At 41.6% G+C, this 72089-nt stretch overlaps 1 long non-coding RNA gene across 1 annotated transcript; it reads left to right on the plus strand.

Moving 5' to 3' along the window:
• Positions 1-19493: 19493 nt before the first annotated feature.
• On the plus strand, positions 19494-49183 carry LOC309356598. Its single transcript, XR_014162871.1, has 3 exons — positions 19494-19525; positions 38753-38822; positions 49126-49183. It is a non-coding gene; the product is annotated as an uncharacterized lncRNA (long non-coding RNA).
• The last annotated feature ends 22906 nt before the right edge of the window (positions 49184-72089 follow it).

The raw sequence follows: 72089 nt of genomic DNA on the forward strand, positions 1-72089 counted from the left end.
AACTTTGACTATGCAATGAATTCCAGGTAATCTTTGCTTACATGATAAGTTCCAGAAAAAGAAATAATTTAGAGATGTTTTAGGTTCACCAACAGACAAAATAGGAAATGTAAGCATATAAATTAAGTTCCTAGTAATCCCACAGAATTTGGTTTTTGTAAATGAACCTATTGATCCAAGCTAAGGAAAATGTGTACCCAACAATCAATCGCTGGTCAGAAATTGCTCCTCTAAAAGAAATGTTGATATAGACAGTGTAACTGTACTCTACAGTGAGACCTATTCAAGCAAAGTATGGTCACATACAAGGGCTGCTGCGTTGCCACAATCCAGCTAGTTCCCATTTTGTGCTTGCCAAAGTAGAGCTCCAGTACAAGAACATTATAGGAATTCACTGGTCAGTGGAAGCAACTATTCCCCCTCTTTTTTTTAAAAAAAAAGTTAAGAGTTCAGGAAACAATGAAAGACTTGAACAATATTAGGCAACCATTTCCAGAGGGGTAACTGTGTTAGCCTGTTGCAAGAAAAAGAACAAAAAGCCTTTTGGTGCCTTAAAGGCTAACACATGCATTATGTTCAGGTACATGAACCCACCCAAAAAGCAAAAAATGCAAAACTGAAGCAAGTCCTATCCTAAACTTTATATTGTTCCATTGATCAACATGGAAACTTTAGCTCTAGGATGCAACATGTGACAGTGCTGCAACCCCCACCCCTCAAAAAAAATATGCAGAAATGATAGGATACTTTTGAAACAACCAAGAAAGCATGGGCAGATCAAAATTAGATAAGCATATTAATTCAGCTAAAATCCATGAAGTTAATATTTTGCTATGGATAATGTTTAGGCTACCATGATTAACATTTAGAATATAAGTTGCCCAGTTTTTCATTTAAGTTATTAATGTTTGTCATAACCTAATGCCTCAGTCCTGAGCTTAAGCAAGATGTTTTGTCTTCATTGCCATTATTGCAGTTCTATATCATAAGAAAGATAAGTTAAATAACAGTTGTATCCAATCTCCACCCATACCTCAGAGCAATTTTTGTAATTGTCTTTTAAAATAGAAATGGAATGCAATTAAAATAATGTAGCCCCCTAAGGTGAAATGGCTCTCACTCCTCTTGATAGCAATGCTGGCATTAGGAATTAAGAGATTTCAGAAGAAACATGTCAGTAGCTATTCTGTTATGTGAGACGCCAGAAGATCCGGCAAATATTTTAGCAAGACCCACACTTTGTATTGTTTAAATTATACAGTCACCTGTTGCTGCTGCAATGCAACCATTCAAATTCTTACAGTACTGCAGATTGTTAAACTGATTGAGTCAGTATCTTTGTCATTAACCTTCAATAATGATTCTATGGGGCATCATGTCAGCTGGTGATCTGCCGAAAAATACTTTCATGGTTTTAAAAAAATCATTCTCCACCAATCAATGAGAAAAGAAATTTAATTCAAATACAAAGGGAAGAGGAAAGTTGTGGTGATATACTCAAGGATGGGTTTTCTGATGTTCTGTTGGGTAGCCAGTGAGTATTTGTGAGGATCCTTTCTTTCATTCTACAAATCTGTTGGACACCACAGCCTTTCTAGGTGTGCCTCCTTCCTGGAAAACCTCATTATGTCCTCTGCAAGATTTTCCTGTAAGCCAGGAAGGCTGGAAGGCTGCCAACCAAGTGTCTAGCATCTGTCTGGATGTTGTTATATATATATATATATATATGGAAGCCCTTTTTTACTTAAAAAAAAATTCATGTGGAAATACATATTTTTAAAGGGGGGAAAGGAAGATCTTCCCTTAAAAATAAAGTCAACAAGGATACTAGTCTTAGGTTCTCAGTAGCTGGACTCCCTGGTTTCCTGCAGTTCAATTAAAGGGAAAGACCTCATGAGGTAACTGGTGTGTTATTGTTTTCTTTCAAAGTACAGACAAACAAGGAGGCTACATGGCAGGGGAGGAATGTTCAATGGGAAGAAAAATGCACACATCACTCTCGCAAAATTAAGACAAGCTCAACCCCACCCCCACCAAATTATAAAGAAATTCTAAAGTGTCCTGACAATGAGATGGAAAAACAGAAGCCTCCTTCTTGGATGCAAAAATGGTCCAAGAAACTGAAGAACAGATTTCAGCACCACAGCATTCATTTCCACTTTTGGAGACATTGTGATGACTGGAAAGTTGGATCTGCCAGAGGTACACAGCCAGGCTTCTTGTGACGGCATGACAGCATGATTGATTGTACTGCCTTTGTTTGCCACTTTATACAAAAAATAATAATTCTCAAAGTGACTTAACAACAGGATGAAATACAAACCAAATCAACTAAAAAAAACAAATAAAAAAAAGAATTGCGTACAAAATGAAAATTTCCTAAAAGCGCCCATCCAAAATGTTCAGAAGGGCAAAACCTACCCCACTCCTCCATAAACCTTGCAACCTTATGGTTAAGGGTGGACAAGGAATCAAATTACAGTGGTACCTTGGGTTACAGACGCTTCAGGTTACAGACGTCATTGTCCAGGAGAGGTTGTAGATCTCTGATGATGCGTTGTACTGTTTTAACTTGGGAGCTGTATGTGATGACTAGAGGTGTTCTGTTATTTTCTTTTTTGGGTCTGTCTTGTAGCAAGTTCTCTCTGGGTATCAGTCTGGCTCTGTTGATCTGTTGTCTAACTTCATCTGCTGGGTATTTTAGTTCTAACAGTACAACGCATCATCAGAGATCTACAACCTCTCCTGGACAATGACAGTTCTCTTTCTCAAGCTCTGGGAGGAAGACCTTTCATTGCCTACAGACAGCCACCCAATCTTAAACAACTCCTAACCCACAATAATACTACAACCAGACCTAACACGGACACTGGCACCAGAGCCTGCAATAAACCCAGATGCCAACTTTGCTGCCACATACACCCAGACAACACCATTACTGGCCCCAACAACATCACACATACCATCTCGGGACTATTTAATTGCTCATCGTCTAACATTGTGTATGCCATCAAATGCCAACAGTGTCCTTCAGCTCTCTATATTGGACAAACAGGCCAGACCTTACGCCAAAGAATAAACGGACATAAATCGGACATCAGGAATCACAAGACAGAGAAACCAGTAGGAGAACACTTCAATCTCCCAGGACATTCTATACAAGATCTCAAAGTAGCTGTTTTACTACAAAGGAATTTCAGAAATAGACTGGAAAGAGAAGCTGCTGAATTGCAACTTATCACCAAACTTAAAACCATGGAGAAACCTGGTCTGAACAAAGACATTGGATTCTTATCTCATTATACATGACAAAGCCACTTTTCACCTTCTCACCCCTTGCTTTTTCCTGTAATACCTATTGCAGTCGTTAAGAGTCGTCAACAGGCTCATCACAGCTATCTGCCCATCACCCATTCCCACCACCCTTCTGAGTAATACCCCTCCCCACCTTCTCACTATATAGAAGGGTCTGGAAACTTCTGTTTCAGTGTATCTGAAGAAGTGTGCATGCACACGAAAGCTCATACCAAGAACTAACTTAGTTGGTCTTTAAGGTGCTACTGGAAGGAATAATTCTGGTGTATGTGCTGCCTCTGACTATCACATATGCGTAAGAATGGGTACAGAGAGCTCCTGTGCATATTCAACTTTTAGCAAGTGTGCAACATAGGAGAAGACAGAAAGAAATAATGGGAGGACATGGAGACTGGGTGAAGAGGGAAGTAAAGGTTTGTTGAGGAAATGGAAAAAGCAGGAGGAAAAGAAAAACGAGAATGGAGCTAAAGGAGAAGAGGCTGGAGTGAAGAGAAAGAAAGAGAAGCAGCCGTGCCCAGTTTTCAGCCAGATGGAAATTGTTGCACGCAGCTCTTTGGGGTTTAAGAAGATTGATCATCCTTGAGCAGAACACATAAAAATAAAATAGAAGTAGAAAAAAAACCCTACCCCTTTACTAATAATGTAACAAAGCACACAAATCCTCCAATCCCCCAAAAACAGCAACAGCAATAACAGTGCTATGAAAATAAAACATGCCAGCAGGCCCAATTCAACAGGCCAAACTACTGTTGCTTTCCTCGTGGCAATTGTTGTAGAAATAGTTCTGACCCAGCTGTTTCTTTCTTTATTTTCTCCACTTACAGACTGCTCTGTGGGTGGGGGGGGGGGGAGAATTTGTCACAGTGGCCAACAGCAAGTCATCTGCGAAGTCTGTTTCAGTGACAGAAGGCAGATTGTTGCTCCCTCTCCCATTGTGTGGGCCTCTGCTTCTTTTCATTAAGGTAGACATCTCTGGAATGTCAGGATTAAAATATGCAGGAGGTCATTTCGTTTCCAGCCACCGCTGCCCAGTGAATCTGTGCACTTCATCTTAATATGGCTTCTTTCCTTTTATTCAGCTGAAAGGCATCTAAGATAGGTAGCATACTTTGTCCGATCTGCTGAAGTACTTAGCCAAATCCTTTTGCACGTTATGAAGCAGTTGCATTTCAAACATCATCATCATCAACAACAAACTTTGGGCCTCCTCGCAACATTCATTTTAATCTCAGAGGACTTTCCTGGATCTTGATACAAACAGATTTTAATCTGTACAGTGGTACCTTGCGTTACAGACGCTTCAGGTTACAGACTCTGCTAACCCAGAAATATTACCTCGGGTTAAGAACTTTGCTTCAGGATGAGAACAGAAATCATGCAGCGGCAGCGTGGCAGCAGTGGGAGGCCCCATTAGCTCAAGCGGTGCTTCAGGTTAAGAACAATTTCAGGTCAAGAATGGACCTCCAGAATTAATTAAGTTCTTAACCCAAGGTACCACTGTATATCTAAGGGCCCAATTTTATGACTTTTTGTACAAGACAATAAATGCTTTGGCCTTGCATTGCTGTGCTCTGCATAAGGTAGAGCAGGGTTGGGGAGCCTCAGGCCTGTGTGCCACATCTGATCCCTCCTCCAGCCTCTCTATCTATCCCTCAGGACTCTCCCCAGGCCGCACCCTTCACCAGCCCAGCTTTGCCCCCTCCTTGGATGTTTTTGCCTGGCTGGAATGTGTCCTTGAACTCTGATAATGCCTCTTGCTTGCCTTGAAGTGGGGAAGTGTGAATGAGCAAGCCTTCTGTTCAGAGATCAAATTTGCATTTGCCGCTCCAGCCATTTTTGCCTCTGGCTCTGCCCATCAAAAAGCCGCCCAACCCCAAAAGTTGCCAACAAGGGAATGTGGCCCTCGCTTGGACTGAAAAAGTGTCCCCAACTCTACTGTAGAAGCTGAGTAAGTCTTTACTACTGGGTTGACTGGGAGCAACATGCAAGCTGTTCCGAGATCCTCAAAGGAAAAGAAGGCAAAAATGAGCACGTAGACATCAAGAAAATGGATGTTATATCAGAGATGGCATTGCGGGTTAAGTGGTAGGCCATCATGTTTGGCAGCGGCTATAAAGCATTTGGGCTGCTGGGCTGCCACTTGGTTGAACAAGCCTATCACTTTAACAGGGCCATGGAGGGAACTGGTAGGAGAAACCACAACTGCCTTGTCTCCTGCTGCATTAGGAGATTTAAAGTTGTATGCGTGCCGTCTTGTTTTCAATCTGGCTGCCAACCCTATAAAGCAGGCATTCAGAGGGCTCTGCAATTATATAAACACTAGGACATATTTTAAAAATCAGCAGTTTTAAACGCAACCTCACATAGACTAACAGTTTTCCCCCAACCCAAAATAGTAATATTCCTTTGAATATATGATGAAAAATGGTTTTGAGAAAGTAGGGTTGCCATATTTCAAAGAGTTGAGATCTGGAAAGTTATTGAGCTTTCTTTAGTTTAGCCCAAAGTTGTCGAGCTATTTTTAAGAAAAATTGGCAAAACAATGATGTTTCTGAGCTATTGGGGGAGGGGGCAGCAAAGACAACACTGCTGACATGGGTTGACATTTTCCAGGACACGTGTGTGTGTGTGTGTGTGTGTGCTTATTTCTGCCCTGACACTGTAGTTGTAGTCCAACATCAGGAGGCAATTCCCTGTTCCATATTTCTTAAGGCTGTTTTCGTTTGCTTGTTTTATGTCTTAGGTCCCCCCTCCCACCCATGATTTTAATCATACATTATTAGAAAACTGGAAACCCTTCTTCCTTATGTACAATCACATCAAGATTTTGATTCATTTATCTCCATTCATGTTTGATACTAAGGTAGGCTATCTTTTACAAGTAGACCTTAGTTTGATCAGGCCACAAAGAATAAACAAACACTGAACTTTGACTGGATGATTTAGTAGCTACATATGTCAATAGACTTGATATAAAGTCATTCTAAAGCCAATACAAATAACAGTAAAGTATATATCCTCCAGCTGTGTGCATCATGGGTTTTGGCAAGTAAGCCATGCATACAGAACAGCAAAATAAATAAAAATGGGTTTTTGTTTGTGTGTATGTGTGTGTGTATTTAAAAAAACCAATTTAAAAACACCACAGAAAATAACAGCACATAAATTTAAAAACAATACAATGATACCCATGGCAGTTGGGAAAGCTTTTTGGAACAAAAACCTCCTCATTTGTTTTCTGAAAGTGCAGACAATGGGCACCTGATGTATATTGACAGTAACGCTGTTCCATGTGGCTGGGGCAGCTATACTAAAAGTCCTAGTCTGAGTTATTGGGAAACAAACTTCTCATTTCCTTGAAACTTGCAACAGATGCTCTGCTGTTGACCACAGTGACCTATGTGGTATGTAAAGGAATAAGGTGGTCTCTCACTTCCATGATTTTCCAATAAAGGTAGGACCTCCAACCAAATGTTACAATGTGGAGGGCTGCTGTTCACTAGTCAGTAAGGCATGGCTTCTTCCACAATATTCCCCATCCCACACATTTTCCAGTCTCTTGCCCTAGTTGGTGAGGGGAGAGTTTGTTTGTTTCCTTCTGTTAGGTTTACCCCACCAAGCCTGATGATCATTCCCACCTGTGTGCAGGTTATATGAATTTGGTTGCATAAGCAATAGCACTCATCTGTGAACTCGAGAAACTGAGAGAGAGAGAGAGAGAGAGAGAGAGAGAGAGAGAGAGAGAGAGAGAGAATCACTACTGTTATGTAGAACAAGAAAACGAACCACAAATACAGCTATTTCCAGTGTTTTTCAATATATTGTAAACCCATTTATCAAGCTGTATGAGGAAGTAAATCACAATAAGGTAATCTCTTGATTGGTTGGAAAGAACATGAGCCAACACCTGTGTGTGCCTTCAGATAAAAGAACATATTTCATTCAGTTGTCTTCAAAAGAGGTATGCATCAGAGTTCTTAAGGAAATCCAGCTGTAGCATTTTGTGAATATACTAGACATTTTAGGATGATTTCACAGGGCTGCAGAGTTTTGCACTTTGAAACAATTACCAAAAGCCCAGACAAGTACATTAATAACTCCAAATCAGAGTTTAGCAAATCAGCAATCAGTGCTGCAGCACTGCCAGCAATTGTGCTGCAGCATTCTGCACTAACTGCAGCTTCAGGATCAAGTACAAGGGAAGCCCCACATAGAGCACACTGCAATAATCCAATCTTGATGCATGAACGACTGTGGCAAGACTTTCCCGGTCCAGGAATGGCCATAGCTGTCGAACCCGTTACAGTTGGTAAAGGCACTTCTAGCCACTGAGGCTACCTGAGCTGGAAGCATCCCCAAACTGTGAACCTGCTCCTTCAGGGGGAGTGCAACCCTATCCAGGGTAGGCAAATGTCCAGTTTCTTGGACACAGGAACTGCTCACCTAGACTGAGTAGAACCCGAGCACATCTTGATAGGATTCAAGCTCAGCTTGTTTATCCTAATCCATTTCGGCACTGGGTCCAGGCAATGGTCCAAGGACTGCACAGCCTTTCCTGATTCAAATGTTATCATGAAATAAAGCTGAGGGTCATCAGGATGGCACCTCACCCCAAAACACCAAATGACCACCACTCCCAATGGCTCCATGCAGGTATTGAATAGCACTCGAGATACGGCACCCCATGATATAGCTGCCAGGAGGCCGAAAGGTGTTGGAATTCTGCCTGGGTCAGAGGAATGTGCCACAACATAGGCACCGGCAGATATTCCTTGTCGAACTCCCCGCTGCGCCACTCTGCTGATAAGCAGGCGAGGTCTCGGCGATTCTTCTCAGATGTGTGAGAGGAACACACCGTTCTTCCTCTCTCCCCTTTGGTGTCCCCCAGGGAGGGGAAAGAAGCAGACATAAATCTATTTACATCTTTTATTTCTGTCTCTTACATCAGTACAGAGAAACATGTCTGCACTCCACAGCAGTAAGAATAAACTCCACCCATGTACTTCCAGTACGGGTCATATGACACACACACTGAGCTAACATCCGGTGCTCAGTACAGAATGGACTGCCCCTTTGTTCCCATGGCAACAGTCACAAACATACTGTTTGGCTTTCCAGCCACAAGCAGCTGACTGAGCTGCTAGAGCCTTTGCTTGCTGCAGCATTGGTGCTTTATGATAACAAAAGGCACTTTCCCAGTGCTACTCTCTAGACCCAGCCCTGAAGGTAGGGTTGGACCCACTGTAATACAGTGTTTCCAATTCCATTCCCTGGAGCTGGTCCAAGAGGATAGCATGGTCAGTGGTGTCAAACGCTGATGAGAGATGAAGCAGGAGCAAGGTTGCACTCCCCTGTCCCACTCTCTGCAAAATCCATCAGGGCAACTAAGGCCAACTCAGTGTCATGCCCAGGCCTGAAACTAGATGGATCTGAATAATTGTCAGGGACTGGCTGGATGAGGGGGAGTGGCAGGAGCCTTCCATCCAGGAGCCCCCCAGGGAGAACAGGGAATATTATGACTTAAACTCCAGCTCTTGATTGTGGGACTGTTGAGATTTCCATTCCACCTTAAGGAGCAGACGTGTGGAACTGTTGCGTGTCAGATGTCTGTTTACATTCCAGCACAGCTTGCTGGGAACTTCTGTTGTGTGTATAGCTTTTGCTTTTCCCTGTGTCTCTGAGGAGACAAAGAGAGAGAGAGATGACATGTTTCTTTGTCCTGATTTATGATTAATAAATCTGTAGTTGTAGTATACTTTCACAAGCCTCACGCCTATCCTGTGTGCGCAGTTCAATCTGCTGATAGTGTGCCCTGGCGTTGAAGCCCGGGTCACTGATTTACGCTGAAGCAGAGGCCGATGGGTCTTCGCAGCGGGACAGCTGGAAGGAGGCAGCCCAGCTGGGGCTAGCCAGCTGGCCTTTGCAGCCCTCTGCATGTCGACAGGGACAATAGAGAGGAGGTTGGGGAAGGGATGAGCTGGGAGATGCTGGAAGCAGGAGATTGGAGCAATCAAGGGGGGCTCAGAAGAAGAAGGCCCTTCCAGGACAGGACTGGAGGCTGAGTGTCTCATTGTGAGCGCAGACACAGACAAGGAGGAATCAGAGGATACACCTGACATCCTGCAGCAGGATGGTCTCAGTCCTGCTGGCTCTCCTCCTTTCATACCTCACTCTAGGAGAGTCTTGCATGTTGCCGAACTAAGTTGTAACAGGGGTAAATCCATTCGAATCAGTGGACTTGACTAACCTAAATCTATCAATTTCAATTAATCTACTCTCAGAGTGACTTAGCTGAATGTAACCCATTGGCTGAAGAACACTGTGAGCATGTAGAAAGCTGATATTGGCTAAATGTAGGTTTGCAGTTATTGACTCACTGCAAAGGGTTTTCCAGAGAAAGAAAGAAACAAAGAAAAACTACACGGGGCTGCTGAAGGCTAACCATGCCAGCTTCAACTTACCAGATTAACTTGCATTTTTACAGGTTTTCTGCTTGACTTGAACGCATTTGTTGAATCCTGGCAGAATCCATGCATTTTCTCTTAACAAGCATGTCAATATTAGCAGAGCAATGACCACTGAGTCTCATTATTTTCCATGGAAAGTGATTCTCCTGGTATGTGGTATTTATATTATTTTTCACAACAACAAAGAATTGAAAAGTTACGGAATAAAACAAGATCTTGTACTCAGTCCAATGGCATTTTAAAATCTGTGTTTAACCATCTGTAGTAGAATAGCAACTCTTCAGAAATCCATTCTTTAATTCTCAAAAGGCTGTTTTATGTGTAAATGGCATGGAAATAACATATTTCTATAGTACAATGCTATTTAAAAACAACAACCTGGAAATGAGAATTCTTGATAATCCCAATTTCTGTACCGCTAAATTAGCCAACTCGTTTATATCTCAAAAACTAGAAGTAAAATAAAATTTCAATTCAGAATGAAATTTCAATTGCTCGGTCAATTGCAAACAAATTAAAAAGAAAACAGCTAGTATTAGTAGCCAACAAAGACTGCAAAAAATAAATAAATTTTTAGGAAGCACAGAGTTGAGAAGAAAGAAGTTATGACAAAGAAAACTATAGTACTATCACTAAGAGAAATACTATTGAGCAGTCTAGATTGGTACCCAAATAATACTTTATTTGGGAGAGATTGTAACAAAAATTAATTTAAACTTCTTTTAAAAAATTTGTCATCAACTGAATTTTTTTAATCAATAAACTACTTAGAAGCTTATTTTGGCCTTCAATTGTCTATAAATTAATAAATAAGACTAAATTGTTATTTTTTTAAGTTTTAAAATTGGGGTTATGAGGTTGGGGTACCACCAACAAAACACCTTTTGGCATCACAACAGGGGACCTACAAAATCAGCGAATGATTTTTTTAAAAAAAATAAATAACAAATTTTGTAGGATCTTGGCAGGGGCACAAAACCCTTTTGTGGGCCTGGATATGCTGGTGAACATGCATGTGTGAAAGAGCCTTGCACTCCTCAATTCTAAGGGCTGCGTCACATGGTTTGGTTTTCAGATACTGCAATGTCAGAATCTCCTCTCTAGAATCTCTTCTCCTGGTTTCCTAAGGAGACCACTAATACCTTCTGCATTCTGATGAGAGCAGAAGTAAGGTTGAAATACTCTTTCTTTCACCAGCTTGAGTGTAATAAAACATGTTTACTGGTTGCTGTGCTTATGGGAAGAATTCAAGGTCACACTAATGTGATTGTTCGGTCAGGCCAAGCATTTCCTGCTGCGTGCTGCTCAGAAGGTGCTCCTGACCTCAAGCCAATTTCAGGGGGTGTGAGGGAGTGGGGGAAAGCCCCATTGCACAAGCAGAAGTCCTTGCACAGGGCTTCTTCTGACAGACCCACTAGTTGAATCCTGCCCTCAGTATCTCAGAAGATGATTGTTTGCTCTTTCGGGCACAAGAGTAGGAATGCTTTCTCACCATATATCCTATATATGTGTTGGTTGATCTCCATAAAGAATGTGTGGTCCAGAGGTTGCTGGACTATAAGTCCCATCATCCTTGACCAGTGGTCAGACTGCTTGTGCTTGATGGGAGTTAAAAGTTCAGCAACATTTGGAGGACCATGGGTTCCCCAATCCAGCCACAGTCCATCTCCTCAACCACAGACCCTCAACTCCCATGCACACCACTCTCCCACATGTGCCCACATGCTCCCACACTTACTGGTTATTAATTTCAGCACATTCAATTTTGAGTACAGCTTCATTTCTAAATCAGAGTCAATGTGGAAAAGATAATCACTTGGTTCCAAGCAAACAGGTTAGGAACAAATTCTGAGATGGGTACGGTACTTGAAATTTTACTACATGCAAGCTCCTGCTTGTAATTCTGTACTTCACCCAATAAAATATTGGAGTGGATTATGCTCTTGGGGACTCTGAAAACAGAAGGCGCCATCATAAATTCCCAGACTTTCTTTCAATAGAACTTGGTGTGATGTTTGGCTTTCAGGGAGATCAAAATAAAGGCCACATCTGATCTGGGCAGTGGAATTCACAGCACTTACACTGTTTCAGCACCTTGATATAAGAACTAGGCATGCCATCACTAGGTGGGACTGCCATACTCACTGAACAGTAGGGGATGGGGATATGCAATGGTGGAAGCTTGTTATCTTCATGCTCTTCTTGCGAACTTCTCAGAGATATCTGACCGGCTGCTGTTGATTCAGCAAGGCAGTTCTTATGGTCTTGGGTGTCTGCCAAAAATAAATACAAAGAGGAAACAAAAAAGAGGCATTAAGAGGAAAGAGGAAAACAATTCTTACCTGATAACTGGAAAGAAGCCATACTAGTTCCTTCATTTATTACAGATCTTTGATTCGTTCTTTCAGAGGTGTGAAATACTGATCATAATGTTAGCTTTTTTTATAAAACAAACAGCTGGTGAAGTCAAGGTTCTTATTACGCAAAACCAAAGGGATAAATAGCAGGCCGTCTTTTATGCATATTCAATGGATAGCTACTTCTTTTCCTTTGAAACAGAAAATCTCGTGTTGGTCTCAGGCTCTGTGATCATTGTGGACAACATGGGAGTTTCATGCAAAACTTGTCAGTTGTCATACATAAATTTTGCTTCACTTTTCTGAGGAGAAATTAGTACTCCACAGTTTTTAAACCAGTTCATAAAAGGCCTTACTAAACCTGTTAACTCTGAGAAGACACAATCAATGTGTTTTCAACAGTTTATTATACAACTAGGAAATGCATGCATATATCTCCAGCTCTTCTACATTGCTATAGAAATGGCTGAATGCATTAATGTGAATCTATAAATGTGACTGAAGGTAAAAGATAATGACTTGTTGTTGGATGCAAACTTAGTTATGCTTATAGAAGACACACTATAAACAGTGGGATAGCTTTAAAGTGGTACGTCGGTTTAAGAACAGCCCTGTTTACGAACTATTTGGTTTACGAACTCCGCAAAACAGGAAGTAGTGTTCTGGTTAGCGAACTTTACCTCAGTCTACAAACAGAAGCCGAACGGTGGAAGGACACCAGCGGCGGGAGGCCTCATTAGGGAAAGCACACCTCAGTTTAAGAACGGCTTTGGTTTAAGAACGGACTTCCGGAACGGATAAAGTTCATAAACCGAGGTACAACTGTACAGGCCAGTGTTGGCACCAGAAAATTGGGGGGCGGGGGATGAGCACAGAAGATGAGCACAGAAAGGGGCAAAGTATGTTAATGACAGGAGTTCAGACTTGGGTACAAACCAGTTGGAAATAAGCTAAACAAACCATGGTTTAGTGTTACATCCAAACACAGTAAATGAGGGGAAAATGGTATAACAATACAGTGGGGCTAGGGATAGCTTCAAAAGAGTTTGTGTAGGACATGGACAGGCATGTGAAGTCAGTGAAGTCAGTGAAGGGCTCTGAGGAGGTGCAATGTTCTGAGCAATGGGAGAAGTGAATAATTTGACAACAAAGTTTTGGAGAAAGGTAAGAGGAAAGCCAGAGAGAAGAAAGTTGCCATAATTGAGAGTGGGATCTGCTGCTATTTCTAGATAGATTATTCTCTACTGAACAGCTCGGGGTGCACAAGCAATTGAGTGTATTCATGCAACGATGAGGAAAAAATTTCCTCTAAAATGTTTGGTTAATTTATTTTGTATGGAAAACCCTTTTAGTAAGCTAGTGGTGTGGTTTTGTGCCCACTGAATTCAAAGGGAAAAGAAAGATTTCCTTCTTAGAATCAGGAATGAGCAGGGCCAAGATGACCAACTCATTTCAATATGGGGACCACAAAAATTTGTATGGAAGGATAGACACACTCTTCCAAGGAAGTAATACACACACACCCTTTCTTGTTATTTTAGATAATCCAGTTTGTTATATTACAGGATAATAAAATAAAGCACCTTCTCAAAACAATTAAAAGCTGTGTGAAAATTAAGCCTACATTAAATAATAATGCAAGGTAAGCAGGGAAATTCCAAGATAAGCGTCGGTAAAAATAATAATCTGAAATCTTCATTGATACACGGAATATTTATCCATTGTGGAACTGTCTATTGCTAATGCGCAAAGGTAGTCTGATATTATATATATGTGACAAGATCAAACAGAAATTGAATGACATAGGCCATGATTTTTGCAGTTCTTTTGAAACAAATCCTGCAGCAGCAACAAAAGAGGTTTTGTTTTACTTCGGTATATATGCTATTTATTTAAGTTAAATTACAAAATAAATAGAATCATTTTCCTCCAATGGATAGGCTCTTGCATGTCTTTGTGTCATTATATCTCCATATCCTGGTAGTTGTCAGCAAGTCAAGATGAGTTGTCTCCTGCTTTGGAATCCCATAATTACATATCCCATATCAACATATCATCATATTAATTTATTGCATCAACACTGTGAAGGAAATCTCTGTGCTTCACTTTGGATCAAGGGACTGAAAATTGTTTTATATTTGGGAGGATGTTTCCCATCATGTTCCGTCCCTGAAATATACAAATGGAAATAAATGTTGTCAACAGCCCATCATCTCCTGTATTGTCATTATCACGGATACTTTCTGAAGATCAAACCACTGATGAAATCCCCAAGCCAATGCTAAAACTATCTGTTTGATCTAGATCTCTGAAATAAATGGGTGCTATATAATACAGGCTTTAGTACTCTTCTTGCACAATCTCCATTCATTTTAGTGAGAATTTCATGGAAGAGCTTCCTTTTTAAATTGCAGCTATATAGCTTTTTTCTCGAGGGCCACTCCATGATTCTCGCTGAAGAATGAACCATTTATTTTTTTAGATTTTTATATACTGCCATTTCTCTCAGGCTGGCAAACAAAACAAAAACTGTAAAAACTGTAAAAACTGTAAAAACTGTAAAAACTGTAAAAACTGTAAAAACAATACAAATATTAAAAAAACTATCACGTATCCTCACCACTAAATAATTTGAAGGTTTCTAGCCATGATATCTTTTCAGCCATCAAATGCTGAATGGGGATGTTTCTGAATTCTGCCTAAGTGCTAATCATGAGATGAACGGATGCACCTAACCAAGAAGGGCAGAACTGTCAGATCTCCCTCCTTTCATGGTTTCTGACCAAAACTGCTGCAGCCAACCAGCAAAAGGAAAAGAAAGGAAAAAACTGATTTGAACTCCCTGATTTGATCTTGTACTCCCTGATTTGATGTCTCTCCTTCCCTCTATCCAAAATGGCTGCTTCCAACAAGCAAAATGCAAACAAGTAAGAAAGTAGACAAACTCTGGCTGTTCAGATTTCTGAATCAGCCATTCATGTAATAAGGTTTAGGTACAATTCTTTGTATGTGTATAACTGAAATTTTGGATAACAAACATTCAAATAGCATATCCTCCAACATTTCCCTGATGAAAATAGGGATGACATAGTCCATAAGGATAATTTTACTAGTTTCACCCCACACATCTTACTGGCTTGCCCCAGCCACTCTGGGCAGCTTCCAATGTGTGTGTGTGTGTGTGTGTGTGTGTGTGTGTGTGTATATACACATATATATATATATATTAAACATTGAAAAAAATTTCCCTATACAGGATTGCCTTCAGACAGCTCGGGAGTCAGATAACTCCATACCCTCCAACATTTCTCCAGTGAAAATAGGGACATCCTACGGAAAAGTGGGACATTCTGGGATCAAATCAGAAATCGGGATGGCTTCTCTAAATCAGTGACATCCCTGGAAAATAGGGACACTTGGAGGGTCTTCACGAGTGGGCCCTGCATGTACAAAACAAAAGCTGCATAAAACCGTGTACCTTCTGACAAACTCATAGGCTCGAGAAGACCAGATTAAAAATGTAGGTAGTTTTCAAGGCCTGAATGAATAAAAATGTTTTCATCTGGTGCCAAAAACCCCTCTGTGGAGATTGTCCCCAAACCTCATACCCTGCAAGTGTCCCAGAAAATATGGCATGTTCCATTTTCTCACATGAAAGCATGGCAGCCATTTTGGGCTCCGTGATCTTGCATAGGTGGTAAGACACACATCCTGGTTTCAGACTCAATATGTTGGAGTTTATGCAACTGGAGTGCCATCACTGAAAAGGCCTTCACCCTAGCAGGCAACTGTCTCACTTCATTTAGTGAAAGTAATCAGAACAGGGCTTCAGACAAGGATTTCGAGAATCAGGTAAGAAAATACTCACAGGAAGTCCGAATCCAACCCACAGAGTTCAGTAGGGCTTACTCCGTGGAAACTGGCCATAGGATTGTAGCCTTAAAACCTTTTTACCACATCTCTGCAATGAATTTAGAGGTCCCATTTATCTAAAGCCAAAATATATGTCAAGTCCAGCTTCAAAAATACATGCCACCCTTAATACATGCCACCCTTTTCTAGCATTTAATGAAACCAAACAATGAGATAACTTATCAGGAATAACAGTTTTTATTTCCATGGAGCCACAGTCACTTTCCAAGAAATATAGACAGCCTTTCCACATTTCCTTCTGCGGGCTTGAACTTGGGGCCAAGGAACTTCACATTTATGTTATTTTTTAAAAAAAAAAATAATAATAATTCATTTCCTTATTCACTTTGGCCATAACTCTGGCATACCAACACACATGCAAAACCCGGTTTACAGTTGCACAAAGGCCTTATACACAACATTTTGCATGAGACTGTTTAATGCTGTCGTAAATGAACGGTGCTGAGAGACTCAAGTCTCCATAAAACCCATGCCTTTGGACCTATGAGGAAAGTGACTACCTTCCCCTTACCAGATAGGTCAGGACTGGTTACAACAAGCAGGGAAGGAAAGGCTGAAAATTTGCATATTGGTTTGTAGGGATTCCCCATTAGTCACAGACATATTAGGAGAGGCTTTCTGCTGCTTCCAGGAAAAAAAATTATTTGCTAATGGTTCGATCTGCAATCAGTGTCATATCTCAACAAAGCCATGACCTATAACTTCCTCTTGTGGGTGATACACATTTATGGGTAGAAAGACAACACTGACTGCTTTCTGAGCCTTTCTACTGAATAAAAACGTGGAGAAATATAAAGTTCCCCAGATCACATTAAATACAATGTGATGACAATATGATGTTGAATTAATTACTCCCCAAGAGCTCCTTACTCCCTCTTTACTATTATTTCACTTTTAAGAGCAGTCCGGAAGGAAGAGGAAACTGCTCAACATTCCCTAAAACCGCATCTGGATGACAGCCCACCTGCACATGAAGCTTCCTTATATTGCGTCAGACCATTGGTCCTCATAGCTTGTTATTGTCTCTCCTGACCCTCCAGGGTCTCAGGCAGGTGCCTTTCATGGCCTACTGCTTGAAATCCTTTTGGCTGGAGATGCTAGGGACTGAACTTGGAGCTTTTTGCAATCAAAAGAATGCACTCTGCCACTGTGCTACAGCCCCTCCCAGGGCCAGCCCACACATGAGGCCAGGTGAGGTGACTGCCTCAGGCAGCAGGATCCGCAGGGGCAGCACATCTTTCTTACCCCCTTGTTTTCGATATAGATATTCACTCACGCCTTCTTTCTTAGTGGGGAAGAAAGCACCATTTTGTGGTTCACCGTCCTCTCTTATGGCGCCTGAAGAGTTTGCCGGGCTCTGTAAAAATCAACTTTTGTTCTTTTGAAAGTTATGTTTTGATATCACCAACCTGGTTACAGAAATAAGCTTAGAAGCGTAACAGCAAAAATCTGAAAAGTCTAGGGGACATGTAAAAAGTCAGGAGTGCCAGTTAAGTTGATTCTCAGCTTTCTAAATTCCTGTCAGAATTCTATAGGTTCATATCACAGAAGGAGGGTCATTTCACACACTTACCATATTTTTCTGTGTATAAGATGCCCCTATGTATAAGACAACCCCTATTTTTTTAACCCAAAATTAGGAAATCAAGTTGTTTAAGGTTTTTTGGGGGGAGGTCACTTCTGCCAATCACTCACCCACCTGTCCGCCACTGCTGATCGCACACCTCACCACAGCCACCAATTGTCTGCCGGCTCGCTGCTACCAACAGCCCACCTGCCCACTTGCCGCAGCCAAACCAATCGCCAGCAGGCCTTGCTGCAGCCACCAATCACCCGCCCAATCGCCGCTGCCAATCTCCTGCTTCCTGCTGCCATTCATTGCATGTCCCCCCCCCCTTTGCATTCACTATCCGTGTATAAAACGACAGCCATTTTTTGCCTTTTTTTTTTTTAGCAAAAAGCATCGTCTTATACACTGGAAAAATACGGTACTTTACTTGTGCTCTGAGTTGCCTCCAGGTTCACGCTCATTAAGACAAACGATTATCACAGAGATAATCCTTAGACCAGAGGTTTTCAACCTACATTCTTTCTGCAGCTCCCCTGGGGCTCAGGAGCCCAGCTATGTCACCCCTTGCCTGCAGAGCTGGCAGCCCCTCACCCTTTTTCGAACACCCTCCCTTGTGGAGGGTTCCCTCGGCCTCCTCTTCTCTTCCCTCTCCTTGGGAGTCCTCCAGGCAACTGCTGCTGCTGGACCTGCCCCCACCCTACCCCAAAGAGAGGTGCTCCCAGAGGCACTATTTGCCCGCGGAGCTTATAGCCAGGGCTGCTGCAATAAACAGCTGTGCAAGCCTTTGGGAGGCAGAGACGAGAGAGGGCATGAGAGGAGGAAGGAAAGGAAAGAGGGGCAGAGGCTAGTATTGCCCGTGGCACCCCTTGACCATCATTCAAGGCACCCCAGGGTGCCATGGCACACTGGTTGAAATCCACTGCCTTAGAGTATAGCAGGTAGAAATACAGTGGTACGTCTGGCTGCGAACAGGATCCGTTCCGGAAGCCAGTTCACAACACAAAAAGAGCACCACCCGCAGCGCACATGCGCAAGCGGCGAAACCCAGAAGTAACCCTTTCTGGTACTTCTGGGTCACCACGGGACGTAACCTGAAATAATGTAACATGAGGTATGACTGTAAGTGCTGCTGTCTTAATAGAAACACACCCATGATTTCACAACTTTAATGTTATGTTTAACCACCTAGGAGAGTAAGTGATTGCATGCATAGTGGGGTCATGCATAGGGGGTCCTGCATGTTTATAGCTGTGAAAAGAGTGTGTACATACCAATGCTGTTAAACCATGAAAGATCAGCTCTTTCTTGAATACATAGGCCATGAGTCAATGTGCTTCTGGATCCCACATTTTACCAATTTATGATGGAAATTCTATCATTGTGGTGTGGGGTGTATTACTAGTAAATTATGGCTTAGAATTAAACCAAACAGTTTGAACCATCAATGGACCAGAGAGAGCTATGGAGAGGAACATAAGTATGAAAAAGATGAATAGCTTTGAAACAGAGTCTCTGCTAATGAGATGACAAAAACATACCCTTTGCATATTTTGTGGGTTTTGGTTTTGATATTCTACTTATGTCAAATATATGTAATTTTCAACCCTCATTTTATGAATTCATATACTATTCTGTTTCCTGTGTGGTTAGTAAGCATGCCAAAATTGACACTGTAGAAGTCTTGGAGATTTTCACGTCCAAGACATATTTTCAGGGGGATGAGATTTCTAAATCTGGCTTCTTCATTTTAGAAGATACCAACGGATATTTGGCTCAGATGCTTTCCAAGTTGGGGTGTCTACCACAAAAGATCAACAGGCAAACAGAAAAGTGTAGTCATATTTTTGGAAACTCGGGTTTGCTCCACCTAAAAGGCAAAAAAGGTAATGACTTTAGCAGATTTAAATCAAATGCTGCTGGACAAACGTATACAAACTATTTCCTATTAGAAATATTTTCTAGTTGGCTAAGCTTCTCCATGTTTTATTGAAAAAAGGGGGAATTGGATTGCTCATTTTATATCAAAAGTGGGGGGGAAGCATACTTCAAAATCAATAGTGGGATCCTGAGATATGTTATTGCTCAGTAAAATGTGGTGTGTCAAATAAATATACTTTATTATAGGACATCTCATTTTGAAATATCCATTGTAATTGTTCAGTACTAGCAAATCATAAATCATCCTTGATACCAGTTAATCTGAACCAGATATATGTCTGGAGCAGTACTGAAGCATGTACATGTTATGAAGAAGATCAGATTTGCCCTTGGTTGCAGCAGGAGATGCTGAGGAAGGCAAGAAGCCAACGTCAAAGTCAGGAAGGTAAATCCAGATGATCACTAAATAAGAAAGGCAGTACAACCATGAGTGAGGACAGGTGGAGGCTATATGCATCAATGGAAATAGGTGCAGGAATGCTGTGTTCAAATAGGCAGGAGCAGTGGTCAAAAGAGTGGGTGGGGCTAACGGGTCTAGCATACTAGATAGTCATAGTACCATCTTATGTAGTGTTATGAGTTTGGGGAAGTAGGCTATATGCCAAACCTCTCTAATCCCTAGATCCACCAAGTGCTAAAAGCTAATCAAGCCTTCTAATTCCAAAAATAGCCAAGCTAGCTTCCTGGTGAGGTGGTGGTGGATTAAGGGGGTCGGTGTGAGACTGCTAATGGGTGGGCCCCCTCCCTGAGCAGAGAGTGCCAGAGTTTGGAATAAAGTTTTGCAGTGATGGGACCTAGAAGTAAAACAGCAAGCTGGAGAGGAAGAGCAACGTTTGAGAGCAATGTTTTATTTCTGTTTGAATCCAAGGCTGTGGCTATGGGAGAAGCGAGACGCTTTTTGCAGATGGACTAATAATACAGGCTTAGCTTCAGGGTTGTTGCAAGGATTACAACTAGATAATGTGTATGAACAGTTTGAGAAGTTGAAAACATTGTGCAAATGCTAGGCATTAAAACATGGGTATATTTACTGTAGTGAAAGTAGAGATGATAATGATGATGATGCAGATTTAGGGGGGGGGAAATATTAAAGCTAACATGACCGCTAAATATTTGCCACTGGCAACTTTGAGCTGAGTAAATGCAAATAGTATATCTCAGTCTTTGCAACCAAATGCCTAGCATGCCCTCCCTTGCATAGGCGCCAACTCCATGGGGCCTGAGGGGGCCCGAGCCCCCTCAAAAATTCGTTTGGGGGGGCTCCACCCCCCCAATAATTTAAGAAAATTATTAGTTATATTATGCTTTGTAAAATCACAAAATTATGTTGGTATTTTTTATTTTCCTTGTTTGACGATAGTTACCTTTTAAAATACATTCAGTAATGAGTTAAAACAAAGCCACTTCCGATCTAGAGAGGGGGTGGGGTTGCGGGCTCTCGACCCATCAACAATCTCGCGGGGCTGGCGTCAGCCCCGCAAGAAGCGGGGATTCCCCCTAGCTCATTAATATTCACCGCCCACGGCGGCAGCCAATCGCAAAGGGCGGGCCCTCACAGGTTCACTTAAGGTCGGGGCAGCCCGGGGCTCGCCCCTTTCGTTCCCCCAGCAGCAGCGGTTTGGAGGTCTTGGGCCCCCCCAATATTTTTTATAAGTCGGTATGGGCCCCCGCCCCCCAAATATTTTTTATAAGTCGGCGCCCCTGCTCCCTTGGGTAATTCATGAGGTGAAGACAGTAATGACTTAAAAATATACCTGTTTATCCAAGCTTTCCTGGACTCTGACTCTTTTTTGTATTGTTTTGTTTTGTAGACTACCCAGTTTTATTTGAGATATAGGGTTGTGTTTTGTTTTGTTTTCATCTTATTTTAAGGAAATTTTATTGAATGTTGTGATGTGTGTGTTTAACTGCTTAAGGATTTTTATTATATTAAGCATTGCAGTGATAAGGCTGTAATCAACAAACAACTCAATTACAGAAGATTACAATGAGGGCAACAAGACTTCCCCTGCTCTCAGGAGTACCCCCAGAAAAGAACAGGTGGGGAAGAGAGGGGAAATTGTTCTGTGAAATGCTTGCGCTGATAGAATGACATTCTTAGCACAGCTTTGGGGGTGGGGAATCTATATTTAATAAATAAATACAGTACATAATAAGTTTCATGAGTAAATAGATAAGATGAATTCATAGAATCATAGAATCATAGAGTTGGAAGAGACCACAAGGGCCATCGAGTCCAACCCCCTGCCAAGCAGGAAACACCATTAGAGCACTCCTGACATATGGTTGTCAAGCCTCTGCTTAAAGACCTCCAAAGAAGGAGACTCCACCACACTCCTTGGCAGCAAATTCCACTGTCGAATAGCTCTTACTGTCAGGAAGTTCTTCCTAATGTTTAGGTGGAATCTTCTTTCTTGTAGTTTGGATCCATTGCTCCGTGTCCACTTCTCTGGAGCAGCAGAAAACAAGCTTTCTCCCTCCTCTATGTGACATCCTTTTATATATTTGAACATGGCTATCATATCACCCCTTAACCTCCTCTTCTCCAGGCTAAACATGCCCAGCTCCCTTAGCCGTTCCTCATAAGGCATCGTTTCCAGGCCTTTGACCATTTTGGTTGCCCTCCTCTGGACACGTTCCAGTTTGTCAGTGTCCTTCTTGAACTGTGGTGCCCAGAACTGGACACAGTACTCCAGGTGAGGTCTGACCAGAGCAGAATACAGTGGCACTATTACTTCCCTTGATCTAGATGCTATACAGTTCTCAGTTCTCTCTTCCTTAAGAATCCTAAAGTTGTAACCCTAAACACACTAGACAGTAAGTTCCGATGAAGTTTGTGGGGCATACTTCTAAGTATAAACAGGATTTTACTGTCAAGGTATTACTACATCTTTAAATGTCTGTAAAGTACACACATGGATACGCACACCATTTAAATCAGCAGGTGATCAGCTCTCCCACCACTGGTCAAATTCATCATCATCATCATCATCATCATCATCATCATCATCATCTATTCATACACATTCTTTTTACCTGACAGGACTCAAGACACCTTACAGATAAAAACAAGAACAATTAAAAACAGAAAATGGGACCAGCAGTCTATAACGTGAAGGACTGTACAGTAAGACATCTGTATCAAATGAAGTGGGGAGGGCAGAATTCTTATATTTTTATCTGCAGAAAAGACAAAGGCTAGGAAACAGTGATGCAGACTCTGCAAATACACCTTAATTTGACTGTAACTTTGAAGTGGCTGTAGCTTTGAAGCCATTTCCTCCCCAGAGTCGGCTCTGCTAACCATGTGACATGGCTCTCGCCTTGAAAGTCTATCAAGTTACATAATCCATCTAGCACATTCCTCACCATTCCTGTTTTTAATGACCTAGACCGGATTCAACCCAATGGCCTCCTTAAACATTCCTGCGGCTTTCTGTCACTTACAGTATCGAGTTAGGAGCGTGTGTTTTGTGTTTGCTTCTGCACTATTAAATAACACAGCGGGACATGAAGATGTTTCACATATTTATGGCTTTTTCGTTATCTTCCCGGTTCAGATTCCTTTTGCACATGGTGCCAGTGGGTGAGTGACTTCCCCACATCCTTTCTAAAATTCATTTTCCACTATACTGCTATAACCTTTAACCTGTCAAGAAAAAACTCTTGTTGATCAAAAGACACAAACATTTAAAGGGTCATGTGATGTCCTGGAATTCCCCCTCCCCACCCCCTAGTTCTGTCAATGTCTCTCAGTGATTTCGCCAAATTTCTGCTAAAAACCCAGCCAGCACCTGTCTTTCCTGATTAGTTTTTTAAAAGAAAAGAAAAGAGATGGAGAATACAGGTAGACCTGGAGACACCTGATCTGATTTTTTTGAGGGTAACCAACAATCTGATACCTGTGAGAAGCAGGGCACATCAGTATGATCTGCAGGTGGCTTTTGCAGTATCAGCATATCTCTAATATTACTGGAGATTTTTGTGCGTGTGAAGAAAAGAAATACATTAACAAGGCCTGTACTGGACAAAACACATGGGATACAATGGATCTGTCAAGTTAATCCACTATTCTGTCCTCTTATCCCCTGACGGTAACCAATATCACTTACATCATTAAAGCAATTTGCCATTTGTAGCCCTAAAGAGGCAAACATCTTCTTTCCTCTCTTTGTTATAGGGACCACTGTTCCTAGATCTAGAAAACTGCGGTAAAGATCCCACTATGTGTCTGGAATACGCCCAGGGTTTGTTTGTTTTTTACAGTTGTTCCAAATCCACAATGATTTCTTCTCAATCAATTTATACTTTATTCCTCATCCTCTTCCAGAGGAGGTCCATGGATCCAAAAGCTTCTCTGCACAGCCAATTCTCCACAGCTCCTAACATACTTAAGATTCCTTCAGCTTTGCTCAGCCCAACTCTGTACCGCATCCATTTAAGATGATCTTTGTATTGTTCATTCTTGGCAAAAGTAGAGCCCAGTCCATCTGCCTTATGTTGGGGGTGCAGTGCACAAGGGACCATTCTGTTGCATATAATCTGGTGGTTAGGACTTAGAAGCTGAGAGGCAAACCAGCAGTTCAGCATGCTCAGGCAGGGCTAAAATGCAAAATATTCATGGCTAGGTCACAATTTCTACTGGCCAACAGTTTGGCATCAAAAGGTAGAATTCAAATCTCCTAGCTCCAGCCTACCTGCTAGGCAGAAGTTAGGAGAACTAAGGAAGGCCTGTTGCTCAGTGGTAGAACATCTGCTTTTCATGCAGAAGGTCACAGGTTCAATTGCCACTACCTACAGTATAGTTAGGCCCAAGAATGAACCCATAAGAAATCCCAAAGAGTCACTGACAGTCACTGCTCAGCTAGATAGGCCAATGGCCTGACTGCATCCTATGTTCCTGTAATGTTTTCCCATTCTCACTATCTCAGCCACATCCCGCAATTCCCCTGGTCAAAACTGCCTCTTCTGTTCTTGTTAAAAGTGAAAATCCAGAAACAAAAGTGGTTGAGGTGTTGTTGTTTTTTGCATCTTTGTTTTGGGCCAAAGTTGTTGAGCGTTGCAAAATTTCAAAAAAAGAAAAAGAAAAGAAAAGACGTTTTGAGCTGTTTTTAAGGAAATTCGCCAAATTCTACACTTCCAACAAGGGTTGCCAATACGTGGTTGCCAATACGTCCAGATTTTCCCAGACATTTCAGCGATTTCCGCCCAGACACTGTTTCTGACGGCCAAATCCAGGCTATGTCCGGGAAATTCCGGACATATGGCGACCCTAATTTAACTCAACTTCATGCAGGAAATAGTTTCTCTTCAGTGAAAGCTGCTTTTTAAAATAATAATTAAAAAATCCCTCTGAGTAGGAGGAAAAATAAGTATGGTAGCCCAGGGTTGATTTACTCTCCTTCCTATTTGGGGAAACATGTCAGGGGAAGCAGGAAGGCTTTGGATCTAGTAGATCCAAGTATCCCTCAATCTGTATCCTGGTGCATCCCCTTTGCCTTGTCAGTTGTCAGAGTACTGACAGTCAGCAGCACCAAGGCCATTTTCCCCATGCTGGCTGGGAAGGTGCTTCAGTTAAGAGAATTCCCTCTGTGAAGGTGGAGCTTCTTCTCTACTTGCAGAGCAGATCTGCAAAACCCTACCATGCCTAGGATGCCCTCCCACAGACCATAAGATTGTGCCTCAAGTAAGTGAGAAATAGTTCTTTTTTATTGGAACGCATGCTGAAGCCAATATGCCGAAGAGGGAAATTCTGGTTTTATTGTTAATTTCTATCAGAATGGGTTTTTCCCTTTTGCACTTGGGTTTGCCGTTTTGAATTCCAGCTGGATAAAGTGTTCTTTTTGTCTACTTTCCATTATGTGTGGTGTATACCTTTTCAAATGTCAAATCCCTCAGACATCAGTGGTTTTATACAGTTGAGGAACAAAGTTACTGTTGTAAGAATCAAAGTATTCAGCATGACCTTTGTATGGATGTCTAGTGGCTAATTAATGAACTGATTCTTTTTGCAGCTAGAAACCTCCTGGACTGGCATATTTTTTAAACCCAATTTTTCATATGTATATTTAAATGCATGTTTAAATATCAGTTTCTGAGACCCTAGCATATTTTGCACAGGGTTTCTGAGCATGTGCTGTTGAACACTTTTTAGGGGAGACCTTTAAACTAAACATGGAAAGGACTGAGCCTGCATGCCCAGGGACCCTGGCAATGGGGCTTTCTGTACAGACCTCTACCCTATCCCCAATTCAAGCCCTTGCATATGTAGTCCAATGCCTAAACCAGGCTTATGTTATATAGCATTGTGATATCGTTACATTAATTGGATAATCCCTCAATGACTACGACAAGAGTGAATTTCAATGCACTGCTGACTTTCCTTTGACCTATAGTGCTTGACTGCTTCCGACATCACATCAGGTTAGGGTGCTTGCTTCCTTCCCATGCCAGGCCTTTCCCAGGAGGGAGGGAGGAAGAGATCTGGGGTACGAGAGAAAAAGAAGGGTGTGCTCAGCAGAGAAATAGAGGGACAGGTAGCAGAGGAAGAGGGGTGGATTGGGAGAGAGAGAGCGGGAAAGAGAGAGAGAGAGTTGTGGGAAATTATAGGCAGATGGAGGGATGCGATCAAAAAGAGAGAGGCAGGGTGAGAGCGTGAGAAGAGTTTTGAAGGTGTGGATCAGCCAACCCAATCTGTACTTTCAAAGGCATCCCTCAATGGAATGCATATGTTGATGAGCTGTGTCCTGTCTCTGCTTCATGCTTCTGACAAATTCTTTTCCTGGCAATAGCTTTGAACAACCCAGTGACGCCATATCCAGCAATATTTCTGGCAAAGCAGCTCTGCAGCAGCAGGTCACTTCATACAACATAACCCTATAGTAGCACAGTGTCGATTGTGCATAAAGGTCATGGCCCCAAATCAAAAAGATGTGATCAATACAGTTAGACAGAGCAGTAGAAAAATGGTGTTGGATGGACAGGGTGTTACCATCCGTTTTCTGTTGTCATTTTCATAATCCACAAGAGTTCTTACCGCATTCACTGCCCTGAAACAATGCAAAAAGGAAGTATTGGGCAACAGGAGAAAAGAAAGATTTGTGGGCTCTGTTTCAAGTTATTTCATAATGTTTTTCTTGGATCAGTTTGAAACAAATGGGAATGACTATGCCTCTGTTATTATTACTTCATACACCACTTTCTGTGGAACCCGCAGAAAAAAAACATTATTAATCAACATGGGGGGGAGGAGGATTGCAAATCAAGTCTTTCTGAGATGCGCAAATTGCAGCAGCACCACAGGCCTGGGAGGTTGGCACTTTCAACATAATCCGCACTTCTTGGCACATTCATTGCCAGCAGTTAGAAGAAAGGTATGTTTTTAATATACAGTAGTACCTTGTTTTGTGACCAGGATCCATTCCGGAGCCTCGGCCGCTAGCCGAAAAGGACGCTGGACAAAGTGCCGCGACTGCACACATGTGCGGAGTGGTTGGCACTTCTGTGCTTGCGCAAAGCACGATTTAGCGCTAATGCACATGCACGAGCGGCGAACCCAGAAGTAAACTGTTCCAGTACTTCTGGTTTTGCTGTGGACGTTAGATGGAACGGGAGCTCAACGAAGTACCACTGTATGTGATATTAGTCAACCTTTGCAACTCCAGGCTAGCCTCAAAATGCCAGTTCTAGATACTAGTCCCTGTTTGGTCTGCAGTATGAAGACATGTTTGTCCAGCAGAATACAATTATTTTTTAAAAAAAATAATTTTAATCAAGCCTAGAATGTAGCACCTTATGGCTTGTTCCTAATACTGTGGTGAAGTTTTCAAGCTGTGGAGTCAAGCACAGAGCAGCACAAAGCAAAAAGTAGCAAGAGGACTTTTTGAGCAGTGTAATGTGTCATGGCTTCAGCATGGTGCATTATAGCACAGGAATCAACTTTTGTGTTATAAAACACTAGCAGCCTTGTTCCCGGCATTGCTCAGGGATTCTCAGAAACAAAAAAAACAACAGAAAAATCACCTCAGTTTTGAAATCAGTGGCTAAAATCAGGGCAGTTTTTGAAAGGATCAGTCTACCCTCTTGATTCAAAATAGTACCCAACTGTATCTAAACCTAGGCAAAAGCCTGCTCCATGATCTCAGGAACTATAATGTGAAATTTGGTTACGGTATCTTGAGGTGCCCAAATGAGTGGCAAAGAAACAAGCAGCTTCTCGAGATATATGGTGCATAATTGGAGCTCTTGCCTGGGTCTGTAATCTATAGCAATCTCCTCTAACCAGCCTTGACATGAATGTGTTTGTGGCTCTGTTGCTCTTAAACAGATAAAAGTTGAGCTGACATACTTCGCTCATAAAGATTGTTCCATCAGTGCAAGCATTTCTCCTTGCCCAGTAGAGCAATCTTCCCTTTCCTTCCCCTGCACACTGTTCTTGAAGGTCAGATTTTGGGGAGCTAGGGCGGGGTGCAATTGAAGGAGGAGGGAAGCCCCACTGCGCTTTCCTCCTTGCACTGGCTTCCACTTGCGGAACAAGCCACTTGAATCCCACCCAGTACATTTGTCTAAGCAATGGAAGCAACATAATATTTAGTTTCTGTGGGTTTCTGTCTGAAGTTTGCACAGTTCTTGATCTTATTTCTTTGCTGATTTTCATTTTCACATAAAATTAAAAACACACAGAGAGAGAAAGCATGTCCAACTGTTTTATTTTGATTTGGGGGATTCATTTTTGCTAACCTGAAAGCCAGCTTGAATCTACGTAAATCAATCAAGAACTACAAAACCACAGTAAACAGTCAAAGGACTGTAAACGGCAAATTAACAAAATACTGGCAATGCTGTAGGGGGACCCAGTAAACACAAAGAAGGAGGGCCAGTAAATATAGAAGACACCGCTTTGCTTCCTTTTCCCATTGTCATTTCTTCATTCCTCATTCTCAGGCCACATCCTCTCTAGCCTGACAATATGAACCTGTCTTATACTGAGTCAGACCATTGGTCCACCTAGAACAGTGCTGTTTATTCTAGCTGGCAGCTGCTCTTCGGGGTTTTAGGCAGAGAGAACTTTCACATTACCAGCAGCCTGATTCTTTCAGCTGGAGATGTTAGGAATTCAATTTGCTGTATGTAAAGCATTTGCTTTTCTAAAGACCTGTAGCCCTCAGAGCAGACGGTCTATATATGTCAGAGAATGAGGTATCAGGATGGACTCTCCCACTTCAGACGGCAGGTGTGTGGAGGGGATGTCTCATTGCTGAATGCTCCTCTGCAGTAAAACAAACAAACAAGCAAACAAACTTCCAGAAAATAGAAAACAGCATGGCAAGCAAAGAACTGCTGAGTTTCTTTTCTATTTGCTGGAGAGTTTGGGAAAGTGGAAGAGGAGAGTTGAAAGCCATAATCCACCAGCTGTTGTCTGAAGTGGTACAATCCAGTCTAATCCCTCATCATTCTTTTGCCTTATTTATTTGGAGGCCTATGGTGTGAGTGGAGAACCATTCAATAAAGTACTGGTTGTTGTAGCAGCAACAGTAGAAGTAGTAGAATTACTAGGATGTTTGTTTGCTTAACATGTGATCATTACTAAAAGGGCTTATCTTGATGTATTTTAATAGTGTTTAATTGTACAGTACAATATTATGCAGTGAATCACTGAATGACTATATAACATGGTTTATCCATATATGCCAAGGTAAATTTGGAACTATGTGCTCTGGCCTGATCATGTCGGTTATTTTATTTTCTCTGCGGCACTTGAAACTTGATAGGTTTCCAAACACGAATTGAAAAGTTTCTTCTGCCACTTTATGAAAGTGCAGTTTCTGGCTTTCCAGTTGGCACAAAGCTGTTGTTTGCCTCCTGATCTGTAGTTTGTAGAAATTACGGGAGTCAGAAGGAAATTCAGCAAAAAGCACTTCTTTCCCTGCCTATAACAGTTGACTAGACTCTTATCATAACTTTTTGCTTACAGTACTGTACTATGGCATTCTCCTTAGTCTACAATTCAGGGTAAATGAAAGATAAATGAAAACAGAGCTCGTAGATACCAAATGCCACAGCCCAGGCCATCAGCAGCAGCACTTCTGGATTACCATTCCCTTGACAAAATACACCAAAACTCTGTCATATATTTTTGCAACAATTCATTATTTTACACATTACAGTGGTACCTCAGGTTAAGTACTTAATTCATTCCGTAGGCCGGTACTTAACCTGAAACTGTTCTTAACCTGAAGCACCACTTTAGCTAATGGGGCCTCCCGCTGCCGCCGTGCCACCGGCACACAATTTCTGTTCTCATCCTGAAGCAAAGTTCTTAACCTGAAGCACTATTTCTGGGTTAGCAGAGTCTGTAACCTGAAGCGTATGTAACCTGAAGCGTATGTAACCTGAGGTACCACTGTACCTAATACCTCTCCCCCCCCAAAAAAAATGACCCCTGAATTTTTGAATTTTATTGACATTGATGCTGCATTTTATGTTGTATTTTATGCTGTTTTATGCTGTTTTTAAGTCACATTTTAATTAATGTTTTATATTTGCTGTTAGCCGCCCTGAGCCCGGTTTTTAAACCAGGAAGGGTGGGGTATAAATAATTTATTATTATTATTATTATTATTATTATTATTATTATTATTATTAAAGTCGAATGTACAATCCCTTTCATGAGTAATATCTCACTTCCCATAATGGATTTGGCCTCCAAATCGTGCACCTAGGAATACATTACCATAGCAACATAGATTCTCTACAAGAGGGATGAGGAGTCTGTGGTTCTCCAAAGGTTCTTGCTCCAATTAGCCCCAGCCAGCATGGCCAAAAGTCAGGGATGATGACTAGAGGGCCACAGGTTCCCCATAAAAGAATGAGGGACGATAGTTCCCTCCCCAGCCCTTGTGCAGCTGGGTCATGCATCACCCTGTTAAACTGATGCTTCTGTGGGCGTCCAGGTAATGTGAAACAGGAGGACTGCCCTCTGCACTCCCTAAATGACATCTGTTTCTGGCACATTCATAAGAACACCAGAAGGGCTCTGCAGTCCAATGGCATCCTGCACTCACAGTGGCCAACCAGATGTCTGCAGGAAACACAAGCAGGATCATCATCATCATCATCATTTTATTTGTATGCTCCCATAGTTAAAACAATGCTCAAGGCAGCCTACAACATGACAAGATTTACATAATGATCAACATAACAAAAGTCATAAACAATAAACACATCAAAAAGTACACAACCAAATAAAAAACAATTTCCACATAAATCATAAAATCTACAACTAAGAATACAGCATTAATATCAATCACAATTTAAAATGACATAGATAAAAAAATAAAAGCAATTTAAAAACAAAAAGAAAACAAAAACGGAGCCCTCTCTGTTAGAATTCCTGCTCAATGATTGAAGTCATGGGATTGTTGTCTATCACATGGTGGTGTATGTTTTGACTCCACAGAGTGGGAAGTGACGGAGACAGGATGTTTGTATTACCGTGTTCCGTGAAGTGGGACTATTGTCTTTTGTTCTTTCTCTCTTTGCTGCCTGATGCTAGAGAGAGAGGGAGCCATGTTGGAATGCTCTGTGTGTGTTTATATGTAAATAAAGTAGATTAGCCAAAATGCTGAGTTGCTGAGGTCTGTCATGCAAGCTGTTGAAGACTCTGCAGTGTGCTGATGTCTGTTGGCATCTGTCGCTGTGATGTTCGGGCTGAAGAAAGCTTCTGAAGCTCCTGAACAAAAGACCAGGAGGGAGAGAACATGCCAGTCAGGCATGTGTTTCTGCCAGGGTCCTACTCGAGTGTAGGACGAGCTCCTGACACTCTCTGCCCAGCAGCAGCAGCAGTCCTTTATGGAGCCTGTCAGGCCCCGCCCCAAGCCAGGTGGAGAGAAGCAGGGCAGGGCCCTTCAGGCTCCCAGCAGGTCAGGCCTCCATAAGGAACTGTGACAGTCCTCCATAAAGGATGTGAGCACAAGAGCACAGAAGCATTACAGCCTCCAACTGCAGAGGTAGGGCATAGCCATCGTGGATAGTATCCACCACTAGCCTTCTCTTCCATGAATTTTTGTGTGGCATGCTGGAAGCTTTCCCTGTGTAAAAACACCTCCATACATTAAAGAATGGTAACACGGTCTAAATGAGTGATCAGTGCAGAAATCTCTTCCTGTGTGCTGATTACCCTCCCAGATTCTGACATGTTATTTGACTTGTAACCATCTTTTGGCACCTGCTCTTATTTGATAATGACTGAAAGTCTTCCTGATGCAGGAATGTTCTAAAAGTTAAAGTCTGCCTAAAGGTCTATGTTATTGCATTTTGAAATGCTGAAGAAGAAGAAAATTCTCCATCTTAAAAAGATGCCACCCAGATTCCTTCGCATTTGTCTGTCTGCAGGAAGGATGAGAAACCTGTGGTCCTCCAGATGCTGTTGATGTCATTTCCCATCAGCCCCAGCCAGCATGGCCAATGGTCAGCGATTAGGACAATTGAGTCCAATAACTTCTGGAGGGTTCCCTATACCTGGTCTGCATTTTTGTAATAAGCACAGTATCCTAATAAAAATAGTTACTGTGCATCTTTCTGCCTGCAGGGCGAATTCACTTTTAAATTTACATTGGCACACTCCTTGATTGGGGGGGGGGGGGATAGCAACAAAGGAAATATATTGAAGTCTATTTAGAATTATTACATTTTTTAGGGAAAACAGTTCCAAGTATTGCACATAAAATCGCTCTTTGTTCCTTGCCAATCTTTGTCTGTAGAGCATTGTTGTCTTATCCACCCTCTTCAGAAAGAATTCAGGAGAGAGAGAAAATTGGCCTCTCTGAACTTTCCCTAACTTGTTGTCTTTCTTTCAGCTGCAACTCTCCATGTGACGGATCCTGTGTCATAAATGCTGGCATAAGGATGCTATAAAAGGCAGCTGGGCTACTTTGAGAAAACATCTGGCAACCCCCTCCCCCCAAGACCTTTTCTTAAAGAAAGAGGAGGATTGGGATCTTATCTGAGAGCCGTTGTGCAAGAGAGGATTGTGTGTTGGTGTTGGACTAGGACCAGGGAGACCTGGGTTCAAATTCCTTCTCAGCCTTGAAGTGTACTGAGTGGCCTTGAACTCTTTGCCAAAAGAAGAGACAAAATATAAACAGGAGAAACTGCAGCTGCCCCAGTGATGCGCAACCCTCTACACAGTCAAGCAAATAGTGCTTCAGGTTATTAGAGGTGCATGTCTCTCTCTCCCAAACCAATATACCATGGGTAGGGAAACTAAGGCCCAGGAGCTGGATCAGGCCCAATCGCCTTCTAAATCTGGCCCATGGATGGTCCGAGAATCAGCATGTTTTTACATGAGTAGAATGTGTCCTTTTATTTAAAATGCATCTCTGGGTTATTGTGGGGCATAGGAATTTGTTCATTCCCCCCCCCCAAAAAAACCCAAAAAAATATATAGTCTGGCCCCCCACAAGTTCTGAGGGACAGTGGACCAGCCCCCTGCTGAAAAAGGTTGCTTACCCCTGCAATATACCTTTGAATTTTTCTCCCATTTCAATACTTTACTCTCTCAGGGGAGTCTCCCTAGCTCCCTGCAATTCCAAACAATTAGTGGGAGTGCTGTAACTCAGTAACGCTTTGTATACAGAAGTTCCCATGTTCAATCCCTCCCATTGCCAAGTCTGGGAAATGCCTGTCTGAAAAACAGAGCCCCTACCAATTAGGATAGTCCAACCTTCCCCAACCTGGTGCCCACCTGATGGTTTGGACCATGATTCCCATTGAGTTTAGTATTGGCCATGCTGATTAGGGCCATAGCTGTCAACGTTTCCCTTTTTTAAAGGGAAATACCCTTCTTTCGAATAAGATTCCTCGCAAGACAAGGGAAAAGTTGACAGCTATGGTTAGGGCTGATGAGAGCTGTTGTTCAACACATCTGCTGGGCTTCAGATTGGGAAGGCTCGTGTAGACATTATTGAGCTAGCAATGGTCCAAAGTAGTATAGGACAGTTTCCTATGTTTGTAGCATCAACAGTGGTGGTAATTACAACTTAGAGATCCTTTGCAGCTGAAGACCATTGGAAGATCTGCCATACAGAGAGCAAGACAGGATTTTCCATCCCAAAAACTGTTTGAGATTTTAAATACTGACGTATATTAGGGGTGGTCCAAGCTAGCAATATCTATAACAGAGGTGGGAAAGCTCAGGCTTGGAGGTCAAATGTGCCCCCTAAGCCATCTGTGTCTGGCCCTCTCTCCAGGCCACACCCCTCACTGGATCTGCTTTGAACTCACAATTGCTTTTGTTTCCACACTGGAATTTGTCTTTGATAATGCTTGCCTGGAGGAGAATATATGAGTGTATGTAGGAACCAGCCTACTGCACAGTGGTCAAATTTACAGTTGTTGCTCTTCTCACTTTCATGTCTGGTCCAGCCCACAACCCTTGGAAGCTTGTCCATAAGAGAGTTGGAATGAAGAAGTTAGTTATTGGTATGAGCTTTTGTGTGTATGCACACTTCTTCAGACGAAAACTCATACCAATAACTAACTTAGTTGGTCTCTAGGGTGCTACTGGAAGGATTTCTTAAATTTTTTTATTTTATTTGTTTTATTTTGTTTCGACTATGGCAGACCAATACAGCTAACTACCTGTAAGAGGATATTCAGAGAGACTAGCACAGTCCCAAGAGGTTTAGCGGGTATTAGTTCACAGGGGAAATTTAAGACAGTGTTTGAGGAGAAGTTTCTTTCAACAGCAGGAGTTTGACATTATCATACCTACAACCATCTATATCTGACATTGGCGGGAAGGTAAACTGTGTTTCTGTGAGCTCTGGTTTCTGTCATGGTGTTCCATTGCGCCAGAAGCGGTTCAGTCATGCTGGCCTCATGACCCAGAAAGCTGTCTGTGGACAAATGCCGGCTCCCTCGGCCTGAAAGCGAGATGAACGCCACACCGCATTGTCACCTTTGACTGGCCTTAATCGTCCAGAGGTCCTTTACCTTTACCTTTTTTTATATCCAACAGTATCTGATAGTAGGCATTTAGTAGCGGTCAGATTTGAAAGTATCTGCTTTACAGTGGATTTGAAGATATCCAAACAATGATCAATATTTGACATGAGACATGCAGAAGCAGCCAGTACTGTAGTTTACAGTATCTCCTTTTCAAAATTTTCTCAATTTATTTTCCCTTAACCAAGCGGTCGTTATTCTGCAGGGAACACCAAGTTATTATGTGGGAAAATTAAGGCCATCCTCTGGCATTTTGTATGCCTCTTCAAAAATGAGGGAGAGGTTGTTACTAGGGAATCAAGAGTACACAAACATAGACACAGGGACTGTCACATGAAAGCAGGAACAGCTCAATAGAAGTGGCTCTGGGATATGTCTACTTGTGAGTGTGACTGCTTGGCTCATCCCCAAGGGAAGCCGAATTGTCTGCCTGAGGAAAACACTAAATTAAGAACATTAGGAGACTGGAGAAACAATATTTAACCATTCCTGTGTAGAACTCAGCAAAAAGAAGCCAAACTTCCCCAAAGACTGGTTGAAAGCACATTCCTGGTGATAAGCTGATTTGGATTCATTTCTTTTTTTTCCAAGTACAGTTATTTTTAATAATCACAGGTTGAACAGTCTTGTGTCTTTAAAAATGGGAACGAACTAGATTATAGAGAATAAGTGATTTGCCACAGTACCAATGACTTATTTCTAGGCTGTGTATCAGAATAATATTCAAATGGAGAAATAATAAAATAAATTTTAAATTTTCCCCTACTGGAATCACAAACAAACTTGTGTCCTGTGATGCTTCTAGATTTCATATCTGATGCACCAGCAGGATTTCTGCAACCCTTCAGACACCTCTTGAGGGACTCTGTCAATCATCAAGCACTTGAATGACACTATTGCGCAAGGATTTGCTTCAGTGCCAGATTTTGATACCTGTCTTGAGGATGCTCAAAGCAACTGAGCAAATTCTTAAGAAAAGCTATTGAAGCAGCTGTCAAACTGTGGCATTGCTCCCTGTCAGAATTTGCAACCTGAGCAGGATAAAGAGAGGCAAAAGGGGGAAACAGAGGCACAGTTTTTGTCCAGTTTAAGCAAGCAGCTTCCAACCTCATGTTAAAATGACTTGTAATGGGGAGATTTCAGACAACTGGAAAACCCAGACAGTCTGCTTGAAAACAGGAAGGTAATGAGAGCACAATATTAGATTCAGGAATTACAAATATCTGATGCCCCAGAGAGAAACGGCCAGGTTATTCTATCTCTTCAGATGAAATTGATACAAAATCTGGGATTGAAAACAAAATTCTTTATTCAGATTCTGAAAATATGACTGCCCTTACTGGAAGGTGCCACATTTGGAGTAATGTGAGATTGATGTGAAAGTCTGCAAAGTTTGACTGGATGTCTGCCCTCAGAACTCCTAGCCCAGATGATAAATTGCAAATCTAGGAGGAAGGCTGTGTTTGTAATGGAGTGTTCACACATGAAGGGGGCACATGAACACTAACAAGCAGTAAACCCCAAGTGAGAAGAAAGGAAGAGATTTCCCCAGGCCTCTCAACCTCAGAATGTCTGTGTATTCCCTATATTTTACAACCTCTGAGCAAAACATAGCAGAGGCGTGACCACAGATGCTGACAGAGATGACTGGCCCTTGTACGGTCAGAATGTTAAATTAAGGCTCTGGCTGCATTCACCAAGCATTTTATTCTGTCTTCCCAGCATTCCCATACCTGTTAATTTTAACATTTTATGTGATCTTTCACACATCATGTAAAATCCACTTCTGGAAATCTTGCAGAATCTAGTTTAATGCCCATTTCTGTTTTAATTGTTTCAAGACAAGAATATATTTGCACCCTGGAAACCCAGAATATCATGGGACTCTTGCATTGTAAATTTCCTTGAAGGAAAGGCTGGCTATAAATGGAATAGTTCTATCTGGCAAAACACTGATTTAGCATGAGACAGTAGGATCAGGGCAGAACTATGGCAGCCCAATGCATCAATTTCTGAAGTACCACCTGCCTATCCTAGACTCCATGGTATCTTTTAGGTCCAAGTTTGAGTTTAATATTAATATTTAACATTGAAAAGATGACTTTCAGGATGAACTAGCCTGAAGTATATTTGTGGATAGAAAATACATTCACAATTTTCAATCACAGATGTTCAAAGAAATGTACTATGTAGAAGGGCTCTGTTTATTTTATTCTAAACGTTACACTGTCCAGCAATAATTCTGGTCATAATAACAAAGCAAAATGTGGTGTGAGTTAAATGCTGACAATACTTTCAGAACATACATTTTTTTCAGAATTGGAAGTGTCACTCAGACTTCTTGTTTAGGGATGTTTAAGGAAAATCATTAAACAAAGCAAGTGCCATTATGAACGACTTCCAGTGGATGTTGTTAATAATGGCACAAGGCCATTATATCTTCCGACTGTTGCAATAATAAAAGCAACACTTGATGAATAATTTTATACTTTCAACTGTTTTTTTTTTTTTAAATATAACATTAGCTGGCCTTAGCTGCAAGCAAAGAAGTATTTATATCTGTAAGACAGCCACACAGATGTCAAAAACTATGGATGTCTCTACTGCTAAAGTTCATAGGAATTTTTTCTCTGATATAGGCAGGAAAGGGAGACCCAAAGCACACATAAATATATTTGACAGTTTAAATTTATTATAGTAGCTATGTGGTACCTATTACATCAGTAAATTCTTATGAAAGGAAATGTTTATTTCAGAATGCCTGAATGATATTAATGTGTTTGCTCTGCCAGATCAAAATGAAGTGTCAAGAAATCCTCAAAGAAACATAAGCCATCAGAACAAACCATCAGAACCAATCAAATACTTCTGCTGAAATGAAAGTGTGTTAATGATTCTTTCCAAACTCTAAAGTGATGTTGTGCTGTTGTAATTGTAGGTGCAAATCCACAAGGAAGGAGTAGAAAGGCAGAGTCTTATTCACTGATCTGAATAACTGGGATGAAAACATGCTGGAAAAAGCATGAAGTCCAGTGCCGAGGGCCTTCTGATGGTTCCCTCACTGCGAGAAGCCAAGTTACAGGGAACCAGGCAGAGGGCCTTCTCGGTAGTGGCACCCGCCTTGTGGAAGGCCCTCCCATCAGATGTCAAAGAGAAAAACAACTACCAGACTTTTAGAAGACATCTGAAGGCAGCCCTGTTTAGGGAAGCTTTTAATGTTTAATAGGTTATTGTATTTTGGTGTTCTGTTGGAAGCTGCCCAGAGTGGCTGGGGAAACCCAGCCAGATGGGCGGGGTATAAATAAATTATTATTATTATTATTATTATTATTATTATTATTATTATTATTATTCCCTGATATTTTGGTGCTCAAGTTTCTTGGTATTCAGGCTTCTGAAAATGTACCGAATATGAGATTCAGATCCTTAGGTCCATCACCTGGAGTCCTGGAGCAACTTAACATTTGTCTAAAGTGCCATTGCAGATTATCTGCATAACAGGTAATTATTTGGGCTTCCAGTCGTTCAACTATTTCAAACAATCCTTCATTACATTCAATGCAAAAGGCTAAAGTCAACACAAAGGGATCGCGATCACGATTGCTGAGCTTCAGTATTCTTCGTGGGACGTCCTGTTCCCTTGTCTTCAAGTTGTTTTGACATTCAAATAAGATCATCCCTTTAAAAAAAGGAAGGTGATCAACGCCAAAGAATGCTAAAGCAATTTGTGTGTGGTAAATATTCATTAAAGAGTTTTCATTTTCAAATAATAGCTTTACCATCTTAACCTCATAGTTGAGCAAGGGACACTGCCCTTTCTTGAATTTTCAGTTATAAATATTTGCTTGAAGGTTACAGAACATTTTCTTTACACAGACATGTAATACAAAGGTTGTGAATGCTGAAGCTTCAAAATAGAAAGCAAGCAAGCCATCTGGCACTCCTCCCATGTTTTGAGGCAAAGACAAGATTGCCAGCATTTAGCTGTGGCAACCATAGCCGCATTTAGGCATTTCTTAGGAAATCCAAGGGATATGTTTTCTGCCAAAGAAGGATCATGTGCTATAATAATTGTTAATCATTAGGTATTTGGCTACAGCCTACTTGGGCAATTTTCTTTTTAATAAATTCTAGTAGCTGATTTGAATATGTGCCTCATATTTCAGACACTGACTCACCATCAACAAAATGCCATTCAAGTTCATACCGGAGAGAACGCTGATAACTATAGACAAGGTAGGCTTCACATTTGGGAGAATGTAAGTAAGTCTGAATCACTGTTCCATCCAACAGCCAACTGAGTGACAATCAGTTTGGAAGTGAAATGGGACCACACAAAAACAAAACAGTAGTTTCTTCATTTTACTTAGGGGACTTGCTAAGTAAGGAGAAGCATATGTCTGTAAATCAATAGGTGAAAAAAATAACTCCAAAATGGGTTGACACAAACCTGAATTTCTAGGAGGTAATGGACCATTCTCCAGTGATACCCTGCAAGACATTTCTGCACGTTGTGCTTTTAACTGTACAACCAAGGAAAATTTCAGCTTGTGCAGAATGTGGCCAACCATTTTCTGATGGGACCAAAGCGCCTGGTTGCTTCTTACAAGTCTCCTCCTCACCCACCTACCTTTTGCCCGGGTAGGCAAATATATTTTGAAATCTGTTTCTGGATGCAGATTGCCTCTACTGAGTTGTGGCTTCAATTGGAGAAAGATGTGGAAAATCTTGCCGCAGCCACTGAGAGTAGATGTACCATCAACCGCACTTTCTACACAACCCTGTATGTTGCTAAATTCAGCCTTAAGTGAGACATTAAACTTGTTGGCAAATGAAACTGCATCCGAATGGGCTCTCTGAAACACAATGCATCAGTAACATGGTTTTGTTGAGCAATGAAGAGAGACTTAATTTAATGTTATAAAATTAAGGCGGGAGTTCAGTACAGATTCCCCATTGGCTCTGGTATTGTTTGCTTGGCTTTTCCTACAGCATCTTTCTTGGGTCACGAACAATCTACAGCTATCTACTCTGCAAGCACTTTCCTGAAAGGGCACCCTCACTCCGTGACACACTGGTGACCACAATGATGTGATAGTTTGGTCAGTTAGGCAGTACAGTGGTACCTCTGGTTAAGTACTTAATTCGTTCCGGAGGTCCGTTCTTAACCTGAAACTGTTCTTAACCTGAAGCATCACTTTAGCTAATGAGGCCTCCTGCTGCTGCCGCGCCGCCGGAGCACAATTTCTGTTCTCATCCTGAAGCAAAGTTCTTAACCCGAGGTAATATTTCTGGGTTAGCGGAGTCTGTAACCTGAAGCGTATGTAACCTGAAGCGTATGTAACCCGAGGTACCACTGTAATGATTTCACATAATGTGTGGCAGACATGCCACCTTTGTGAAAGTAACGTAGAGGGGGTGGTCTTCTGTTTCTTTCAGCTCTATAAGTCTACGTCATTCTCCCACCTGACCAGTTCAGTAACTATTTTGCAGCATGAGTGCTCGAAGCAACTAGCACAAGCTTGTATCAAGTGCCTAATGGTGCACTATTATGCTTGTTTTCCTCATTTTCCTTCCTACTTGGTGTTCTGTGGTTTCTGAATGACTTTACAACAGCCCTTTGATGTTTTTTTTCCAAATTCATGAGGTTATTTTTGTCAGTGTTAGTCTTGTTTCTGTGGCTGCTACTATCATATGCCAGGTGCAGTAAAAACACTGGAAGGTTATTTGTACAAATACCAGTTCAAGGAAGAGGACAAGAATGGAGAAGAAATTTAAATCAGTTCACATTTAAAGGTGAACCTTCCTAATTCATACTTTCTGAAATGATATGTGAACTAAAACATAGTGATTCTTCGTGGTTTGCACTTTTTTCAAATTTTTCAATGCAGTTCTTCAGGCGACTAATGTATACAGAATTGTATTTACTAAGGCAACACGAATGTGTGAGTTAGAGAATAACATGCAACGTATGGAAACTTGGTTTGGAAACATGTATATTAGGCAAAATTGGATAGAAAAATGTGTATAGTAGAAGAAATTCATACTAAATGCTGATTAATTTTCATGAGGGCTTTTTTTCTAAATTCAAAATGATGTGGAAATGTAGATAACTGAACTTAAGACAGGAAAAATGAGAACCAGTAAGAGGTTGAAACTGAGAGATTCACCCATCCCTAACTGTGCCCATTGTTATTTAGCATGCAGAAAAGAAATAGTCACCCCAAACAACTGCCAACTCTCTTCCTCATGCAAAACATGGATAAATGCCTCATTTGCCTTCTTTTTGAAGGCCTCTGCAGTTCTATTGCTATCCAAGAAAGGACAAAATGCATGTGGTTTTGTAGAATTTATTGTGGTGTTTTTCCTCAGTTGGAGATTTCACTTCAGTGTTAGCTCCTTCTCCTGTTTCTACCCAAGTTTAGCAACTTAACACCGTCATTGGCAGTTCATTAACAAAGCTGTATAATACCAATACAAAAGAGCTGTGGGAAATTTCACAATGTTTTAAAAAGAAAAATACCATGTGTGGAATTCCTACATAACATTGCAATCTCAATTTCCATAACATAAAAATTACTCCCCACCCCCACCTCACTTTTTGTTGCAGAAACACTTTCCAGTTCTTTTTTCCATACTGACCCAACTGGATCAAATAAGCCGGTTATCTCTCTTTGTGTTAAGCAGAGCTAGCTGCAATCTGATGAGGCCAATGAACAAGCTCCATATGCCCACAACTGTGTAGGAACAACTGGTGCCACTTTACTGATGCTCTGTGTGTCAATCATAGCAGAAAGGACAGTATTGGAGATTGCTGAGAGGCAATCCAGATTGCTAATCCTTAAACTACTAGCTAAATCCTGCCTCCATGACTGAAATCTATAGGCCCACCTAAGCAATTCTAAGTCTAGGAAAGTAAATGCAGGAGTAGAAGGTGATTCAAAGTCTTTATGCAAATAAAGGCTGCCAGAGGGACATAGTTTATCAGCCAATGCCATCTATAAATTGATCTGCATCCTCAAATAATTAGAATATAAAAGGCTGAACCTTTGATGTTTCGTCTTTCTCTGAAAATAGGCTGAAATATTTACCAGACCAAACTTCCTTAGTGATTTATAATAGTAGATGCTCAGATAGTTCCCAAGCATAGTCACTGGTTTGGACTCTGGGGAATTTTTGTTGATATGATTTTATGATGTTGAACCAGTTGAATCACTCATTTCTAAATAGAAAAACCAAGTCCATAAACTTTAGATCCCCAGAAATAAGCATAAGGTTTTCCTGGGAATTTACTATGTGTAATAAGTTTATACTTGTCATTCATTTATTACATTCTGTATAAGTAAATTGTTGCCTTAGTCTGCCCTTTTCAGTGGGTTAATCTGTTCTTGTATAATTTGATTATTTGCTCAAAATAGCCAGGGAAAGAGCTTAAAGACTAGAATCTCTATTTCATAAAACTTAATTATCCAAAATTCTTTCCTGGGAACAATGTGTCTTATCCACATATACCCCTTTTACAGAATGACCACTGCTGAAAGTTACTGAAATTGAAAGGCAAATGAGATGGTACATTAATTTTAATGTCTGCTACTTTCAAAAATGAGGATAAAGACTTTTTTTTTTACTGTTCAGTGTTTTCAGTGTTCATAGTCTTGCCTGTATCTGCCTGCTAGATTTCTACTTGCATGTTAGTCATATAGGCTTCATTCACATGGCCATTTATTTTGTTTCCCCAACATAGGTAAAGGGTAAAGGGACCCCTGACAATTAGGTCCAGTCGTGGCCGACTCTGGGGTTGCGGCGCTCATCTCACTTTAATGGCCGAGGGAGCCAGCGTATAGCTTCCTGGTCATGTGGCCAGCATGACTAAGCCACTTCTGGTGAACCGGAGCAGCACACGGAAATGCCGTTTACCTTCCCACCAGAGCGGCACCTATTGTCTACTTGCACTTTGATGTGATTTCGAACTGCTAGGTTGACAGGAGCAGGGACAGAGCAACGGGAGCTCACACCATTGTGGGGATTCGAACTGCCGACCTTCTGATTGGCAAGTCCAAGGCTCTGTGGTTTAACCCACAGTGCCACCAACATACCCCTCTGTTAATTTCCACATTACATGTAAGCATCCACACAATGTAAAAGTCACTTCCAAAAATCTAGTGGGATCTAGTGGATTTTTAATGCACATTTCTGTGTTAATTGCTTCCATTAAAAAAAAATCCATTTGGAACCCCATTAACCCCCAAAATTGTGAGAGTAAAGTGACAGAATTTGGGGCAGTACATTGGCAAACAGTTCTTTCCTCCCATTTTCATGAGTGAACCATGGGGAAATGAAAGCACCCATGTGAGGGAAAATGTGGGGAGTAGTGATGTTCTCCAATTATGTTTATTGTTGTGTCACACCGTGGCCACTGATGTCAGTAAAATTTAGTGCTAAATTACTGGTTGTTGTTTTCTAATCGTTTAGTCATGTCCAATTCTTTGTGACCCCATGAACCAGAGCATGCCAGGCACTTCTGTCTTCCACTGCCTCCCACAGTTTGGTCAAACTCATGCTGGTAGCTTCGAGAACACTGTCCAACCATCTCATCCTCAGGGTCTTTTCCAGGGAGTCTTCTCTTCTCATGAGGTGGTCACAGTATTAGAGTCTCAGCTTCAGGATCTGTCCTTCCAGTGAGCACTCAGGGCTGATTTCCTTAAGAATGGATAGGTTTGATCTTCTTGCAGTCCATGGGACTCTCAAGAGTCTCCTCCAGCACCATACTTCAAAAGCACCAATTCTTCGGCAATCAGCCTTCTTTATGGTCCAGCTCTCATTTCCATGCATCACTAGTGGGAAAACTATAGTGTTAACTATATGGACCTTTGTTGGCAAGGTGATGTCTCTGCTTTTTAAGATGCTGTCTAGGTTTGTCATTGCTTTTCTCCCAAGTAGCAGAAGTGACGGTATATTGGTATAAAAGCCACAGCTCCATAATTCAACATGCACTGCAGCATGAAATGAGTGTTAGAAACCAGGATAGAAGCACTAACATTATAATAAAGAAAACTAATGCAATATTCCCTGTGTCTGAATGCACCCATATTTGGCATCTTTTAAATGATAAATGTCCATACTCTCTGGAATTCCTTGCCTATTCATACTAGTCAAGTGTCTTTGCTGTGCCGTTTTTAATGCCCCACCCATAGGCTAATTCAGCCTTTTCTGTTAAATCTCCAGCTTAGACAAAACACCCAAAGGCAATTTATTCTACTACCTAAATAGCCTTAAAATGGGGAAGGTCTTTCCGACCATTTAATTGGAACCCGCTTCCTGTAATGTAATCGCATTGATCTTTGCCGTAACCTTAGTCAATATAGAAAGTGTTCAGAAGGGAGCCCTGAAGAGGATAAATAGTCGAGATGCTATGACATTCAGAATTAAGTAGCAGGAAGGTGGATTATAGGCAGATATGGGATTATGCACGTGTAAGGAAAATAATTACGACTGGACATCTCCTTTGCCAAGTGTCTTTCGTCAGCTGCTCATCTTGCATTAGAGTGAGGATATGAGCAAATCCACATCAGAGATCATGAGCATATTATAGCAGAGTCTTCCAAATGAGGTTAACTTGGAGGTTTGGCCAAAGAAGAATGAGGGCTGCCATGCAGAAGCAGAAAGACTTATTATAATTTATTCTTTATCCCATAGAGAGTTTCTTGAAACATTCTGCTACCACATAGGCCAAATTATGCGTCAACGATCTGGCTGATTCTCACTGATATTGTGGCAGGCTGACATAATGTTTTCTGTGATATTGAAGTCGATGATGGAATCCTATGAGAATGGAACCCGCAAACTGTTGAGAAATAGAGAGGGATTAAAAAAAAAAAAGACATAGGCAAATTACAGCTCCTATTATTTACAAAATCCAAAAGGTCAGCATGGAGGAGAAACTGTAAATGTCTTGATGCATTTTGGATCAGGAGGCTTGGGGGGAAAACACACAGTTGGGCCATCTAAATGAAGCGTGATGTCTGGTTGCTGTTAAATCTATGGTTATCATCCATGAAAGCCACAAAGAAGTCTGGCAAAATCCAGCTGCTTCTTACTAAGATAATCTGACCAAAAAAAAAAAGGTGCTTTAAAAATGCCAGCATCCTTCTTCTTCTCTCAAGCTGTTTGGCATCAAAGACATGGGGGGGTAAGTCGGTGGCAAGCTCATTTTCAGAGCGTGAGGTGAATTAAGCAGAAGAGCTGGATTTGCTTCTGAGATACAAAGGCAGGGTTCATCTCTAGAAATGCACGTAACTTTACAAATGGACAGTTTGTAAAGGGTGCTGTCATGGGCAGACGTCCCTCCCATACCATTAATGTGAAGAATATCGTCTAAGTGAATGCAACTGACAGAACAACACACATCACACACAGTCCACTCTTGGCCAGAGTCCCAACATACAAACTTCAAGGAGATGTGTGGTACAGTGGTACCTTGAGTTACAAACGCCTCAGGTTACAAACGCTTCTGGTTACAAACTCTGCTAACCCAGAAGAGTTACCTCAAGTTGAGAACTTTGCCCCGGGATGAGAACGGAAATCGTGTGCCGGCGGCACAGTGGGAGCAAGTGGCCCCATTAGCGAAAGCAGGCCTCTAGTTAAGAACAGTTTCAGGTTAAGAACAGACCACTGGAACGAATTAGGTTCCTAACTAGAGGTACCACTGTACAACTCCAGCTCTGCAAAATGGACAGATTTAAGGTAGCAAAGTAGGGAGGTCTGCGACAGATCCACACTTTTTGGCCTAAACATTCAGGGTTTGTAAAATACCTTTTTGCCCAAATGATGCATGACATGCACCAGCCCTTCTGTCTTACTCACAGGCAGATTAAGTGAGAGGGCTAATTGGTTTAGGCATTTAAGTTCCCCACCTTTCAGCACAAGTTCTCAGAGCAGCTTCCAATGTAGACATAGACAACACTAAGATAAAATGAACAACATTTCTAGGGGAAAAACAGCTTGACCAACTAAAACCCACGTTGAAACAGAATTCTAAAAAGCTGAGGTGAAATTAAGGGACTTTTCCTAGAGCTGAAAAACAACAGCAAACACTGTTTTATCAACGCCTGCCATTTATGCCTGCCAAGCTTCTGCCACTATTTTGCTTCTCAGTCATAAACCTACCCTGTTAACAGATTATATTTTATTACTATTATTAATTTTATGCTTGGATGAAACTGCGAGGAAATAGTTTATTAATGCAGCATACAGGACCGGTCCAAGACATTTGGGCACCTGGGGTGAACCATAAAATTGCACCCCGTACACCACCAGGGAAGATGGGGTGAGTGAAGATCTACATCAGGAACCTTTTTCTGCCAAACCTTTTTCAGGTTCTTTGCCTAAAGAATAAATAAAGAGAGGATTAAATTGATATCATGTGAATTGTTCTCATGGCAAGAAAGCAATGGAAATAGTATTTGCAATATCTAATGGGCCCTAACTCAATTTTCTGGTCTTGGTTCATAGAATCCTTGTTTTCATTCTGCAATACATGTGATATGATAAGTCACTGGCTTTGTTTCCCAGTCCTAGGGCAATAAATTATACTGAAAGAAGTTTTGTAAATTTAATTTATAGTAGGTTTGGCTTCACCCAAATATGGATTGTTATGTTTTGTTTTAGCAGGGAGCTTTAATACGTGATGTAATTTTTGAACAAGAAATGTAAGTATAATGTTTGAATCCTTCATTTCCATTAGTCAAAATATGTCCAAATCAGTGTCCTAACATATTTAAGAAATAAGCACAGCAACCACGGGCACAATTCACTTGTTGGTTCTCTTGCACGAGCCCCATTGAAGTGAATGGGAACCAAGGAGACCCAATTTATTTCCATAGGGCTCAAGAATTCTATGATTCTATGAAAAACCTTCCTGGCAATGTAAAACAATGTGTTATGATTATAATTATATTTGCTCCAGCTCTCTGTATGCTTAAAACTAGCTACATTTCTCTTTTCATTCAAAAGTTTATAGTAGTTGTTGGAGGCTCAACTTATCATTAAGATAAATCAAGGTGCAATTGCATCTTCTTTGTCAATGGGAAACTAGGTAGGAGAGTTGGGGCAGCAGACTGGGAAAGTAACCCAGTGGCATTGAGGGCAGGCACAAATTGATCAATAATCTTGTGGAATTTTTGGAGGATACAGACTATCTGGTTATCTAGTTCCATTTAAAGCTGGATTCAGACGCTGTTTGGGGACTGAATATTTTGATGGGAGTCGTCCAGAGTGACTGGGGAAATTTGTATCTGCTTCTGCTTCTTGGTGGCTGGGTGTGATCATTCAGAGTTTTGGGGCAAAGTCTCAACAGTATACGGATGATATGCAGCACAACTTCCCCATAACATCTGAGTCAGAACATGCAGTGCATGATCTGGACGATTGTCTGGGCACAGTGGTGGAGTTGATGAAGGCCAATAAGCTATGCTTGAATCCTGGGAAGACGTCTGTGGGTTGGTGGTTCCTGTGTCCAGGAGACTGGCCAGTTGTGTGTTCTGGATAGGGTTGCACTCTTTCTGGAAGAACAGGTTCAGAGTTTGGCGTGCTCCTAAATTCATCTTTTTCACTGGAGGCTCATGTAGCCTCAGGGCCTAGGAGTGCCTTTTACCAGCTACAGATAGTACGTCAACTAAGGCTGTTCTTGAACAGGGATAGTGATTCGTGCATTGGTAACCTCAAGACTTGATTATAGCAATGTGCTGGGCCTATCCTTGTGCCTCATCTGGGCCTATCCTTGTGCCTAGTCTGGAGGCTCCAGCTGGTGCAAAATACTGCAGCTGGACCTCTTAGCCTGAAAAAGTTGGGAAACCCCTGTCTAAATTTAAGACCAATTGTTTAAAAGCAATGGACCTAGATGCTTTCATACACTGTGCAAAATATATCACTCTTTTGAACTTTTGTGACTGTTCAAATTATCAAATTATGAAAAAGGGAAAGAAAACAAATGTGTCTTTCCCAGTAAAGTACCACAAATTAGCCTTGTGATGTACCAGTTCTAGGAATGTTATTCTTCAATAGCAATGGGCTGTTTTTAATGGTGCTTATTTTAATATCTCCTGCTGAAAATACATTTCTAGCAAGAAAATGGATTGATTGAACTTCAGTACACTTTCCAGGCACTACATTTTTTTCACCTCAACTTTACCAGGTATTGATTCAAAAACTATTCAGAAAAAAAATGCTGGAGTCATATATTCCTAATGAGACTTTGGTTTTCAGAAACTGGACAGTATTAACTTAGAGGCCAGATTTTCACATTACGTGAATTGACATTGGAAAAGACCTTTCTTAAGAGAGAAAGAGACTTTGTTGAGTCTAAATGTTTTGGACTTGCACTGCAAGGTTTGTATTTACATCAGGTACCTTGCTGTTCTTATACAAGAAATTGCAGCAGTAAGTGAAATTCTTCACCTGAGTTATGTAAAAGCTCACCACATTTCAAAACATTTTAAAAACAAATACAAACCTTATTTATTTATTTATTTGTTGGGGGGTAGCTATTCAGTAAGCCAAACCTACACAGAGACTCCATTTCATAGATGCGTTGGTTGTGTTTGGACTGAAACCTAATTTAGTGCTACATGAACAAGTCTCAGGCTCATGTGTTAACTCCCCTCCTTCCTCTGATACAGTTGTGAGGAGACTGGAGGAAACGATGAGCAATTACTTGAAAATAGAAAAGAATGCTTCCCAATGAATTTTTACTCTGACTTGTTTGAATAAACCATAATTAGAGCCAACCACATCTGTGGTTCAGATGAAATGATAAACTGTGGTAAATTGAAATTAGAAGATCTTCATGGGCCCAGGCCAGAAGTCCACAGAAGCAGACTTATCCAACATCAGCCCCGAGAAGATGGATCCACTCCATGCCATGCGGAACCACAGGCACCAAAGCCCACATCACCTTCTCTGAGGAGCCTCCTTTCCTAATTTCAAAATAGATACAACTTCAAGATATACCATAGTCTCAAGGAGCTAATAATTATTATGTGGCTCATTTGTGCATGTTTCCGCTATTCACTGTTGTGTTGCTGTTAAATGAAGATACACTTTCTTCTCTTTAACGTGGAGCGAGACAATTATCTTTGAGTCCCAATGCTCACCCTGGAATTTACTTCTTAAGAAAACAGATTCTGCAGGCAGAACCATAACAAGAAATGAAGCCATTATTTCAAAAAGAGTCAGAATGAAAAATTTCAGGTCAAAAATATATTTGACACTTCGGCTGGTTTACCTTAAAGCGAGGGCATTTCAATCATAAGCACATAGGGCAGGCTTCTTTTTAAGTAGAAAAACATGACCAGGCCATCATCCGGATTTTGAGCACGGTATGTCCACTATGAAGGAAATTCCAGCTCGCTGAGGCTGAGGCATTTGTTCCTGCATCGCTTGTGCTAAGTGATTTTCATGTGAAGAGAAGGTCCTGTTTGTGTGATGTTATTCATATTTGTCTAACTCTTGCGTTTTCTTTTCTGGGTACACTTTCCATTAGGAGGACAGACCACTAAATTTATCATTCATCTGTGGTCGATGTCAAGTCAGGATAGAGATGTGGCGCAAGCGGAAACGCCTAGAATGTTGCATAAATAAATACAAGGAACATTCTTTTTGGATGCTCTTCCAGTCATGGAACGGGCATCGATCCAGCAGAGGCATCCATGAAAGGAAGCCCATGACTGCCCTCCCAAGAACTGTAGTTTCTTAAGAGTGCTGGGAAGTGTAGCTCTCTGTGGGGAAAATGTGTTGGACACGCTTTTAAAGGTATGGTATGAATCTGCCCCAAACGTGCCAGCCATTCTCTTTTTTCTCCTGATTCCTTCTACTTACCTCCCTCTTACTACTTACCTCCTTTAATGGTGAGACCTCTCTCTTCCTTGGTCTTCAGGACCTCTTTATAAATAAAAACTCCAAGGACAAGCTATTAGAAAAGGCATCTAGAATTATTCAGGTTCCCAAGCAATAAGGAAAGCATACAATGTTATCACTCATAATGACATCAATAAAGCCTCTCTTCAGCAATATGAAACATTTACAGTGGTACCTCAGGTTAAGTACTTAATTCGTTCCAGAGGTCTGTACTTAACCTGAAACTGTTCTTAACCTGAAGCACCACTTTAGCTAATGGGGCCTCCTGCTGCTGCCGTGCCGCCAGAGCACGATTTCTGTTCTCATCCTGAAGCAAAGTGCTTAACCTGAAGCACTATTTCTGGGTTAACAGAGTCTATAACCTGAAGCGTATGTAACCAGAGGTACCACTGTATCTTGTAATAAAAGCATCTAGTATTCCCCCTCCCCAAGTTGCATCAATCACTGGGCCTAGTCTATTTAATTCAGGCAAAGGCAACATAGCACCTTCCCGCTGGTGTTAGACTCCAAATCCCATCAGCTTCAGCCAGCATGAACAATCATCAGGGATGAATGGGAGAAAATATTAGTTAATCTAAGTCTGGGGTAGCCAATGTTGTGTCCTATACATGTTGTTGGACTACACAGCCCCTTATCTCTGACCTCCCATTATCCTTGGCCTCCACTGCCAGAGGCAGCCTGATCCTGAACACCAGCTGCTGAGGGGAGTGCTGTTGCAATGGGGAGTTTCAGCTTGTGCATGCTGCCACTGTTTTCTCTCTAAGAAAAACAAACATCTCCATGGTTAATGGAAAGGGCTGCCATCTGAGAGGACAGGAGCATTAACCTTCAAATACCATTGAGCACCGTCTCTAATTTAGGAATTAAGGCATAACACAGGGCATGAGTTCTTGAATCCACGTGTTTTCAAGGACAGCAAACACATTTCACATCCACTGCTAAAAATCCAAATAAAGACATCAAAGCTTTTGAAATGTCAGGGAACACTTGCTTCTTGTTGCAGGCAGGCTCCCCCCACGTCTCAGTGAGTCAGTAATTTTGTCAAGTCCATAAGTCATTAAATCTTTAAAAGAAAACAAGTTTACGATTCAATAAATTGCTGTATCATGCAACGTAAAAATTATCAATTCCATGTTTCACTTCACATTTTTGAGGTTTCTTGGTTCTGCTGTAAAAAGGGTGGCAGAAATTACCATCATTTTATTAGCAAGTAACTGTTCAATCGTTTCTTAACTCCCAACATATAATACCACTGGGTAGCTTACCAGATAAGTGAGTTTACCTAAATCTAGCTGAACAGAAGTATCATTTGAGACACATGCATACCATTTACAAAGAAGCAACCTGGAAAGACACTCAGTACAAGCTAATAAATGGGACCCTTGTGTCATCTGTTCAAACGAAAGCAACAAAGGGACTTACGGCACCTTAAGTCTAGACCCAGGGGCAGAATTCAGCCCCATCTGTCTAACCCTTTGGACTCACCCCAGGCCACACCCCTGCCTGGTCCTGTTTCACACCCTCCTCGTGAGTTGTGCCAGGTTGAAATTGTAATCATGCCTCCTACTTATCTGACAGGGAAGTTCGTGTCTAGAGGCCTCCTTCTTTTCCCTGACTGGAATGCAGCCTTTTCTTTAAAAAAAAAAAAATTATTAAAGTTTTGAAAGGTTACAAAATTTAAAAAAAGAAAAAAAGAAAAAAGAGCAAAAACACAGAGAAATAGAAACAATTAAGAAAAAAACAAAACAAATAATCCTTCCATAACTTATCTTTCATTTGCTTGTTTCCTTGACCTCCTCACACCTCCCTTTTTTGTATTCTAGTTCGGTTAGCTATTTCAGCAAATCTTTTCCATCTTTGTTTTTATCCTAATAATTTATCTTAATATAATATAACTTTACATTCTCACCAATTAACAATCCATTTTTACTTAATCTTTTATAACATTTCTGCTAAAACCACGTAACTTCATTCCAACATCCTTCTAACATTCCTTAATTTTACAATGTTTCTGTAAATAAACTTTTAATTTCTTCCAATCTTCTTCCACCGACTCTTCTCCCTGGTCTCGGATTCTGCCAGTCATTTCCGCCAGTTCCATGTAGTCCATCACCTTCATCTGCCATGACTGGAATGCAGCCTGTTGTACAAAGCCACAGCCATACTCTGCTCACATTTTTCCTCCAGCCCCACTAGAGATGGAGCAGAAATATGCTTCAGTTTGAATTTAAAGGCAAATCTATCAAATCCACACTTTCAAAACAGTATGAGAACTGGAACACAGCCATTCTTTGAAATTTGCGCTGCTCCAGATTTCGCAATACAGTTCCCCAACCAAGCCTTGTTTACAAACAAACAAAATGTATCAGGGGAAAGTGTGCATCAATATATTAGTGAAAATAACATACACAAATGCATTATGTTAGGAGAAATTGCTTGGGGAAATGTGTACATTACTCAAAACTGTGTCTACTAAGAGAAATTTGCACTAAGATGCTGATGAATTTTCATGAGGATTAAAAAAAAAAGCAAATTGCTGGGAAATGTGGAGAACTGAATGTAAGACAAGAAAAAATAGAAATTAAGAGGACCAAAACTGACAGATCTTTCCATCTTTAGGCCCCACCAATATTTTGCCTCTGACTCCCTCACCACTGGAATGACCATGTCACTCAGGACACTTCATGTATCTGACAAATTATCTGTAGTCCATGAAAGCTTATGCCATAATAAATGTGTTAGTCTTATCACGTCGCAAGACTTTTCAGTACCTTTCAACCTAACCAATTTTATAATGTTGCTATGAGGCTAACAGCGCAATACTATGCATATCTAATCAGGAGTAAGCCCCACTGAGTTCAAGTGCCATTGGGTTCAATGGGATTTACCCTCAGGATAGTGTGCTTACACACTCACCTGGAAATAAGTCTCATTAAACCAAGCAATGCTTACTTCTGAGAAAATACATGTAAAGGATTACCCTGTGATCACCACTTTCAGCTTCTTGGAAGAAGGGCAGGTACAAATGACCCAATAAGAAGGATGCTTCACATTTATGTTAGTTTTCTAAAGTGCTAGTTCCTTGCCTAGTGTCATTTTTAACTATTAGACGCTACCTCACACACATAAAATGATGTTGGACTTGCTTTTACACACACACACACACACAGAGAGAGAGAGAGACACATCTGGCAGTACTTACATATTGCATTGATTTCAACCATGGACCTCCCCTATCCCCCCACTGTATCATAAGTTTGTGACTTGTTGCCATGCTATGCAAAACATCTTAACTATTCATTTAGGAAAATGTCAGCATTCCATAGTTAAACTGGAATGCTTTGCCGAGGAAATATGGGAACTGGTGAGACATTAAAGGGAAAATACAAAAATGATGAATATACTCTATTACTGTACTGGATATTATTTAAAATATCCTGCCCATTTTCAAGTGGGGGAAAAATTGTGGGTTTCAAAAAATTTCGTGCACGATGACCTTTTCTTTTCACCTACTACTTCATTATTGACATGTTGCAGAAAGCACCAATGGTGAAATGGGAGAAAAATCTCTCTTACTTCCTACCACTATTAGCAAGACAAATGAAGTGCCTTGTTACGACTGACTGAGGCATCCTGAAACAATTACATTTACTTTTGCAATCTGAATGTATCACCCTGTCCCACTCATTTGTAGCATGAGGCTGATCTCACTCAAATACAGATGTGAGGAAGGGTGCATTCCATTGATGTCAGGGCAACATGGCCATATAAAACTGGTGTGATGGATGAGAGAAAATGGTCAAGGATTTTTTGGGGATGACTGGATAATTTACTGCAACATTTAGAATGTAAGGCTTTTGGAACTGAAAATTCACACATGCTGTGTTACCGATTTGGAGACCTACAGTGCCCAGGTATTGATATTTGTTATCTCTTTTAAAATGAACACAGGCTCTCTACTCCAGCCTCTGTCGCAATGTCAGCATTATAAAGCCCATATCAGGTCTAGACTGGGTTGGGTCCCTAGCACTGCTAGAATGGGGTCAAGACCTTGTTCTCTTAGAATGGCAATAGTGCCCACCTGAGAGGTGAGCTCCAGCTGAAAAAAACCCCTGCCTATCTGGCACCTGCTATTGTTTGTTTGTTTGTTTGTTTGTTTATACCACACCCATCTGGCTAGGTTTCCCCAGACACTCTGGGCGGCTCCCAACAGAATATCAAAACAGAGAAAAACATCAAATGTTACAAACTTCCCTAAACAGGGCTGCCTTCAGATATCTTCTAAAAGTCAGATAGCTGTTTATTTCCTTGACATCTGATGGGAGAGTGTTCCACAGAGCGGGTGCCACCACTGAGAAGGCCCTCTACCTGGTTCCCTGTAACCTCACTTCTCGCAGTGAGGTAACCTCCAGAAGGCCCTCGGACCTGGACCTCAGTGTCCAGGCAGACCGATGTGGGTGGAGACGCTCCTTCAGATACAGTGAATGTGTGAAGGGGAGCAGGATCACATCCACTGGCCCGACCCCTGATACTGATGTGCCCCCTGGTGGCTAAATGCTTGGTGATATTGAGAAAGGGTCCTGTGAATATACAGCTGTACACTTCGAGGGTTCCTGCATGTGACCAAGACCATGGGCCAATCGGGGCTCCTGGTGGGAAGGCTGAGTCTTGTGTTCATGCATAGGGTTCTTTCTCACTCATACAGATCTAATTTACCCAGCTCTTCTACCATTTTCCAAAATGAAGACAAGCATGCAACCTGATAATAACTATTTAAAACAGGTCAACGAATGCAAATGAATAAGCGATCGTATAATAAAATTAGGATGTGAAAAAACAGTTCACAGCACAAGTCATCACTGTGCAGCTCAGCACTGCAACTCAGAAAACAGCTGCCACCATTTAAAATAAATTGTACTTTTATAAATGTGCAGCCCACAGGAGCATTGCCAGTGAATCCAGGGCTGTCTTAAGCATATACGGTGCCGGAGTGCAAAGATCTGCCTGACTCCCCCCCCCCCCCCGGTTGCCCAGTCCCAGGCGTGCAGGGGGGTGGAGCCAGCTGGCTGCCTCAGCGTCTCGCTGGCTCGGTCGCCCCCAAGCTCGCGGTGCAGAGCCACCTGCAACAGAAGAGCCTGTTGGAATCAAGCCTTGTCAGAGGACTGTGCCACTCTTCAGGCACACGGCTGATTTCCTTGTTGACCTCTCCGTCTGCGACTCCCGGCAGGAAAACAGGCGAGGTCTCTTATCGGCGATCCTTCCCAAACGTGAGAAGAACACACCACTCCTTCATTCTCCTCCCTGCTATCCCCAGGGAGGGAAAGAGACAGACAGAAATGTATTTACATGCTTTTATTTCTGTGTTTTACAGCAGTACAGAGAAACATGTCTGCACTCAACAGCAGAGAGAATAAAACTCCTCCCATGTACTTCCAGTACAGGTCAGACGACACACTGAGCTAACATCCGGTGCTCAGTACAGTGAATGGACTGCCCCTTTCTTCCCATGGTAACAGTCACAAACATCAACATCCTGTCTGGAATTCCAGCCAGCTGCAGAAGCTTCTGCTCGCTGCTGCATTGCTCCTTTTTGGTAACAGAGCCTGCCGTGGCACTCCAACCAACGGACGGGCTCTTTCCCAGACTCAACTCTCGGGCCCTGGACTCTTGGCCTGACACCCCTGAGAGCCTGGTCCCAGGTGCCCCGCACCCCTAGCACCTATGGATAAGATGCCCCTGAGTGCATCAGCATGCTGCATTCCCTATTCCTCTCCCAGAGTTACAGATCTCAGAGTGGTTTAAAGAATCAATCCATCTTCCCAAGGAACTCTGAGAATTGTGACTTTGAGGAGAATTGGGATCTCCTAACATTATCTTAGCCCCCTTAAGAAACTACACTTCCTAGATTCTTTGGGAGAATCCCAAGTTTAAAGTGGTATGATACTGCTTTAAATGTATATAGATTTTTATCTAAGACTGCAACTGTATACAGACACATAATCAGGAGAAAGTCCTGGACCTCACTTCTGTGTAAAAATGAATAGGCATAGGCATGGGACTTTCTTCAGAGCAAACCGATTGTGTCATGAGTCTCATACAAAGGAGCTGCACTAGTCTAGTTGATTTCAAAGCTATGTTTTATTTCCTGTGAACCCCATATTCCCCTACCATATCCCAAATTGTGTTTCAAACCTCCCTAAGTTTCAAAAGCAGTTTGTAGATGGCTGCTGTTTGAAGAAAACCAAATCTAAAGCTTCCACTGGTTTTGGAACAAGTCAGACTCAGAAGAGACTCTAGAAAGACATTTCCTTCCAGATGGGGAACATGTGGCTCTTTGAAAAATTAAATATTAAACAGACAGACGTGCACAAAGAATCCCAGTTTTTCTTTTCCTCTTAGCCATCCATACTCACGCTGTAGAGGAAAGTGAAGAACCTGACTAAATGACATGTTCAAAAAATGTCAAACCATCCCTGTACTTTCCCAATCACACATTTCATTTCACATTAATAGTCAAGAGCTTAAATCCTGAATATTTCATTTGCAGGATATATATTAGACTATTTCCAGTAACAGTTTGTCACGTTCTTCCCAAATGTGACCTGTTGCAACATGTTTTGGCATGAAGTTTAAAAGAAAATAGCCTTCTCTAGGAGATTTGTTTTGGGAGAGCATGCGTTGCCATTATACAGAGAAACAGTGTATGTGCTTAGAAAACTGGGCTCTCCCTTTGAAGCATCCAGCTTGTCTGGCGGTGGAACCCATTGCTTGAGGGCAGCAAGAGGCAAAAAGGCCAGGCCTACACATGCTCAAACTGCCTGTAGGGCAGAGGTGGGGAACCTCAAGACCGTGGGCCAAATGTGCCTCTTGAAACTTTCCTTTGGCCACACCCCTCACTGTCCCTGCTTTGCACCCCAAGTATTTTTGCCTGGCTAGAACGTGTCCTTAAGCTTTGATAATGTCGCTTGCTTGTCTGAATGGAGGATAGAGAGGGAGGTGAGTATATGTAGAAACCAGCATAGTGCACAAATGGCAAAATTCATGTTACTCCTAACGCTGAATTCTTTCTTCATTAAATTTGGTTCCTTTAGTCTGGCATCTTAACCTATTTCATTCTTGAACCCAACATGACTGGGGCTACCACCCTTGGGGTCTTGATTTCACAAAACTGGCCTTTTCTGACCCCCAGAAAGGTTCGTCTCACCTTCTTCAGCCTCAGCATCGTCATTATTTATTCAATTTATATACCACCCTTCACCCACACTTTGATTCGGAATCTCGACCAGCAAGGGACAGTACCAAAGAGAGTCTACTAATAGTTTGTTTCCCAAGTGCCCACAAAAATCTGGAGTCAGCCCTGATTTTGCCCTTCCTTTCATCCCAGCAACCAGGTTGCATCTTTCCTGTGGTGGTTTCACTTGAGATCAGGTACTCTTCACAAGTTACTTTCTGCAAATACAGAAACAATGCAAATGTACAATAAATACAAAATGTGAAAATGTTACACAGAGGCTTAGGCAAGTCTCCTGCTGTACAGGAGTTGAATTCTAGACATGCATTAAGAATTCACTGCATAATTAAATTACAGTAAAATGCTATACATAACAGTAGCCACTCAGAAGCACACATATTTGAGATCAATAGGTCTTACTCCAAGGTAAGTGGGTACAGGATTGTAGCCTTGGTTCTCCTGTGAGGAAGTGGCAAAACTTAAATTCAGGCACAAAGTTATTTTATCCAAGAGGGGTATAAAATCAAATAATTTTAAAACAATGAATTTATTAATAATAAAATAAAATAACATTTTTACTGCTTTTGCTGTTGTAGCAGAAAACTGGAAAGTGGGAATGGGTTGATGAGTTTTTTTACTAAGCACTTAGGAAAAATAGTAACTATGCTTTACCTTACTATTTTACCCGAACAAGAAATAAAGAAATCATTTTGAAAATGAAATCCGATGACTTTTCTTTCCACAGTCCCCTCACAGCAGCTGCAGGCCTAAAATAATTCCTTAGGAATCAAGCGACGTACACACTAACCTGGGAGTAAGCTCAACTGAATACAAGCTGACCTTATGCACCTCAACTACAATATCATAGTACATGAACAATGATTACTGAGGGGGCTGGATAGGTGAGAAACAGGGGTTTGGATAATCTGAGCTGGCTACGCGTTAAGTGGGCTCATAAAACATGCATCTCCTTTGAAGCGATCTTCAGAGTACAGAGAACTTCACTGGCATCCCTAACTAATATTCTGGGAAACGATGATCCCTCTCCAACTAGGAAAGTAAGACAGGTTAAATTTAAACCTGACATCACGTCCCAAGTGCAAGTTTGCTGCACACCCGTCATTTCTGTATCGTAGTTTGGAACTTAATTCTGAGGATTTCCCAACTAAGTTGATATCAGCTCATGAAGTCTGACTGTTTCAATGTGTCACTGAAAACAACGTGGATGCTCTCCAGCAGGGAAAATCTCCGAGTTTGGGTCAGGAGAACCTCTAATATTGCATGCGCATAGAGAGCCGTGCTGGAACTGGAATGTCTGAATCACTGACATACTGGGGAGCAGATGGAGGACAAGAATGCATTAAATCTGTCATCACGCCCTACTGTGCCATTCCAAAGTTACAACTGGAAGAGGGGAAAACTACGTAATAGGTTTGGGGTCGATTACACAACAATCTGAGCAGCCAAGCCTTGTGATATATGTATTCCAAAAATCAAATGCAGCCCTGGCTGTTTTCAGGCAAGTATTGTTCAGTCCACAATCTCCCCAAAATTTCTGAAGCATATCATTATAATGGAAGCTTTTGTGTGTGTGATAGTACTCACCAATATGCAGTGCCAGCACCTCTCTCTTTTTTTGCTGCCCTTGGCAGACACTTTGTACTGGCACCCAAAACACTTTTGTCAATATGTGAGTACTCATACCTCATTTTTTTACCAAAAGAAGCACCAGTAATAACCAATGTACATAAATGTCCCACTTTATATTCCTAGGGTGGTGGATGTTTGTTGATGGCAAATCAGCCATTGTTAACTGTAAAAAGCCAGCACACATCTTGTGACCCACCATGCTGAAAGCATGTGTGCATTTCCTCAGGTCCGTCACATATAGTGGATTAGCAAGAGTTTGATCAGTCTCTCTTTTCCCACCATTCATCTGTGATTCCTCCATGGCAGGAGCTTAGACTTGACCCTTGGTGTGCCTTCCAGCTCTATAATTCTATTCTTCTAAAAGCAATGACAAACCTAGACAGCATCTTAAAAATCAGAGACATCACCTTGCCAACAAAGGTCCGTATAGTAAAAGCTATGGTTTTCCCAGTAGTGATGTATGGAAGTGAGAGCTGGACCATAAAGAAGGCTGATTGCCGAAGAATTGATGCTTTTGAATTATGGTGCTGGAAGAGACTCTTGAGAGCCCCATGGACTGCAAGAAGATCAAACCTATCCATTCTTAAGGAAATCAGCCCTGAATGCTCACTGTAAGGACAGATCCTGAAGCTGAGACTCCAGTACTTTGGCCACCTCATGGGAAGAGAAGACTCCCTGGAAAAGACCCTGATGTTGGGAAAGATGGAGGGCACAAGGAGAAGGGGACGACAGAGGACAAGATGGCTGGACAGTGTCTCAAAGTTACCAGCATGAGTTTGACCAAACTGCGGGAGGCAGTGGAAGACAGAAGTGCCTGGTGTGCTCCATGGGGTGTCCATGGGGTCACGAAGAGTCTGGTGCCTGGTGTCGATGGGGTCACGAAGAGTCGGACATGACTAAACGACTAAACAACAACAAATATGATGCTGGCTCTCCCACTGCCCAGCCAGTTTGTGGATTGTGGAGGCCTACATTGAGATTTGTGGATTGTGGAAGCCTGCATTGAGATTTGTGGATTGTGGAGGCCTACACTGAGATTTTGTTCTGTGGGAGGAGAAGCTTGTCATCTGTTGGATGTGGGCTTTTATGAGCCCCCAAAATATATGTCCATGCCTGGCTTAGGAGAACTTCACTATCAACCCTGATGTATTTCAGGCACTTGTTCCTTGAAGTCAACCTTTTCTGGGAGGACCAGTGCAGTGTAAAACTGTTCTGTGTCTAAGCTGTTTGTAGAAAGAAAGGTGTTCCCTGTACCCTCTTCCAGACTACCCACACCTTTCTAACCTGCCATATGGGTGTGCCTCAACTTAGATGTCATTTACTGCTCTTTGTAACTTGCTTCATTCTCCCGCATGAATATCACATTATTATTATTTTCTACATGACTGTTTTAAAATCAGATTGTGCTGAACAGAGTCGGCTACGGTGGAAAAGATTTAACTCGGCTGACTTTAACTGATGTCTTCCTCACACACTAACCTTTGCTGTACAGCATGCCTACAATGCTTCATTGTTTGACTCCTTGTCAGTGATAATGCAGCCGGCATTCAATTCCCACCCTTGAATGATTTCAGCGAGCCTTTTAAAAGGCCCATCTGATATTCCTGGTATTAAATAACATTCTTCGTTTCTGTGCACACAACCGTGTGTTCTTGTCAAATACCTTATCTCTGGGTTCGCATTAATAACTAAGCATGAGTCATCAGACATCTTTGTGTTTAAATGCAGCGCAGGCCACCAATTTTCCAATCCCCAATGATTTCTCTGCTGACTGCATGTCAACATGCTAACTTGATTATCACTTGGGTGGCCCTTCATTTACTTTGGAGGTGGCTCCAGCCCATTTGTGTCTGCACACAGTTCAGCATTAGGCTGGAAATAGCAGAGATGATCACAATCAGATTGCATTGAACAATCGGAAAACCTGCTCGGCCCAGAGGTGTTTAGAAATGCAGAAGTCTAGACTCTTGGAGCTAATAAACAAACTAGAACTAGGATCTGCAAGGCACCAAGCCTTCCAGCTGCAACCCAGCCTATCCTGTCTTGAAGGGTGTGCTCCTATCTGCTGGTAGATCTTTGGGTGACTTTCGGTAGATCAGCAACCATTTCTGACTCCCATTCTGCTGTAATGAAGAAAGCTTGGGAGTACCCAGGAATGGAATTTTATGTAGAAGGATTGTGAGCTCAGCTGAGCTATGGGACTTAGTAAAAAAACATCCCTGTGTTCAGCAGCTATTCAGAGGCACTGTTTTTAAAAGCCTAAGCATGGATGGAGTTTTATGAAAATCTCGATGTCAAGTTACAATATGTATAAAAGAGTCAAGCCCCACTTGGTACTATATTTCAGTAGCAGAATCTGGCATATAATTTTGCATTTTAGGAGAGGCTTGATAAAGATACACACTGCTTTCAATAAATTTTCCATAATATAATGCATTTTTGGGGAAAGGATATATTTTATGTATCATATTCATAGTTTTATAAATACATATGTTTTTGTATAATTATACACTATGGTATGTGTTTGTGTATGTATGTCTTGTTACTTTAGGAAACCTGGAGTGTATATCCTTTTAATATGGTATAATAGTATAATCCTGCATATAATAATGCCTATCTGAGAATAGTGGAACTGCATATAGTGTATGAGAATTGTGGAGAAGCAACTCATTTCTTGTTGAGATCAAGATGTGAGACAAGAGTTAGAAAAAAAATCAATGCAAAAAAATCAATTTAGGCAAGTGGCCGCTTATTGGTGAGCTCGTGCTGTCAAACCCAGGACAGCCAAGTTAGTGGTACATCCCTCTGTTGGACAAAGATACAGGTGATATATTGACATGGGGATTAGCCAATTGGTACTAGATTGAGGGTACTAGATTGTATTTCAGCATGCATCTCAATTTGCTTCTGCAGTGGTTAGACTATGTCCATTCTTTATTGGGCATTCAGTCTGACTTGTTTACGGGTCACAGTTATATGACAATGAATATTCATCATATGGGTTGTATGGGGTGTTACGGGAGGGGTAGTACCTCTGCTGGGGGACACATAATGCTCCTTCTGGGGTAGTTTCTCCATTTTTGGTCCCCACCCAGCAGTCAGCTCTCACCTGTGGCTCCTAGAAACTGTCAGCATGCGACAGTGGACACACCCTGGGAACAGCTTCAAGGTAAAGGTACCCCTGCCCGTACGGGCCAGTCTTGCCAGACTCAAGGGTTGTGCGCTCATCTCACTCTAGAGGCCGGGAGGCAGCGCTGTCCGCAGACACTTCCGGGTCACGTGGCCAGCGTGACAAGCTGCATCTGGCGAGCCAGCGCAGCACACAGAACGCTGTTTACCTTCCCGCTGGTAAGCGATCCCTATTTATCTACTTGCACCCGGGGGTGCTTTTGAACTGCTAGGTTGGCAGGCGCTGGGACCGAATGACGGGAGCACACCCCGCCGCGGGGATTCGAACCACCAACCATGCGATCGGCAAGTCCTAGGCGCTGAGGTTTTACCCACAGCGCCACCCGCGTCCCTTGGGAACAGCTTCAACTGGCTGGCTAAACCAGATGATGGTAGCCAATGGGTTAGGGACTTCCCCTACATGCAAATATAGGCTCTGGAAAACTGAGCAGATGAACCAATAGTGGGCCCAATGGTCAAGAAGGCAGTTTCTGCACGTGCTGTAGGGGGGGCAGGGGGGGCTCATCAGACTGGGAAGGTAGCACATATAGGAGACGGAAAATTCTATCCTAAGGCTCTGCTGCCTTTTGGGATATCTTTGGAATAAGAAAAGGCTATGGAGTGAACCCCACACAAATCCGGAGTGGAGTCCCTAAGATGGTTGGATGGAGCCTTGTACACCTCCTTCCAACAACCCCTATAGCCAACTTGGTGCAAACCATATTGCTCTGCTTTCCTTTGGAGCACATCAGCAAGGCCGAGACAGGGGTCTGGGCAGCCCAGGACCTCCATACACACTGCCCAGTCTTGCCCACCATGGAAAATCACTTCAGTGCTACCAATGCAGCAGTTTGACTTCACCCCCAGAGACACACTCCATAGTCTTTCCAGACAAACGGATGTCAACACTCACCATACATTCATTCTGATTTGCTTGTGGGGTGTCTTCATGCCTTCCTGTTAAACATTTGTTCATCCCACATTTTTCAATGCATTTGCCGTTACTTTCCAAACCACAAGAGGTCCATTTGAGAAAAAAGGAAAAGGGAAAAAAGTGGATTTGTTTTGATAGGGCAGCACAGCACTTTAATCCAGTTTAAATGTGCAAACAGAATGTTCCGGTATGTCCCTGAATCCGGCAAAATACTCACAAACTGCTGGAGGCCCTTTGAAGAATGTTCTGAATAGGGAGAACCATTGGAGAAGGAAGCAGACTCTCCCTTGCAACTCTGCCGCTAAGAATGTTGCAATCCTGATGTACTTCCAAAGTGAAATGGCAGTTTTTGATTCAGGCAGAGGCAAAGGAAGACAAAGAAAACTAAGTCTGGACTCTGCTAGGATAGGTTTTAACACAGCTCTAAGCATTCCTACAGAAAGCACAGACAGCCAGGGTCTGTTGTTACCACATCCGATCTTCAAGAAGACAATAAGCACCCTAAAGAGTCCAGGTTCTGGGTGTGAGTTGTTGCCCAAAGCATCTGAAGGGCACATGGCTGGCAAAGGTGCGCTGAAGGAGCAATCATGATTATTATGATTATTACATTACACACAAAGTGAACTTGCTTAGGAAATAGTTGTTGTTTTTTAATCCAGAAAGAATCAGGGTGGTTTTTCCCTCCCCTGAGAACATTCTCACCAAATGGAAAGCCAGAATTCTTTGTTTTATTATTTTTTTTAGACAAGCCCAAATGTGTTTGTTTTAGTCTAGGAAAGGGAAAACTGAAGAAAAGTTCAAGGAAGGCCCATAGCCTTGCTTATCCTGATATGTTTCTGAATCCCAAAATGTTTATGTCGCCAGGCCAAGAATTTTTAATATGCTTTTAAAAGAGTTAAGCGTCTACCAATGTGTACAGAACAAAATCTGACTTTGTATGGGATCAGTATTAAAAGCTTCAGCTGGGCAATCGTAAAACAGCTGCACTCCCCCAAGTGACAGTTGACACAGACTGAGGGAGCAAAGCAGGCTGTTTTCTCACATAGTTTTACGATGTTGCTTCAGTGTGGTTTGCAAATTTTGCTCCACACAGCGTTATATCTACTTGTGGGCGCACTTGAAAAGGAAGGATTAGGAGCTTTCTGTACCCGGTTCCATGTTGAGATTGAAGAGACTTATTCTGACTGATGGTTCTTGGAAGTCCTTTGTTTAAGATAAATTTCTGAGGTCATTCAGCATATTTCCTGTGACGCTCATTGCAGTACCAATTTGTCTCAGATGAGTTTCACTAATACGGAACTTCAAGAAGCAATAATTTAAATGGAAAGTGCTTTCCTTATGACGGTCAGTTGTATATAATTGTAACACTCACTCCAGATCTCAATGTGGTGAGACGTTCCAGGAGTACAGCATTTATTCAGGTTTGGTTCCCTTTGGAAAGCCGAAGGTGTTTTGTAAAGTTTTCATTTATTTTCACATGTACCAGTTGTTGTTGATGATGATGATAATTTTATTCATTCATTCATTCCCCGCCCATCTGGCTGGGCTTCCCCAGCCACTCTGGGTGGCTCCCAACAGAATATTAAAAACACGAAAAAACATCATACATTAAAAACTTCCCTAAACAGGGCTGCCTTCAGATGTCTTCTAAAAGTCAGATAGTTGTTTATTTCCTTGACATCTGATGGGAGGGTGTTCCACAAGGTTGGCGCCACTACCGAGAAGGACCTCTGTCTGGTTCCCTGTAACCTCAATTCTCACAGTGAGGAAACCACCAGAAGACCCTTGGCACTGGACCTCAGTGTCTGAGCCGTGTGATGGGGGTGGAGACACTCCTTCAGGTATACTGGGATAAGCCTGAACATTCCAGGAGCTTGATCGTTCCAACTTGAGCATTCCAGGAGCTAGCTAAAGTCCATTGGTGGCACATCAGTTTCCCCAGCCACTCTGGGCGGCTCCCAACAGAATATTAAAAACACGAAAAAACATCAAACATTAAAAACTTCCCTAAACAGGGCTGCCTTCATATATCTTCTAAAAGTCAGGTATTTGTTTATTTCCTTGACATCTGATGGGAGGGTGTTCCATAGGGCGGGGGCCACTACTGAGAAGACCCTTTGCTTTGTTCCCTGTAACCTCACTTCTCGCAGTGAGGGAACCGCCAGAAGGCCCTTGGCACTGGACTTCAGTCCACATTTGTAGTTCTTTTCCAGGAGCACTTCCCACTCTGGCAACTTTATTGGTTCTGCACACGGAGTTACTATTCCTGTAAACAATTAAGTACACTTGCACACTAGGGGCACAATCCATTCACTTTTCATAACCCACCAATCCAATCCTGCATCTGCTATTCTGAACACAGTGTGACTTAGTCAGATACAACCCAAAGGCTTGTTTACTTTAGAAAAAAATGGGGGAGACTAAGGGGGGATATGATAGAAGTCTACAAAATAATGAACAGTGTGAAGAAACAATTGTTCTCTCCCCCTATTAGACATGTCTAGAAATTCTAGAACTAGCATCTGGAGGCAAGTAGATTCATTTGCACTACACTGAAGACAAAAAGAACTTCATAAATTTGCAAATACATAATTGACCAGAATCTATCACCACAAGATATGACCACTTGCGGTTTTAGAACTGAACATTTAAAACAATGGTTGGAGCCTTGCTCATTCTCACCACCCATTGTGCAAAACCACTTTTATCTGAGATAACCAGTGTCACATCCACACCATAAAATTAAAGTACATTTAAAGCATGTGGCTCCCCACCCCCCAAGAACTATGGGACCCATAGTTTGTTAAGGATGCTGTCAACTGTAGCTCTGTGAGGATAAAGTACACTTCCCAGGATTCTTTGAGGGAAACCACACATATGGTGAGGATGTGTCCTGGGTTTGGTTAAAAGCAGAAGTAGATACCTGCCTTCTCCTCCTCCAGCATGCCAAAGAGCAGAAGGGAGCAGGGAGCCTGAGAGCCCAAGGTGTCCCATTGCATCTGACCTGGATGGGCCAAGGGGGTAATCACTGAGTTACTTTATAGAATGCCCCCATGAATCCACAACAAGTATATTTGAAAGCCAAAGTGCACATATTCTGTCTGTGTTGAGGTGACTTCTGTACATGGTACTAAGCAACAAAGGATGAAAAGTGATCTAGGATTTTCTTGAATAGATGCTACATTTTTGAGTGCTTTGCTTCAGTCCAGACAGAGAATGCCGAAATCCTCACTTTGTTTTTCTCAGCTGCATACCATAAAGCCTATAATATTTAATGGTGGCCAGAAGGACTAGTGCAGTGTCTAAACATAGTAACTTGCCTCCGACCATTAGATCATTTTAGACCCACAGTAGTTATCAATCTCTTCCCTTGGGTGCCATTTATTGTTTTTATTACTTCACAACTAATTAAAGGTTCCAAAAGTGCATTCTTTCAATTGCAAGAGACAAACCTCTGTTTTTAACTTCTCTCTATTACAGTGTTTGGCGAATGTTTTTCTTTGAGAAATATTTCCTTTTCCTTTAGACATTTCCCGCATCTTACAGTGGCTCATTATGACATTCTGAAACCATCTGTAAGGAACCATTACTGCTTGTGGTTAATGGTTATTTTCTTTGCTCTGTGCTTCTTGATTGGAATTAATATAATAAACTTTTTTCCCCCCACTTACGGTTACCATCAGTATTTATTTTTCTCTGCTATTTATAGTGCTCATTCTTAAAAGTGTTTTGGTTCCCCCCCCCCTCCCAATTATTTCTTGATTATTATTTTTCTAATTTGAACAGTTTGAAAGTTGTATTTCCTGTGCCCACATTGCATCTTCCCAGAGCATAGGACTGACTTCTCAGGGCTCTCAAAACTCATGCAAGCATTCTCCCTACCTTGCCCTTGTTCCAAATCTGGGAGCTGGCACTACCCTAGGGATGTAGAAGGAATTCAATTTCCGAGTTCGCATTCACAGGTGAATCTATCAAGTTCACCCTTTCTGAAACAATATGAGAATCAAAACACAGTCATCTGCAAAAAAAAAATGCACTTACCTGAATTTTGTGATGCAGTTCTCCAACTAAGCAATGTTTACAAAAATATATATATTAGGGAGAAATGCATAAAAATGAATATGTTAGTGAAAATAACATACACAGTGCTTACAAAAGTGAATTATAATAGAGAAACTTATACATTAGTCCAACCTGCTTACAAAAAAAATGTGTTTATTGGGGAAAATTCATATTAAAATGCTGTTGAATTTTCATGAGGATGTTGTTGTTTTTAAGCAAATTGCTGCAGAAATGTGGAGGGCTTGAATTAAGATAGGAAAGAATGAGAAACAGAGAGAACTGAAACTGACAGCTCCTTCCATCCCTACCCTGAACCAAAGTGGAAGCAACCATTGGCACTGATTTATAGGAGCAAAGACCTTACAAAATACAGCAACACCATGCAGGGCACTTTGGGGGGTAAAAGGGCAACGAGGCAGCCTGTAAGCCACCTTCTATCCCAAACCAACTTTTGTGACCCAGGGGCACATTTTAAAATTTAAGAACACCTGCAAGCTTTGTATTTACAATGGTACCTTGGTTCTCAAACTTAATCCGTTCCAAAACCAAAGCGTTCCAAAACCAAGGAAAGTAATGCAAAACGGATTAATCCATTCCAGACTTTTAAAACCAACCCCTAAAACAGCAATTTAACATGAATTTTACTATCTAATGAGATCATTGATCCATAAAATGAAAGCAATAAACAATGTACTGCAGTCACACAATCAATCAATCAGTAGCTGAACTGGGTTCCACACAGTCACACCCAAAAAGAGCCTCAATAACAAAAATGCAAAATAAATAGCAAAAACAGACAGACCTCAACGTAACACTCAAAACGGAAGTGTAGCACTCAAAACAGAGCACGTTCAGCTTCCAAAAAAAGTTTGCAAACCGGAACACTTACTTCCGGGTTTGCAGTGTTTGGGTTCCAAGTTGTTTGAGTACCAAGGCATTTGAGAACCAAGATACCACTGTATGTATAAATGAATTTGTGTATGTAAAGTATTTTTATATTGTAAAATCCCCTGTGATCCTTGGATGAAGGGTGATAAAGAAATATTATCATTAGTAGTAGTAGTAGTAGTGGTGGTGGTAGATGGCAGCTATGCTTCAGAACTGAATGCATGTTTAGTACAAGACTTTCTGGAGGAAGGTACTGTATTTGTAGATACCATAGATTTGATCCCAAGATAAATGTCACGTATTGCAAAACCTTGGATTGCTCTCTGCCGGGAGGATCAAAGGCTCCCACTACAAACCTGCTCACATTGATGTGGCGCATACTATATGTTTTTCCTAACCTCTGAATCCAATTTGGCATGGAAGCAAGAAACATGGAAGCAAGAGAAACTGCTGAAGTGGCCATACTTTTCCTTTCAGGTAAACCATTGCTTCTGGTTGTTTTTGTATCCAGTTTAAAAGAGGGAAAGGCTGTGCTCTTATTGACATATATCATATGGATTACTATTTGAAGCAGACTGTTTGAAGCGACACTCCCATTTTTTAAATTGTAGCCGGGAGGCATCTCAAATTACAGGTCAATGCATAGAAGCAACCCAGTGAACTTGAGTTTGGTAAACAGATTTGTCCAAGCAGGCAAGCTTGCACAATGAGGAATATACAGAGACTATACTGGGCGGAAAATATCCCCCCCCCCCGTCTCCGTTAGATTTTGAATGTACACGCAGCCTATTCTCTTAGCAGAAGCCAAATGAATTTGATTAACTTACAGGTTGTGTTCTATAGTCAAACTCACCTTTACCTACCAAGGGGAACATACAGTAACTGACTTTTCAGAGTTCAAAATTTCCTGGAGAAGAGGAGAGGCCTAAAAAGGGCTGTGTGCCAAGACAAGAAAATGACGCCTAGCAGTTAACTTGGGAACCAGATTTCGGAAGTCCTCTTCAGTCATTCCAAAGGCTGGTGTGTCCTATGCCCTTTCAGCAGGTGGAATTTAGCTGAAGAAAGCTAAAAGGAAGGTCGCTGCCTCATACAGTGCTCAGAAACCTCAGAAATATGTGGCTAGCCACTCTTTGTTTTAAAAGCAACTTATTACAAAAGTGTACACGTATAAATAATAAAACATGAGGTGACTAAAAGGGGGGCACTATGGGGGTAAAGTACCAAGCATATTAATTTACATTCAATAATAATGAGATTATTGCAGTAAACCAGTAAACTGAGTTATTCAATAAATCAACTTGGAAAACACAGAGTAATAGTAGTGAACTAAAGAGTAGTGCCTGCTTATCCATGCCATGTTGCAATATATGTTGTAGGTATTCTTCATCCATGTGTTGTTTCATTTGCACATTTTTTAAAAAGCCCTCCATACAGTGCAAAAATTACATTGTTTTTTCTCTCACCACCTTCATTTTTCATGACAGCTTTTCGATTATGGCTGTTTGCCAGACTACATTATATCAGTGATGCATTCATGAATAGCAAGGTTTTGTTGGGATACTGCCAGGGAGACAAAGGCCATTATGCCCCCACGTCGATTCCGGATGATCCATCGATCTCCCGTAGATACAGTATCAGTCAATTAGCGACACGAGCCTCAGAAATAACATGCCACATTCCAGGGCTCGTGCACGCTCTATCAGCAGAGTTCGTACAACGAAAGGTGCACTCTTGTTGTTGTTGTTTAGTCGTTTAGTCGTGTCCGACTCTTCGTGACCCCATGGACCAGAGAACGCCAGGCACCTCTGTCCTCCACTGCCTCCCGCAGTTTGGTCAAACTCATGCTGGTAACCTCGAAAACACTATCCAACCATCTCGTCCTCTGCCGTCCCCTTCTCCTTCTGCCCTCCATCTTTCCCAACATCAGGGTCTTCTCCAGGGAGTCTTCTCTTCTCATGAGGTGGCCAAAGTACTGGAGCCTCAGCTTCACAATCTGTCCTTCCAGTGAGCACTCAGGGTTGATTTCCTTCAGTATGGAGAGGTTTGATCTTCTTGCAGTCCATGGGACTCTCAAGAGTCTCCTCCAGCACCATAATTCAAAAGCATCAATTCTTCGGCGATCAGCCTTCTTTATGGTCCAGCTCTCACTTCCATACATCACTACTGGGAAAACCATAGCTTTAACTATACGAAACTTTGTTGGCAAGGTGATGTCTCTACTTCTCAAGATGCTGTCTAGGCCTGTCATTGCCCTTCTCCCAAGAAGCAGGCGTCTTTTAATTTTGTGGCTGCTGTCACCATCTGCAGTGATCATTGAGCCCAAGAAAGTAAAATCTCTCACTACCTCCATTTCTTCCCCTTCTATTTGCCAGGAGGTGATGGGACCAGTGGCCATGATCTTCGTTTTTTTGATGTTGAGCTTCAGACCATATTTTGTGCTCTCCTCTTTCACCCTCATTAAAAGGTTCTTTAATTCCTCCTCACTTTCTGCCATCAAGGTTGTGTCATCTGCATATCTGAGGTTGTTGATATTTCTTCCGGCAATCTTAATTCCGGCTAGGGATTCATCCAGCCCAGCCTTTCGCATGATGAATTCTGCATATAAGTTAAATAAGCAGGGAGACAAAATACAGCCTTGTCGTACTCCTTTTCCAATTTTGAACCAATCAGTTGTTCCATATCCAGTTCTAACTGTAGCTTCTTGTCCCACATAGAGATTTCTCAGGAGACAGATGAGGTGATCTGGCACTCCCATTTCTTTAAGAACTTGCCATAGTTTGCCGTGGTCGACACAGTCAAAGGCTTTTGCATAGTCAATGAAGCAGAAGTAGATGTCTTTCTGGAACTCTCTAGCTTTCTCCATAATCCAGCGCATGTTTGCAATTTGGTCTCTGGTTCCTCTGCCTCTTCTAAATCCAGCTTGCACTTCTGGGAGTTCTCGGTCCACATACTGCTTGAGCCTTCCTTGTAGAATTTTAAGCATAACCTTAAAATATTTGCCACTTTATTCAGCGTTGATCAGAACAAAGAAAAAAAATGACTGCCTGCTTCGATGTCCAGGCACACAGAGAGAACAACAGCTATATAACAAAAGGGAAACATCCTGTGAACAGGAAATACGCAGGCTGTGACACAACAACCTGCTCCCTTCTTAAGGTGGAACGGAAATATCCTAACAGGTTTTTCACGTTCTGGCTATTAACATTGTAGCTACTGTTAATAAATAGGTTATCAATTTCTTACTTCTTAACTGGTCAATATCTGATGTATATAAATTAAGGAATGAGATACCTGGGGTTATTGGGATTGTCTGAGCTTTAATCTGAGATCTCTTTTTAAAAAATTGTGGACATTCCTACCACATATGCTGATATGTACCTATAATTTGGTATCATCTCCAACATAACAGAAGGCTATTGGGCTTTATATAAGATAGGTACCTTGGTGTTAAATACTATCAATGCACAATTTTTAGTGCCCATTCCCTAGTAGTTACTGACAGATATTTATATGATGCTTTGGTCCATAAATTGGTCCATTTATCCTCTGGCTAGCCACTCTATGAAACAGAACATAGCATAGTGCATAGAGTACATTCACTAAAAAGATATCACAGCATATTTCTTGCCTTCATTTATTTAGGAAAGTGTAGAAACTGCTTATTCCCCCCCCAAAAAAAGACTCTTAAATAGTATAAAAACTATCAATAGAACCCAGTTAAAATCAGCATTTAATATATATATATACATAACAAAATCTAGTGATTTATCTGTTTACTTCTTACTTTGAATTTAGTGTGTGGTCATTTTCATTCATTGCTCCTTGCTTTTTGTTCTTTAGCAAATTTTAGATTGTATTTCTTTTATATTTCTCATTGGAATTCAGTCTGAGCCCATCTTGGCATAAAGCAATGCTCAAATTTATAGCAACAACAATGCCCTGAGATTTCTATGGAACTTTTTCACAACCCCATGAGTGCCACAGTTTTTATTCTGTTTCAGTCATGGGCTAACTACTAGAGTATAGTGAGCCACTTGCAATAGAATATCTTCGCTTTCCCATTTCCACCAAGAATCAATACAATGTCTATTTATAGAAAGGCTTCCTTAAATTAGACCTTCCAAGTGCTAAGTAATATTTGACAGCTGCTCCTCTTGTTGAAGGTCTTGTGACCCTGTAATAAAACTGATTAATGGAGTGTCACACGAATCAAAGGCACTGCTCTTGACCCTGATTTGCAAATACATTTTCTGTCACCTCTTGCCCTCTGTTTGACACTTTTGACAATTCAATATCCTCTTGCAATTAGATGTGCTGTCAATTTGTCTTTCTGGTCTCATAGCTCCGATAAGCACGTCTCCTTAGCACATCTTCAAGAACCACATGGTTGTTTTTGATGCCAAATATATTACATAAATTAACATCTTTTTATTATGTGCAGCTTCCTTAATAGTCATTCCTCAAAATCCCAATTCTACTTTAGAAAAAATGTGTCTTCACATGGATCGATTCAATGTTTTAATACTTTGTTTCTTTGTTTGTGTGTTTATATGAAGCATTTATATGCCACCTTTCCAGGAAGAAATCCTTCCAAGCTGGCTTACAAAGCACTATTTTCTTTTTTATAGAAAGACTTAAAACAAGTTTTAAGATGCAT

Source organism: Podarcis melisellensis, assembly GCF_964234715.1.
Source record: "Podarcis melisellensis genome assembly, chromosome: 1".
Lineage (NCBI taxonomy): Eukaryota > Metazoa > Chordata > Lepidosauria > Squamata > Lacertidae > Podarcis > Podarcis melisellensis.